At 44.9% G+C, this 72,089-nt stretch overlaps 1 pseudogene; it reads right to left on the reverse strand.

Moving 5' to 3' along the window:
- Positions 1-23,171: 23,171 nt before the first annotated feature.
- LOC123494557 (L10-interacting MYB domain-containing protein-like) lies at positions 23,172-24,316 on the reverse strand (annotated as a pseudogene).
- Between the last annotated feature and the right edge of the window lie 47,773 nt (positions 24,317-72,089).

Here is a 72,089-nt window from a genome sequence, read left to right on the forward strand (position 1 = left end):
TTGTCTGTCTTATGTTATTTCTTTGGTGGCTCAGTGAAAGCTTTTGCCTTGAGTGTGCGTCTTCTATCGTTGCATCTTGATGCACTCTTGTGTGGTGAAGATTATGTTCCTCATGCTTATCTTTACGAGGCTTTTTCCATCTTAATTGGTATCCCTCATCTTGATGAGGGTTTCATCTTCTATCTTCACCACGGGTTGTCACAAGCATAGGTTCTTTATATGCTTATTAGTAAGCTTGTGAACCCATTTGCTAGTTGTGTGTGGGAATGATAGGCCTTGCACCATGTGCCTCATTCTTTCAAGACTTTATTGATGCTTAATGCTCATCCGTACATTAGTCTTCTCAAGTGCATTGCCTTGACTCACACACATCATTTTGGTTGAGCCCATTCTTAAGTTGCCTCTTTTACTTGTTGCTACCATGTGTTTGTTGCAAGTACTAGGCTTTGTTTCCTATATGCTCACTTGCACTTGTTGTAAGTTTCTATTGATTTTGGGGGAGCTATGATCCTATTTTGTGCACTTTGTATCCAAATACAAATATTCCTATGTGTGCACAAATCATGGGGAGCTTCTCTGGTTTCTTTAGAACACTCCTTTGCTCATATCATAATATCTTTTATTCATGTGGCTCGTAGGATCTTTGGTCTAGTTGGTTCAATTGATATCCTTTGATTGCTTGCTTCAATTGGTATCTTTTGATTGCTTGATTGCGTGTATCTTTTGATTGTTATGTCCTTGTGGCATATCATTCTTTAGCAATCTTTGAGCCTCAATATAGTTTGTGTTCCTCCAAGTATTTACCTTTGGATATGTGTATGGAATTCCACTATCTTGTTGAGAAATACACAATTTATGGAGGAACACTTTTTATATTGGCCTTCTAAGCTTTTCGCCCATTTTGGCAATCGATGCCAATGGGGGAGAAGTTTCAGAGAGTTTGTGGAGAAGGTTTTCAGTGTCTTCTCCTTGCTTTGGTTTTGTTCCTAAGCATTTGCATCTCATTCTCCTGCATCATTGGTTGTTGCATTGCATGGTGATGCATAATTCCTTATATAAACTCTCTTGAAAGTGATTGTCATCAATTACCAAAATGGGGGAGATTGAAAGAACATGTGGTGCCCCCATGTTTGGTTTTGGTAATTGACGACAATCTCTATGGACTAATGGTTGCCTTGAGTCATATTTGAAGGTTTTGTCCATAGGCTTTTCTTGGAGTACATGTGTTGGTTTCAAGGAGAGTTTGTGTTGACCAAGGTGCTATTAAGGAATTATCCAAAGATTGGTCATGTGAGAGTTGAGCTTATTGCAAGCATGTCTTGAAGAAGAAGATTGTGTGATCATTCATGTTTACCTTCAAGACATCATCCAAATGAAGAGAGTTGGAAAGATTCTAGGTTGATCAAGACTAAGTCAAGAGTGAATCAAGTTGATCAACTCACAAAGCGTAGAAGATGTACCAAGAGGGATCAAGTGATCCCATGGTATGGTAAGCATTGTCCATTGTGCTTTGTGTACTAACCCATGGTCTATGTGAGAGTTCTATGTGGGGTTAGGTACGTGTTCATGGGCTTGCGTAAAGAGGAAGATATCACTCAACCCATGGAGAGGATGACATCAAGTGGTGATCGTCATCAAGATTGCCGTGTGCAAGTTCAAGTGGAGCATCACGAATAGATCAAGTGCTTGAAGCTTGCTGTCCATTGTGGTGACAATGGACTCGTGAAGATGTGCCGAAGAGTGGCTCACCCATAGTGGACTATGGTGGAGTAATCATCTAGTCTTCATCGAGCCAACGCAATCAAGAAAGGTGGTCCAACTTGAGGGTTTCAAGATCGTCATCATCTAGCTCAAGTGGACCATGTGCAAGGCAAAGTTTTTCCCTTGATAGGTTTTCTATTTTACCGGTCTCATGGTGGTAGTTGGGAGACCGGGTTATAGGATCGATAGCCGTACTATCAAGGGGGGCTCTCAAGTGAGTAGCTTGATCGTATCGTTTGTCGAGAGCTCAAACCATTGCATCCTTGCATCATGTTTCTTGGTTCTTGTTTGGTTCTCTTTGTGAGTCTTAGATCTTATGGTCATCTTGATGACAAGCTTGAGTTCATCGAAAACGGAGTTTGCATGCGTCTTCTATGATGTTTTCGATGTTGGAGGTTTTACCGGTCTTATCCGAGGAAGGGTTCTCACCATTTTCTTTTGGGCCTTTTCTCATTTGCTTATTATTGGTATTTCTATCAAGATTGTGTTAGCCCTTGTCGCTAGCTTTCCAACAAACTTGGTTTCGTCGAATTCGGAGTCCGTTTGCAAAAGTTGTGTCAGTTTTGGTGTCCTTTAAAGTGGCTGCTGCGGATGTAATTTTTTAGTACCGCTCTTAGGAGCGGTACTACCGCGGCTCCTGAGCGGTAGTACCGCTCCGGACCAAAATCTCGTGTTTTGCTCAGCGGAAGTAGGCACGGAAGTATTTTTTTTGTACCGCTCGCAAGCAGTAGTACCGCTACCACTTGCGGTAGTACCGTGAGGTCGAGCGGTAGTACCGCTCCGGCGGTTCTACTGGCCTTTTGCCTCCTCGCTGTTGTTTTTCAAAGGGGTACTACCGCCCTAGCGGTAGTACCGCTCCTTGGAGCGGTAGTACCGCTCTGTGCGAGCTGTGAGCATAACGGTTGGATTTCTCCCCACCTATAAAAGGAGGTCTTCTTCCCCGTTGAACCTTATCCTTTGAGCTCGTGTTCTTCCCCCATTGTTGACCTTCTTCGAGCTTGCTAACTCTCAATCCCTCAATGGATTCTTGCTAGTTTTTGAGGGAAAAGAGAGAGGAGATCTAGATCCACATTTCCACCAATCACTTTCTCCTCTATGTGAGGGGAACCCCTTGGATCTAGATCTTGGAGTTCTTGGTGTTCTCCTTCTTGTTCTTCCTCTCATTTTCCTCCCTAGCATTAGTTGCTTCGGTGGGATTTGAGAGAGAAGGACTTGGGCACTCCGTGTGCCCTTGCCATTGCATTTGGTGCATCGGTTTGAGTTCTCCACGGTGATACGTGGAAGTTACAAGTTGAGAAGCTTATTACTCTTGGGTGCTTGGTACCCTTGAGCTTGTTCCTCTTGGGTGCTTGGGCGCCCTAGACGGTTGGTGGTGTTCGGAGCTCAATCATTGTGGTGTAAAGCTCCGGGAAAGCGTCGGGGTCTCCAATTAGGTTGTGGAGATCGCCCCGAGCAATTTGACGTGTTCCGGTGACAGCCCCCAAGGGTTGCCAAAGTGTACGGGTTCGGTGACTGCCCCCAAGGGTTGCCATTTGTACGGGTTCGGTGACCGCCCTCAAGGGTCCCTTAGTAGAATCACGGCATCTTGCATTGTGTGAGGGCGTGAGGAGATTACGGTGGCCCTAGTGGCTTCTTGGGGAGCATTGTGCCTCCACACCGCTCCAAACGGAGATTAGCATCCGCAAGGGTGTGAACTTCGGGATACATCGTCGTCTCCGCGTGCCTCGGTTATCTCTTACCCGAGCCCTTTACTTATGCACTTTACTTTGTGATAGCCATATTGTTTCTTGTCATATATCTTGCTATTACTTAAGTAGTTTTTCTTGCTTAGCATAAGTTGTTGGTGCACATAGGTGAGCCTAGTTGTTGTAAGTTTTGTGCTTGACAAATTAACCGCTAGGTTTATTCCGCATTTGTTCAAGTCTCAACCGTAATTATTTTAAAGCGCCTATTCACCCCCCTCTAGGCGACATCCACGATCTTTCACATGGCCTCGGAACACAAGAGACCGAAAGGTCGAACATGAGTTGTATAGTAGATACGATCAACATGCAGATGTTCACCGTTGATGACTAGTCCGTCTCACGTGATGATCGGACACGGTCTAGTCGATTCGGATCATGTATCACTTAGATGACTAGAGGGATGTCTATCTAAGTGGGAGTTCATTAAATAATCAGATGAACTTAATTGTCATGAACATAGTCAAAAGGTCTTTGCAAATTATGTCGTAGCTTACGCTTTAGTTCTACTGTTTAAGATATGTTCCTAGAGAAAATTTAGTTGAAAGTTGATAGTAGCAATTATGCGGACTGGGTCCGTAAACTGAGGATTGTCCTCATTGCTGCACAGAAGGCTTATGTCCTTAATGCACTGCTCGGTGTGCTGAACCTCGAGCGTCGTTTGTAGATGTTGCGAACATCTGACATACACGTTTTGATGACTACGTGATAGTTCAGTACGTAATGTTAAACGGTTTAGAATTGAGGCACCAAAGACGTTTTTGAAACGTCGCAGAACATATGAGATGTTCCAAAGATTGAAATCGGGATTTCAGACTAGTGCCCACATCAAGAGGTATGAGACATCTGACAAGTTTCTTAAGCCTACAAACTAAGGGAGAAAAGCTCAATCGTTGAGCATGTGCTCAGATTGTCTGAGTACTACAATCGCTTGAATCGAGTGGGAGTTAATCTTCCAGACGAGATAGTGATGGTTCTCCAAAGTCACTGCCACCAAGCTACTAGAGCTTTGTGATGAACTATAACATATCAGGGATAGATATGATGATCCTTGAGCTATTCGCGATCTTTGACACCGCGAAAGTAGAAATCAAGTAGGAGCATCAATTGTTGATGGTTAGTAAAACCACTAGTTTCAAGAAGGGCAAGGGCAAGAAGGGATACTTCATGAAACGGTAAATCAGTTGCTGCTCTAGTGAAGAAACCCAAGGTTGAACCCAAACCCGAGACTAAGTGCTTCTGTAATGAGGGGAACGGTCACTGAAGCAGAACTACCCTAGATACTTCGTAGATGAGAAGGCTGGCAAGGTCGACAGAAGTATATTGGATATACATTATATTAATGTGTACTTTACTAGTACTCCTAGTAGCACCAGGGTATTAGATACCGGTTCGGTTGCTAAGTGTTAGTAACTCGAAATAAAAGGCTACGGAATAAACGAAGACTAGCTAAAGGTGAGATGACGATATGTGTTGGAAGTGTCTCCAAGGTTGATGTGATCAAACATCGCACGCTCCCTCTACCATCGAGATTGGTGTTAAACCTAAATAATTGTTATTTGGTGTTTGCGTTGAGCGTAGACATGATTGGATTATGTTTATCGCAATACGATAATTCATTTAAGTAGAATAATGGTTACTCTGTTTATTTGAGTAATACCTTCAATGGTCTTGCACCTAAGATGAATGGTTTATTGAATCTCGATCGTAGTGATACACAGGTTCATGCCAAAAGATATAAGATAGTATTGATAGTACCACATACTTGTGGCACTGCCATTTGAGTCATATTGGTATAAAACGCATGAAGAAGCTCCATGTTGATGGATCTTTGGACTCACTCGTTTTTGAAAAGACTGAGACATGCGAACCATGTCTATTGGTAAATATGCATGAAGAAACTCCATACAGATGGATCGCTTGGACTCACTTGATTTTGAATCACTTGGGACATTCAAATCATACCACATGGGCAAGATAACTGAAAGGCCTCGTTTTCTATAAGATGGAACAAGAAAGCTGTAACGCCCCGGATCCGATGCGCCAGGCGTCACCCAGTTATTCGCTGTCGTTGCCATGTCATTTACTTGCGTGTTGCATTTTGCCATGTCATCATCTGCAGTTCATATCATGTCATCATGTGCATCGCATTTGCATACGTGTTCGTCTCTTGCATCCGAGCATTTTCCCCGTTGTCCGTTTTGCAATCCGGCACTCCCAACTCCTCCAGCGCACCCCTCTTGTCTTTTTTTCGTGAGCAGGTGTTGAACGTTCTCGGAATGGACCGAGTCTTGCCAAGTGGCCTTGGTATACCACCGGGAGACCACCGGTCAAGTTTCGTTCCATTTGGAGGTCGTTTGGTGCTCCAACGGTTAACGGGGCAACCGCAAAGTCCGTTTGTGTGTTGCAGCAAAACCCCCTTCTAACAGCCCCAAAACCCCTCTAAATCTCCGCCATGCTCTCGGTCGTTCGATCACGATCGCGTGGGCGAAAACCGCACCCTGTTTGGACTCTCCTAGCTCCCTCTGCCTATATATTTGCACCTCCCCCCGAAATATCGCAGACGAAACCCTAAATCTCCTCCCTCGCCGCGCCGGACATGTCCGCCCCTCCTCCGGACAGTTCAGCGCTGCCGCCCGCAGCCAGTGGCCGCCCGCCACGTGTCGCTCCGCCGTCCGCCGCCGCCGCAGCCCGCGGAGCCCAGGGAGGGCCCGCGCGAGCCCGCACCCCCGCCGCCGTCTGCCTCCCGGCCCGAGCGCCCCGCCGCCTTCGCCTCCTCCGCCGCGGTCGCCCGCCGCCGTGCCCCGGCCTCGCCGGAGCGCCGGCGCCCTGCCCCGCCGCTGCCCGTCGTGCCTCCTGTCCGCTCCGGCACCGCCGGCGCCGCCCCGGTGCGCCTCGCCGCCGCCGCCCCTCGCCTCGACTCCGGCCGGCCCCGACCCCCCCCTCGCCGGCCTCTCCTTCCTCTCCGCTCCGGCAGCCCGCGCCGGTGACCCCCGAGCCCGATCTAGAACTGCGCCCGCGTTGACTTCGCCACCCCCCTCGAGGTCGATTTTTGCCTAAGTCCTGAAAATTTTGCAGTATATGCCCATGTTCTCTGCATCATAACTCCATGCATGCTGCTCCGTTCCGTGCGTGTAATATGTCAAAATGTTCATCTTGTGATGCTCTACATTTTTTTCCATTGCGCCATGTTTATTTGAGTCCATATTGATGCCCAAATCATCGTTGCAAGAGTGCTAGTTGCTGTTATCTGCTGTTACTTATCAGAACTTGATGATTTGTTATTTTTGTTGCATTTAATATGTGCATCTTATGAGTATGAGCTCTACATGTGTTTTGATATATGACATGCCATCTTTCCAAGGGTGTATGCCATGTATTTGTTTGATCTCCGTGGTGACTAGCAGAAGCATGCAAACTAGACTCCGTAATGTTTCTGATTTCAGGGACTTAGGGATTTCTCTAAGTCCTTGTCTGCTGTTATTTTGTTGCCATGTAAACTTGATGCTACAGAGAGATCCATGCATCTTTCGGAGATGTTCAATAAGTATGTTTTGTAGATATTGTTGTAGTAGATCCATTTGTGCCCTTGTTTGCAATTATGGAGTGCCATAGTATGACTTAATCTTGCTCTACTTTTGCTATAAAATATTTCTGGCAGATTGTTTACGTGTTATTCAATTTTGCCAAGCTTGTTGTAGTTGATCCATACATGCTTTGTATTTGCTCTTGCCATGGATAGCTTCATAAACATGCCTTCTTGCTGTAGATATTCTTGTTTTGTCATACATTTCTTTGTGGTGAGTGCATCAAGCTCACCAAGATGCCTTCATATTATTGTTTCTGCCATGCTCTGTTTTCTGCTAAGTCTGAAACCTGATAACGAAACTTGCTATGTTTACATGGGTGCCATCATATCTTCTGTGCCTTTTTGGCTCATGTTCAGTAAGGGACATTTGTTATATGATTTGATTAGATCCATGCCATGTCTTTGTTTGCTATGATCTATTTCTGTAGCATGTTGATTGATAGCTCTAAACATTGCTACCTGATGCTATTTCTGCCATGTCCAGTAATTCTGCCAAGTCTGTGAACCTGTTATTATTTGCAATCTTGCCATGTCCTTTTGAGCATGTTCTAGTGATTTCTGGAGATAGCTCAGTGTTCATGTTTTGTCATGCTTTACCTGTAAATCATGTCCATGCCTTTTGTTTTCATGTTGAGCTGCTGTAGCATATTGTTTTGATGATTTATATATGCCTAGTTGCTGTTTTGGGCAGATTGATGCTATGACTTGTTTGGAGTGTATGTGTCGCACCGTTGCTCCGTTTCGAGCATGCTCTATATGAAACTTGCTTAGATTTGCATGTAGTTTCATATTATCATGTTGCATCCTTGTTTTGAGGTGTTTGCTTGATGTTTGTATGTATTTTGCACCAATGCCATGTTTACCTTGTTTTGCTCATATCTTCTAGGCCATAGCTCCGAATCTAATGAACTTTATATGTAACTTGACTAGAATTTCGTGTAGATCATCATGGTGCTCTTTAACTTGCTATTTAATAACTTAAACTTAATGCTTGCTCAGTTCTGGACCAATTTCGAAATTTGCATATGAGGACTTACCGGAATTGTTATATGTTGTTTCCGGCCTCATTTAAACTTGCCTTGATGTGTCGTTCTTGTATGCATCATCTCTCGTCATGAGTAGCTTCATATAGCCTTGTCATGCATCATACTTGGTTGAGCATCATGCCTTGTTTATGTGTGGTGTGTTTACCATGTTGTGTGCTTCTTCTCGATAGTTCCCGTGCCGTTGCGATCGTGAGGATTCGTTCGTCTTCGTGGCTTCATCTTCTTCATGGATTCGTTCTTTTTCCTACCGGGATTTCAGGCAAGATGACCGTCACCTTGGATCTCATTACTATCATTGCTATGCTAGTTGCTTCGTTCTATCGCTATGCTGCGCTACCTATTTACTTGCCTTTCAAGCCTCCCAAATTGCCATGAACCTCTAACCTTTATCACCCTTCCTAGCAAACCGTTGTTTGGCTATGTTACCGCTTTGCTCAGCCCCTCTTATAGCGTTGCTAGTTGCAGGTGAAGATGAAGATTGCTCCATGTTGGATTATGTTTATGTTGGGATATCACAATATCTCTTATATTATTAATGCATCTATATATTTGGTAAAGGGTGGAAGGCTCGGCCTTATGCCTGGTGTTTTGTTCCACTCTTGCCGCCCTAGTTTCCGTCATACCGGTGTTATGTTCCTTGATTTTGCGTCCCTTACGCGGTTGGGTGATTTATGGGACCCCCTTGACAGTTCGCTTTGAATAGAACTCTTCCAGCAAGGCCCAACCTTGGTTTTACATTTGCCTCACCTAGCCTTTTTTTCTCTTGGGAGTCGCGCATCCCAAGGGTCATCTTTATTTTACCCCCCCGGGCCAGTGCTTGTCTAAGTGCTGGTCCAAACCGAGCGATGTCCGGCGCCCCTGGGCAACCGGGGTCTATGCCAACCCGACGTCTTGCTCATCCGGTGTGTCCTGAGAACGAGATACGTGCCATTCCTATCGGGATTGTCGACACATCGGGCGGCTTTGCTGGTTTTGTTTTACCATTGTAGAAATGTCTTGTAACCGGGATTCCGAGACTGATCGGGTCTTCCCGGGAGAAGGAATATCCTTCGTTGACCGTGAGAGCTTGTAATGGGCTAAGTTGGGACATCCCTGCAGGGTATAAACTTTCGAGAGCCGTGCCCGCGGTTATGTGGGAGATGGGAATTTGTTAATATCCGGTTGTAGAGAACTTGACACTTGACCTTAATTAAAACGCATCAACCGCGTGTGTAGCCGTGATGGTCTCTTCTCGGCGGAGTCCGGGAAGTGAACACGGTTTTTGGGTTATGTTTGACGTAAGTAGGAGTTCAGGATCACTTCTTGATCATGGCTAGTTCACGACCGTTCCTTTGCTTCTCTTCTCGCTCTTATTTGCGTAAGTTAGCCACCATACATGCTTAGTCACTGCTGCAACCTCACCACTTATCCTTTCCATACCCATTAAGCTTTGCTAGTCTTGATACCCATGGTAATGGGATTGTTGAGTCCTTGTGGCTCACAGATTACTACAACAACAGTTGCAGGTACAGGTTTTGCGATGATCATGACGCGAGAGCGATGTTATTTGTTTGGAGTTCTTCTTCTGCTTCTTCTTCGTTCAGGGGATAGGTTCCAGGTCGGCAGCCTGGGCTAACAGGGTGGATGTCGTTTGAGTTTCGGTTTATGATTCATCCGTAGTCGGATGTTGATCTTATGTATGATGTATTGTTGTATTCTTGCGGTATTTGTATGCCTTGTATGTATCCCCATATATTATGTTATGTTGATGTAATGATATCCACCTTGCAAAAGCGTTTCAATATGCGGGTCTATCCTTGGTGGGACCTCCGAGTTCCTTTAGGATAGGGTCGCATCTTGGGCGTGACAAAAGCAACTTGTTGGAAGTAATACATTTTGATGTGTGTAGTCCAATGAGTGCTGAGGCACGCAGTGGATATCGTTATGTTCTTACTTCACAGATGATTTGAGTAGATGCTGAGTATATTTACTTGATGAAACACAAGTCTGAATTATTGAAAGGTTCAAGTAATTTCAGAGTGAAGTTGAAGATCATCGTGACAAGAGGATAAAATGTCTGTGATATGATCATAGAGATGAGTATCTGAGTTACGAGTTTGGCACACAATTAAGACATTATGGAAATTGTTTCATAACTAATACCGCCTGGAACACCATAGTGTGATGGTGTGTCCAAACATCATAACTGCACCCTATTGGATATGGTGCATACCATGATGTCTCTTATCAAATTACACTATCGTTTATGGGTTAGGCATTAGAGACAACCGCATTCACTTTAAATAGGGCACCACGCAATTCCGTTGAGACGACACCATATGGTTTAGAGAAACCTAAGTTGTCGTTTCTTAAAAGTTTGGGGCTGCGACGCTTATGTGAAAAAGTTTCAGGCTGATAAGCTCGAACCCAAAGCGGATAAATGCATCTTCATAGAATACCCAAAACAGTTGGGTATACCTCCTATTTCAGATCTGGAAGCAAAAGTGATTGTTTCTAGAAATGGGTCCTTTCTCGAGGAAAAGTTTCTCTCGAAAGAATTGAGTGGGAGGATGGTGGAGACTTGATGAGGTTACTGAACCGTCACTTCAACTAGTGTGTAGCAGGGCACACGAAGTTGTTCCTGTGGCACCTACACCAATTGAAGTGGAAGCTTATGATAGTGATCATGAAACTTCGGATCAAGTCACTACCAAACCTCGTAGGTCGACAAGGATGCGTACTACTTCGGAGTGGTACGTAATCCTGTCTTGAAAGTCATGTTGCTAGACAACAATGAACCTACGAGCTATGGAGAAGCGATGGTGGGCCCAGATTCCGACGAATGGCTCGAGGCCATAAAATCCGAGAGAGGATCCATGTATAAAAACAAAGTATAGACTTTGGAAGAACTACTTGATGGTCGTAAGGCTGTTGGGTGCAGATGGATTTTAAAAGGAAGACGTACAATGATGGTAAGTGTCACCATTAAGAAAGCTCGACTTGTCGTTAAGATGTTTTCCGACAAGTTCAAGGAGTTGACTACGATGAGTTTTTCTCACTCGTAGCGATGCTAAGAGTCTGTTGGAATTATATTAGCAGTTACTGCATTATTTATGAAATCTTGCGGATAGGATGTCAAAAAACATTGTTTCCTCGACGATTTTCTTGAGGAAAGGTTGTATGTGATACAACTAGAAGGTTTTGTCAATCCTGAAAGATGCTAACAAGTATGCGAAGCTCCAGCAATCCTTCTAAGGACTGGAGTAAGCATCTCGGAGTTGGAATGTACGCTTTGATGAGATGATCAAAGATTTTGGGTTTATACAAAGTTTATGAGAAACTTGTAATTCCAAAGAAGTGAGTGGGAGCACTATAGATTTTTTGATGAGTATATGTTGTTAACATATTCTTGATCAGAAATGATGTAGAATTTCTGGAAAGCATAAAGGGTTATTTGAAAAGTGTTTTTCAATGGAAAACCTGGATTAAGCTACTTGAACATTGAGCATCAAGATCTATAAGGATAGATCAAAAACGCTTAATAGTACTTTCAAATGAATACATACCGCGACAAGATTTTGAGGGAGTTCAAAATAGATCAGCAAAGAAGGAGTTCTTAGCTGTGTTACAAGGTGTGAGTATTGAGTAAGACTCGAGAACTGACCACGGCAGAAGAGAGAGAAAGGACGAAGGTCGTCCCCTATGCTTTGGACGTAGGCTCTACAGTATGCTATGCTGTGTACCGCACCTGAAGTGTGCCTTGCCATGAGTCAGTCAAGGGGTACAAGAGTGATCCAGGAATGGATCACATGACAGCGGTCGAACTTATCCTTAGTAACTAGTGGACTAAGGAATTTTCTCGATTATGGAGGTGGTAAAAGAGTTCGTCGTAAAGTGTTACGTCGATGCAAACATTGACACTAATCCGGATGACTCTGAGTAGTAAACCGGATTCGTATAGTAGAGCAGTTATTTGGAATAGCTCCAAGTAGCGCGTGGTAGCTGCATCTACAAGATGACATAGAGATTTGTAAAGCACACACGGATCTGAAAGGTTCAGACCCGTTGACTAATAACCTCTCTCACAAAGCGAGATATGAACAAACCCCAAGGGTGTTGGATTCATTACAATCACATAGTAATGTGAACTAGATTATTGACTCTAGTGCAAGTGGGAGACTGTTGGAAATATGCCCTAGAGGCAATAATAAAATGGTTATTATTGTATTTCCTTGTTCATGATAGTTGTCTATTGTTCAAGCTATAATTGTATTAACTGGAAACCGTAATACATGTGTGAATACATAGACCACAACATGTCCCTAGTAAGCCTCTAGTTGACTAGCTCGTTGATCAATAGATGGTTATGGTTTCCTGACCATGGACATTGGATGTCATTGATAACGGGATCACATCATTAGGAGAATGATGTGATGGACAAGACCCAATCCTAAGGATAGCACAAGATCGTGTAGTTCGTTTGCTAGAGCTTTTCTAATGTCAAGTATCATTTCCTTGGACCATGAGATTGTGCAACTCCCGGATACTGTAGGAGTGCTTTGGGTGTATCAAACGTCACAACGTAACTGGGTGGCTATAAAGGTGCACTACAGGTATCTCCGAAAGTGTCTGTTGGGTTGGCACGAATCGAGACTGGGATTTGTCACTCCGTATGACGGAGAGGTATCTCTGGGCCCACTCGGTAATGCATCATCATAATGAGCTCAATGTGACTAAGGAGTTAGTCACGGGATCATGTGTTACGAAACGAGTAAAGAGACTTGCCGGTAACGAGATTGAACGAGGTATGGGGATACCGACGATCGAATCCCGAGAAAGTAACATACCGATGGACAAAGGGAATTGAATAGGGGATTGATTAAAGCCCCGACATCGTGGTTCATCCGATGAGATCATCGTGGAACATGTGGGAACCAATATGGGTATCCAGATCCCGCTATTGGTTATTGGCCGGAGAGGTGTCTCGGTCATGTCTGCATGGTTCCCGAACCCGTAGGGTCTACACACTTAAGGTTCGGTGACGCTAGAGTTGTTATGGGAAATAGTATGTGGTTACCGAAGGTTGTTCGGACTCCCGGATGAGATCCCGGACATCATGAGAAGTTCCGGAATGGTCCGGCGGTGAAGATCGATATATTGGACGAAGGGTATTGGAGTCCGGAGGTGTTCCGGGGGTACCAGGCTATGGCAAGCATGACCGAAAGGTGTTTCGGGAGCCCCGGCAAGTGTTGGAGGGCCTCATGGGCCAAAGGGGAAGGGGCAAACCAGCCCACTAAGGGGTGGTGCGCCCCCCACACCCTTTCCCACGTTACTTGGGGAGGTGGGGCGCCTCCACCTGGCTTGGGAGGCAAGCCTCCACCTGCTTGGCTTGGGGGGCAAGTCTCCCTAGGATTTTCCTTAGGGAGATCCAATCTGCTTGGCCGCCGCCCCCTAGGAGAAACCCTAGGGCGCCTCCCCCTCTCCCCTTGCCCCTATATATAGTGGAGGGTGGGAGGGCAGCCGCACCTCTTCCCTGGCGCAGCCTTCCCTCCTCATACACCTCCTCCTCCTCCGTAGTGCTTAGCGAAGCTCTGCCGGAGAACCACGGGCTCCATTGCCACCACACCGTCGTGCTGTTGGAGTTCTCCCTCAACTTCTCCTCTCCCCTTGCTGGATCAAGAAGGAGGAGACGTCCCCGGGCTGTACGTGTGTTGAACGCGGAGGCGCCGTCCGTTCGGCGCTAGATCGGATATTCCGCGATTTGAATCGCCGCGAGTACGACTCCATCAACCGCGTTCTTGTAACGCTTCCGCTTAGCGATCTTCAAGGGTATGAAGATGCACTCCCTCTCTCTCGTTGCTAGCATCTCCTAGATTGATCTTGGTGACACGTAGGAAAATTTTGAATTATTGCTACGTTCCCCAACAGGGTACCCCTTGCAGGAGCCCCTGAAGGGTCATTTTTGGTAGACACGGCCACCGCCACGTGTTGCGTGTTGGGCGCTCCCTCGGCATTATATATTTTTATTTTTTTGTACGCATTTTCGGGGTTTAGATGAGTTTTTTTTGCTTTTTTGGTTTTGTCCTGTTTTTCCTATGTTTTGAACAAAAAACGATTTTTTATGTTAAAAACTCAATTTTTTTTTCCTTCCTGAGAGGCATAATTTTTCTTTTCATGGAGGCATAGGTTTGCTTCCGCGAGAGACATAACTATGCCACACAGAAAGAGGAAAAATATGTTTTGTTTTCATGAGAGGCATAGATTTGCTTACATGGAGGCATGGATTTGCTTCCGCGAAAGGCACTGTGCCTCTCGAAAAGGGGAAAACATGTGTTTTCTTAATTACGTGAGAGAAGCAGATTTGCTTCACGTGGAGGTATAGATTTGTTTTCGCGAGAAGCATAATTGTGCCTCTCGAAAAGGAAAAGGGGGGATCGTGGTTCCGGCTTGTGTTTTTCTTCTTCTTGATTTTTTCGTGAAAAAAAGTTCGTTTAAACCTATTAACATGGGATCTAGTTTCGAAAATCTTGACACGATAAATGCAACGGTGAAAACGGTCCGCGGTTTGCACGTACGATTTAAGAGATAAAACATTTTGAATAAAAGAATCCACGAAACAAGTGAAAACTCCCGGGTTGTGACAGCTGGCACATATACAGTGCAACACTTGTTGGTAAAGTGGGAGTGACTTTTAAAAGGATACCTCTTAATTAGTGATTTGGCCCTAAACTTGGGCAAATCCTATGCGGCGCCCTAAGCCGGTACAGGGCGCATACACCTCGTCCCCGATGGGCTAACCCATTTTCATTTTTCCCTAAACTGCTGCAAAAACACGACCTGAGATGGGATTCGAACCCATGCCACGACGGTTCATCATAACACGTGATAACCAACCCAACCACTTTCACTTTATGTGATTAGGTACATCTTCTTTCCTTTTTTATTCTTTCCTTTTTAAGCTCGCAAGTTTTTCTTCAAAATTGATGAATTGTTTTTCAATTTTATGAACCTTTTTTCAAATTCGTGAGCTTTTTCCAAAATTGATGATTTTTAAAAAAAATCGATGCACCTTTTCAAAATTGATGAACTTTTTTCAAAATCGATGAACTTATTCTCAAAATTGAGGAACTTTATTCAAAATGGATGAAAATTTTAAATCTGGTGAACCTTTTTTTTCAAATTCGATGAACTTTTTTGAGAATTGATGAACTTGTTTTTCTAATTGATGAACTTTTTCAAAATCTATGAACCTTTTTTTTGAATTCATTATTTTTTTGAGGTTTATGGACTTTATTTCAAATTTCACGAACATTTTTTAATTCACAAAGTTTTTAGATTTTTTGCTGGATTTTTTTCAACGGTTATTGGTCAACTAGCGAACAGTTGCCCGGTCAACCGAGATCGAGCGAATGAGGCGACCTGGGCCAGCTAAGTTTGCGGGCGCGTGGGCGCTAGAACGTGTAACCGACGCTAAAAGCGCCCGTTAGGAGCTCCCCTAAACCAATATAATATCAAAATTAGCAAACCAACAATTAGGCCTCATCTTACCCTAAAAATGATAGTTGGGCCTCATCTTGCAGTTTCTAGAAAGAATTACTGGCCTGGATAATAGGGCAAGCCCTATTTGGCACTGCAGGCGCTGGTTACTACTGTTTCTGCAAACTGGCGCTTGCAGGCGCGTTAGCTGGGCCGACCCATCTAGGGTTTTCTTTTTCTGTGCTTAATCTCGCAAAAACAAAGCACGCTGGTAATTATTCGAACCGGCGACCCCCCTAACAAAGTTAGTCTGGAGAAACCACAGCGGCATCCCAGCGGGATCTGTTAAAAATGAACTTTCTCCTTCTTTTAGTCTTTCTTTTCCCTTTTTGTTTTTTCCTTTTCTGTTTTCTGTTTTTTATATTGGTTTGTTGAATTGTTTGCAAATACATGAACTTTTCCTTTAAATCGTTGATTATTTTTGTAAATTCGATGAATTGTTTTTCAAACTGATGAACTTTTTTCAAATTGATGATTTTTTTTTCAAATTCGATGAACTCTTTTTAATTTGATGATTTTTTTACAAATTTTATGAACTTTTGTCAAATTTGTTGATTTTTTTTCAAAAACCATTATTTTATTTCAAATTCGATGACCATTTTTTAAAATTGCTGAACTTTATCATATTTGATGAACATTTCTCAAATTTGATGAATGTTTTTCAAATTTGATGATTTTTCTTTTCAAAATCTATGAATGTTTTTCAAATTTGATGAACATTTTGTCAAGATGGATGAACATTTTTTTAAAAATCAATGAACTTTTTTCAGGTTGGTGAACTTTTCTTCCAAAATGAAGATTTTTTTTCAAAATCATGATTATTTTCCAAATAATTCAAAAAAAATTAACCGCTACAATAGATGAATCGTTATGTGCAATAAAATAGCGGTGCAGCATTGTTATTATGCACTTGCCGCTGTTACTACAAGTGTCAAGTATCTCGACTGGTTGGTGGCACTTGTACGTGTAGAGAGGAATATTTTCGCGGTTTTTATTTTTTGCGAGCTTTTGCGTTCACTGCTCTGCGCGTTTTGTGGGGCGGCCCACTCGTGTCGTCTTCAAGCCCCAGGACCGTGAACGGGCGCTTGCAGCGCTTTATAGGAGCTCCTGGATCATAGTCCGTGACACTCCTATCTCTCGCCGGCAGCACTGCCTGAACAACGACTCCGCTCCGGTTGCCGCCATCCCATCGTCGCCGCAGCCGACCCCGATTCTGCAACGCGGCCGCCATTTTCGATACCATAAGTTCACGGATTTTTACTAATTGTTTCAGATTGATGCTTTTGATGTCCATAGGCTTTGGCTTGTTTTCCGGTCGTATGTACTCGATGCATGCTGCCGTTCTCATAGCTCTAACTTGCCTCCGCACTACAGTTGCAATCTGTCTTATTAGTGACTAGTGACCTAACTCTTTACAGTTAAAATCTGAGCAACTGAGTAGCATGGGACATTGAAAGATACTACGAAGCAGTGCCGGAAGGAAGGTCCATTTGTTTTATTAGGTCGGTTGCACTCTTGATGGTACTCATTTGTTAACTGCAGGCCATGCTCCATAGCAGTGCATCATCTTGAAAATAGCCTATCTTAAACTCATTGTATGTGTAATTATGCAAACATAAAGAACTGCATTGATTTTGTCTAAAAGTGACATGAAACACAAACATACTGACATAACTATTCTGTCGACTAGCAGTAATGTCTTTTCACTTCCTCTGCTGAAACTATAGTTTGTTCATAAAAAAAGTACTACTAGTTTTGTTTTCTGGTATTTCGAGTTCATTAAATTAGTCTTCTCGCGGCAAGTGAGGCTAGACTGTAAAGTGCTCTTGAAATATCAGCATCGTCCAAACATTATTGACAGAATTCAGGCGATAATCTGTAAATAAAGAAAAGAAGCGCATAGGTGTGTACTTGAACCTTTTTCAGGGTTTTGCTTTTATTTAAACAAATTGCATTCAGTAGGTAGGCAACATGTATATACAAAGAGGCACACCAACTTCTAATAGCCGAGACTTGGCATATTTCCATGGATATTGTGAAAGTTGTTACCGGCAATATATAATTATCACTCTAGAGTTTGCTACTTGGAATCTAATGCAACAATATTTTGTGACGTTGACTAGAAATGCTTACTACTATGCATGCTAGAATGGTGCATCTGCAAACCTTTTCGTATCACAGCTGAAGTCTTAGGTTTAATTCTCCGAACAGATATGGCTTGACCACGGCACATGATTGATCTGCGAAAACTTCATGTGAGCAGGGCACTTTAGTATTTGCCAGTCTATTTTTGGTACATGATAACGATTTTCGTCTTTGCTGGCTATTTTTGGTTACATTGTTGTTACTCAAAATGAAGTTCAATCGTTTTTTCTTTATTCTTCTTTGTATGCAAGACTTGACTGTAGCTTCTGCATGTATAATTTATATTGCTTGTTATTTGACACACAAGATGTACGAACCCTTGTATCTGTGCTACCACTAGTGCAGAACCGGGGTTCTACAACTGACACTAAAGAGTGGAGACTAAAGCCCCCCCCCCCCCCCCCCCCACTACCGGTTCGGCACGAATCGGCGCTAAAGTACCACCACGTGGCACGAGCCAGGCCCGGGTGCTGGTAGACCATTAGTACCGATTGGTAGCACCAACCGGTACTAAATGTTTGGGGGGTTTTAGTTTTATTTTTTATTTTTCCATTAATTTTGTGTTTTCCATTTAATTCTTTTTTGTTTGCTGGTATTTTACGATACTACATATTGTACACGTTATGCATATATATAAATAGATTTTCTCGTAGAACCGATTATATATATATATATATATATATAATCGATATATATAATCGAATGTCTCACAACCACCATTAATTATTCACACATACACATGTATATATATATATACAATTTCTCCTACATGTTGCCTTGGTGCCTTCGGCGCACGATGAAAAGTGGTTCATGGGGCGGTAGCGGGTAATAGTATTCTCCTTTGGGATCTATGACCTGGTCGAGCAAAAATCCCGCTATTTCCTCTTGAAGTGCTAGTATGCGCTCCGTTGGTAGGAGCTGCTCCCGCACCTCTCTGAACTGTTAAGAAGGAGATCAATATGCATGTGTATTAGTTGTGTGAATAGATATCGATAATGGTGTAAAAATTTGTGAATAGTTTCTGATAAACGTACCCAGTCCTGTCTATCAGATCTGCTCCTTTCGGACGCCATCATGCGAATGTTCTCGCAAACGTAGATTGCACACAGATCAGTCCCCGGCGCCTGCTTCAGGGCCTTTACGAGAATTGAATTTAATCAGGTAATAATTAATCAAGCATGATAATTAATTAATGGTATTGAAACAAGAATTAAAGAGATGGTAGCTAGCTAGCTAGTGCTACTTAATTACTTACCTTGGGTCGATACCAAAATAGCTTTTCTCGCCATTTTCCTGGAGTCATCTGATGCCTCTTCTTCAGCTTCTTCCCGCATTGTCGGCTCAGCTTCTTCCCCCATTGTTGTATCATCGTATTCAGGGAACCCATGGCCAGGATAGCTGTCGTCGTCCTCTTCTTCTTCATTGTCTTCCATCATAATCCCTCTTTCTTTGTGCTTGGTCCAAACATTATAGTGGGGCATGAAACCGGACTTAAACAGGTGGACGTGAATGGTTCTTGACGTAGAGTAATTGTGATCATTCTTACAGACAGCACATGGACAAGGCATAAAACCATCCGCCCGCTTGTTTGCCTCAGCTGCAAGCAGAAAAGTTTGCACGCCATTAATGAACTCGGGAGAGCATCGGTCATCGTACATCCATTGTGAAAGATCGTGGATGTCGCCTAGAGGGGGGGGGGTGAATAGGCGCTTTAAAATAATAACGGTTTAGGCTTGAACAAATGCGGAATAAACCTACCGGTTAATTTGTCAAGCACAAACCTACAACAACTAGGCTCACCTATGTGCACCAACAACTTATGCTAAGCAAGATAAATAACTAGGTGATAGCAAGATATATGACAAGAAACAATATGACTATCACAAAGTAAAGTGCATAAGTAAAGGGCTCGGGTAAGAGATAACTGTTGGGGAACGTAGCAATAATTCAAAAATTTCCTACGTGTCACCAAGATCAATCTAGGAGATGCTATCAACGAGAGAGAGGGAGTGCATCTTCATACCCTTGAAGATCGCTAAGCGGAAGCGTTACAAGAACGCGGTTGATGGAGTCGTACTCGCGGCGATTCAAATCGTGGAAGATCAGATCTAGCGCCGAACGGACGGCGCCTCCGCGTTCAACACACGTACAGCCGGGGATGTCTCCTCCTTCTTGATCCAGCAAGGGGAGAGGAGAAGTTGAGGGAGAACTCCAGCAGCACGACGGCATGGTGGCAATGGAGCTCTTGGTTCTCCGGCAGAGCTTCGCTAAGCACTACGGAGGAGAAGGAGGAGGTGTATGAGGAGGGAGGGCTGCGCCAGGGAAGAGGTGCGGCTGCCGTCCCACCCCTCCACTATATATAGGGGCAAGGGGAGAGGGGGAGGCGCCCTAGGGTTTCCCCTAGGGGGCGGCGGCCAAGCAGATTGGATCCCCCTAGGGAAAATCCTAGGGAGACTTGCCCCCCCCCCAAGCCAATCAGGTGGAGGCTTGCCTCCCAAGTCAGGTGGAGGCGCCCCACCTCCCCAAGTAACGTGGAAAGGGTGTGGAGGGCGCACCACCCCTTAGTGGGCTGGTTTGCCCCTTCCCCTTTGGCCCATGAGGCCCTCCAACACTTGCTGGGGCTCCCGAAACACCTTTCGGTCATGCTGGCCATAGCCTGGTACCCCCGGAACACTTCCGGACTCCAATACCCTTCGTCCAATATATCGATCTTCACCGCCGGACCATTCCGGAACTCCTCGTGATGTCCGGGATCTCATCCGGGACTCCGAACAACCTTTGGTAACCACATACTATTTCCATAACAACTCTAGCGTCACCGAACCTTAAGTGTGTAGACCCTACGGGTTCGGGAACCATGCAGACATGACCGAGACACCTCTCCGGCCAATAACCAATAGCGGGATCTGGATACCCATATTGACTCCCACATGTTCCACGATGATCTCATCGGATGAACCACGATGTCGGGGATTCAATCAATTCCGTATACAATTCCCTTTGTCTATAGGTATGTTACTTGCCCGAGATTCGATCGTCGGTATCCCAATACCTCGTTCAATCTCGTTACCGGCAAGTCACTTTACTCGTTCTGTAACGCATGATCCCGTGGCTAACTCATTAGTCACATTGAGCTCATTATGATGATGCATTACCGAGTGGGCCCAGAGATACCTCTCCGTCATACGGAGTGACAAATCCCAGTCTCGATTCGTGCCAACCCAACAGACACTTTCGGAGATACCTGTAGTGCACCTTTATAGCCACTCAGTTACGTTGTGACGTTTGGTACACCCAAAACATTCCTACGGTATCCGGGAGTTGCACAATCTCATGGTCTAAGGAAATGATACTTGACATTAGAAAAGCTCTTAGCAAACGAACTACACGATCTTGTGCTATGCTTAGGATTGGGTCTTGTCCATCACATCATTCTCCTAATGATGTGATCCCGTTATCAATGACATCCAATGTCCATGGTCAGGAAACCATAACCATCTATTGATCAACGAGCTAGTCAACTAGAGGCTTACTAGGGACATGTTGTGGTCTATGTATTCACACATGTATTACGGTTTCCAGTTAATACAATTATAACATGAACAATAGACAATTATCATGAACAAGGAAATACAATAATAACCATTTTATTATTGCCTCTAGGGCATATTTCCAACAGTCTCCCACTTGCACTAGAGTCAATAATCTAGTTCACATCACCATGTGATTAACACTCAAAGTTCACATCGCCATGTGACTAAGGCTGTGTTTGGTTGAGCTGCGGATTCTGTAAAAGCTGCTGTGAGCTGTGAGTTGTGAAAAAGCTGCTGTGAACTTTCTGCTGTGGAAAAGCTGGAAGCCGTTTGGTTGAAACAACTGTGAAACTGTAGATTTGACTGTGAATGTTCTATGATGCCCCTTAGGCCATAGTGAAATATGTTAATTTCCTAGTTGACCGTAGAGCAGTGATACATATATGGTAGGCAATTGAACGTCCATTTTGCAAAGGAAAATTATGACAATTAAGATGACTCATAGGTAACACATATGCAATTTAACGATTATGGTTTGATGTTTCATATATCCAAACAGATAGATACACCATAATATTATTATGGAAGACGTGGAGCATAGAGAAAACACATATGGTTCACATGATGATGACCTTCATCGACATAACTAACTTATCTTGCCATGGCAAGACAAGCATCAGCTATCCTACTACGAATATTGTTCATGCTATCTTCGTTCTCCTCTTCTTCAACGGGATCCGCTTGTGTTGGTGCCACCTCCTTTCGTAGCACTGGAGGTACATACTCATCATCGGCATCACATTTATCAAAAACTTTGTCACTCAACTTGCTATCACGAATGAAATTATGCAATTCCATGCAAGGAATGATGATATGCTTCTGTGTACGAGGTGAGAAACTTGGGACCCCTTTCAAGATGCGCCATTTCTGCTTGAGTACCCCGAAAGCACGCTCAACAACATTTCGAAGGGATGAATGTGAAAAGTTAAACAACTCGTACTTCCCTTCAGGTGGACGATGACGGCGAAGACGAAATTCCGGCAGATGGTATGTACTCCCCTTAAAAGGAGCAAGGTATCCCGTTCGGTTTGGATACCCAGAGTCGACAAGATAGTATTTCCCTGAAAAAGAACACAAAGTTAGTGTCACACATAAGAATATAATTAATGATGACATCAGTTACTACATTATACCTTTGGGTGGTATAGGAAATGAAGGGAAGTGTGCTAATGCATGATTCAAGACCCTTGTATCATGTGCACAGCCCGGCCAACCCGCAACCACAAACGTAAACCTCATGTCAAAGTCACATACTGCAAGCACATTCTGAGATGTGAAACCATGTCGACATCTATGGTTAACCGCATCATCTGCAGGCACTGAAACTGGCACATGTGATCCATCTATGGCACCAATAGCGCCTTTGAAATGAGGCCAGAAACGCTCTTCCTTAATCTTTTCATGCTCATGCCTAAAAGTAGGATCTCTAGGTTTGATGTTATCTTTCGCTAATTTGCGAAACATAACAAAACTTCCTTAAACTTTGTATGAACTGTCCAAAGTGATCGTACAAAACGGTTCTCAGCTTGAGAAAATGATTGAGGGCCTCCAACAATCCATAAGAACATGGCCAGTGACTCAATTGATGAAACATTAGTGGTTGACATCAAACCATATGCAGAGACAAGCAAATCATGAAGTGCCATGAAAACATCATTGCCCATTCGAAACATTTTATAAAAGTATCTAGGTCGACCGTAACACTCCATGACCCATTGAAGTCCTGTTTGCTGAGGCACTCTGTATGTTTTGTTCAAGTATCGCTCAACATAGAGGTTACCTAGGTTACATGGTTTGTGAGAGGAGCGGATGATGCTTCAACACTTGAAGTTATCTTCTCCACTCCACTTTCTATTTTCTCGCATGTCTGCTTGTACAATCGTAAGAATGGACTCTTCTCTTCCTTCTCCTCATTTGCGTTAGAAGGTTGCTTGCGCTTCTTGCTTGGTTTTGGTTTCTTCGAAGATGCCAACTTCATTTCAGCACTACCATCGGGCTTCTTGAAAGGAACCGCATTATCATCACTTGATTCATCAGAAGATATATCTCCAGCACAAGAAGCACTAGCCCCAGTAACATGTACTTTGTCAAATATGATGTGCAAATCTTCAAGGTGCTTTGGTCCCCTTTTTTGAACTTCATATGATTGCATTTCTTTCCTGTACTCTCTTGGCATCTCTGAAATGGATTTTAATGTACAAGTGAGATAATGCAACCATATAGAACCATGCCAAATGAAAACAAAATGGCTAGTCCTACCTTGATATGTTCATCCCACCATTCTTTAGAGCAATCAACGGTTCTCTTCGCATCATCCCATCCAAGCCCAGTTGCTTCATTTTTCAACTCCATGAACCAAGTGTACTCATTTTTTATGGCATCCCACTTGTTTTTGAATTTATCCTTGGGATACTTCTTTCCCGTTCTAGCTTCCCATTTCTCCAAAACGTTTTCCCAACCCCTCTTGTTTAAATAACCTAATGGCCTATTCCCCTTTTCAATCTCTTCTCTCAATATTTCAATGAGTTTCTTGAGATGGGCATCATCCCACACCGCCTTCTCAGTCATACTTCAATAAAGCAATATGAGAAAAGCACGTATCAAGAATAATGCATTACATAATAGCAGCAAGTACTCAAATAGTATGTACAAGTAGCAAACATAATATCTATGTACAAGAAATTTTTGTGAATGTTGTTTGCTGTCTTTTTAGATGGCATGTCATGCAAGCTTATACATCACACAAAAAATAGGTATATCATGTTCAGCTTCTGTACATATCATGTATACAAGCAATTAAACATTACATAAATAAAATTGTGCAAAAAATTCAAAGGAAACCTAAACAGGGAGGGTGAGGAGGAAGGAGAGGGGGAGGGAGCAGGGAATTGCTGTAGATTTGACTATGAATTGTCTGGAATGATCCTATTTACATCCAATATACATCATCAATAGACAACAATATGACAAAGCAAAATAAATCCATCCTATTTCTACTTGTACAGGAGGTGGGAGGGGGATAGGGGAGTGGGAGGAAGGGGAGCAGCTACCTTTCAGAGTGGAGGTAGGAGCTCGCGTCGGGGCTGCGGGAGGCGTTGCTGGCGGCAGGGCGCGCGGAGGTGGAGGACGGAGCCCCTTGCTGGTCCGGTGGTCCTCGCGGGCTCTTGAGGCGGAGAGGTCCGGTGAGCAGTAGAGGAGGGAGGAGGTCGCGACGGGGAGGCGGCGCCAGCGGCTGGGCAGGCGGCGGTGGAGGGCCGGCGGCGGCTAGGAACCCTAGCTGCTGCTCGGGTCGATGGGGACTGGGAGAACGATGTGTTTGTTTTTACGAGGGGTGGCCTTCTGTGGTGCTGGATGACTCGCTCGGGAGGAATAGGCCCAATCGTTTTCCACTTACGAATGGCAAAGGTGGGTAAATACATTGAAACTCTCAGGGGACAGCTAAAAGTGCATTGCTGAAGTTGGGGGTTCACCTGCTTCGGAAAATACACTGCGGGGAAGCTGTAAAAGCAGATTCCGCTTCTCTGTTTTCCCCTTTGGTTAGCTTATAGCTTCCAAAAGCCAGAAGTTGGCTGTAGAAGTCCAACCAAACACAGCCTAATACCCAAGATTTTACTAGAGTCAATAATCTAGTTCACATCACCATGTGATTAACACTCAATGAGTTCTAGGGTTTGATCATGTTATGGTTACGAGAGAGGTTTTAGTCAACGAGTCTGCAACATTCAGATCCGTGTGTGCTTTACAAATCTCTATGTCATCTTGTAGATGCAGCTACCACGCGCTACTTGGAGCTGTTCCAAATAACTGCTCTACTATACGAATCCGGTTTACTACTCAGAGTCATCCGGATTAGTGTCAAAGTTTGCATCGTCATAACCCTTTACGACGAACTCTTTTACCACCTCCATAATCGAGAAAATTCCTTAGTCCACTAGTTACAAAGGATAAGTTCGACCGCTATCATGTGATCCATTCCTGGATCACTATTGTACCCCTTGACTAACTCATGGCAAGCCACACTTCAGGTGCGGTACACAGCATAGCATATTGTAGAGCCTACGTCTAAAGCATAGGGGACGACCTTCGTCCTCTCTCTCTCTTCTGCCGTGGTCAGGTCTTGAGTCTTACTCAATACTCACACCTTGTAACACAGCCAAGAACTCCTTCTTTGCTGATCGAACTCCTTCAAAATCTTGTCACGGTATGTATTCATTTGAAAGTACTATTAAGCGTTTTTGATCTATCCTTATAGATCTTGATGCTCAATGTTCAAGTAGCTTAATCCAGGTTTTCCATTGAAAAACACTTTTCAAATAACCCTGTATGCTTTCCAGAAATTCTACATCATTTCTGATCAACAATATGTTAACAACATATACTCATCAAAAATTCTATAGTGCTCCCACTCACTTCTTTGGAAATATAAGTTTCTCATAAACTTTGTATAAACCCAAAATCTTTGATCATCTCATCAAAGCATACATTCCATCTCCGAGATGCTTACTCCAGTCCTTAGAAGGATTGCTGGAGCTTTGCATAATTGTTTGCATATTTCAGGATTGAAAAAACCGTCTGGTTGTATCACATACAACCTTTCCTCAAGAAAATCGTCGAGGAAACAATGTTTTGACATCCTATCTGCAAGATTTCATAAATAATGCAGTAACTGCTAATATAATTCCAACAGACTCTTAGCATCGCTACGAGTGAGAAAGTCTCATCGTAGTCAACTCCTTGAACTTGTCGGAAAACATCTTAACGACAAGTCGAGCTTTCTTAATGGTGACACTTACCATCATTGTCCGTCTTCCTTTTAAAATCCATGTGTACCCAACAGCCTTACGACCATCAAGTAGTTCTTTCAAAGTCTATACTTTGTTTTCATACATGGATCCTCTTGGTTTTATGGCCTCAAGCCATTCGTCAGAATCTAGGCCCACCATCGCTTCTCCATAGCTCGTAGGTTCATTGTTGTCTAGCAACATGACTTCCAAGACAGGATTACGTACCACTCTAAAGTAGTACGCATCCTTGTCGTCCTATGAGGTTTGGTAGTGACTTGATCCGAAGTTTCATGATCACTATCATAAGCTTCCACTTCAATTGGTGTAGGTGCCACAGGAACAACTTCCTCTGCCCTGCTACACACTAGTTGAAGTCATGGTTCAATAACCTCATCAAGTCTCCACCATCCTCCCACTCAATTCTTTCAAGAGAAACTTTTCCTCGAGAAACGACCCGTTTCTAGAAACAATCACTTTTGCTTCCAGATCTGAAATAGGAGGTATACCCAACTGTTTTGGGTATTCTATGAAGATGCATTTATCCGCTTTGGGTTCAAGCTTATCAGCCTGAAACTTTTTCACATAAGCGTCGCAGCCCCAAACTTTTAAGAAACGACAGCTTAGGTTTCTCTAAACCATAGTTCATATGGTGTCGTCTCAACGGAATTGCGTGGTGCCCTATTTAAAGTGAATGCGGATGTCTCTAATGCCTAGCCCATAAACGATAGCGGTAATTCGATAAGAGACATCATGGTATGCACCATATCCAATAGGGTGTAGTTATGATGTTCGGACACACCATCACACTATGGTGTTCCAGGCGGTATTAATTGTGAAACACTTTCCACAATGTCTTAATTGTGTGCCAAACTCGTAACTCAGATATTCATCTCTATGATCATATCATAGACATTTTATCCTCTTGTCACGACGATCTTCAACTTCACTCTGAAATCACTTGAACCTTTCAATAATTCAGACTTGTGTTTCATCAAGTAAATACACTCAGCATCTACTCAAATCATCTGTGAAGTATGAACATAACGATATCCACTGCATGCCTCAGCACTCATTGGACTGCACACATCAAAATGTATTACTTCCAACAAGTTGCTTTCTTGTTCCATCTTACTGAAAACGAGGCCTTTCAGTCATCTTGCCCATGTGGTATGATTTGCATGTCTCAAGTGATTCAAAATCAAGTGAGTCCAAACGATCCATCTGCATGGAGTTTCTTCATGCATATATACCAATAGACATGGTTCGCATGTCTCAATCTTTTCAAAAACGAGTGAGTCCAAAGATCCATCTACATGGAGCTTCTTCATGCGTTTTATACCAATATGACTCAAATGGCAGTGCCACAAGTATGTGGTACTATCATTACTATTTTATATCTTTTGGCACGAACATGTGTATCACTACGATCGAGATTCATTTTAGGTGCAAGACCATTGAAGGTATTATTCAAATAAACAGAGTAACCATTATTCTCCTTAAATGAATTACCGTATTGCGATAAACATAATCCAATCATGTCTATGCTCAACGCAAACACCAAATAACAATTATTTAGGTTTAACACCAATCTCGATGGTAGAGGGAGCGTGCGATGTTTGATCACATCAACCTTGGAAACACTTCCAACACATATCGTCATCTCACCTTTAGTTAGTCTCCATTTATTCCATAGCTTTTATTTTGAGTTACCAACACTTAGCATCCGAACCGGTATCTAATACCCTGGTTCTACTAGGAGTACTAGTAAAGTACACATTAATATAATGTATATCCAATATACTTCTGTCGACCTTGCCTGACTTCTCATCTACTAAGTATCTAGGGTAGTTCTGCTTCAGTGACCGTTCCCCTCATTACAGAAGCACTTAGTCTCGGGTTTGGGTTCTACCTTGGGTTTCTTCACTAGAGCAGCAACTGATTTGCCGTTTCATGAAGTATCCCTTCTTGCCCTTGCCCTTCTTGAAACTAGTGGTTTTACCAACCATCAACAATTGATGCTCCTACTTGATTTCTACTTTCGCGGTGTCAAACATCGCGAATACCTCAAGGATCATCATATCTATCCCTGATATGTTATAGTTCATCACGAAGCTCTAGTAGCTTGGTGGCAGTGACTTTGGAGAACCATCACTATCTCATCTGGAAGACAACTCCCACTCGATTCAAGCGATTGTAGTACTCAGACAATCCGAGCACATGCTCAACGATTGAGCTTTTCTCCCTTAGTTTGTAGGCTTAAGAAACTTGTTAGAGGTCTCATACCTCTTGACGTGGGCACTAGTCTGAAATCCCAATTTCAATCTTTGGAACATCTCATATGTTCTGCGACGTTTCAAAAACGTCTTTGGCGCCTCAATTCTAAACCGTTAGCATTACGCACTGAACTATCGCGTAGTCATCAAAACGTGTATGTCAGATGTTCGCAACATCCACAAACCACGCTCGAGGTTCAGCACACCGAGCGGTGCATTAAGGACATAAGCCTTCTGTGCAGCAATGAGGACAATCCTCAGTTTACGGACCCAGTCCGCATAATTGCTACCATCAACTTTCAACTAAATTTTCTCTAGGAATATATCTTAGTAGAACTAAAGCGTAAGCTACGACATAATTTGCAAAGACCTTTTGACTATGTTCATGATAATTAAGTTCATCTGATTATTTAATGAACTTCCACTCAGATAGACATCCCTCTAGTCATCTAAGTGATACATGATCCGAGTCGACTAGGCCATGTCCGATCATCACGTGAGATGGACTAGTCATCATCGGTGAACATCTCCATGTTGATCGTATCTACTATACGACTCATGTTCGACCTTTCGGTCTCTTGTGTTCCGAGGCCATGTCTGTACATGCTAGGCTCGTCAAGTCAACCTAAGTGTTTCGCATGTGTAAATCTGGCTTACACCCGTTGTATGCGAACGTTAGAATCTATCACACCCGATCATCACGTGGTGCTTCGAAACAACGAACCTTCGCAACGGTGCACAGTTAGGGGGAACACATCTCTTGAAATTTTAGTGAGGGATCATGTTATTTATGCTACCGTCGTTCTAAGCAAATACGATGTAAACATGACAAACATCACATGCAAATCATAAAGTGACATGATATGGCCAATATCATCTTGCGCCTTTTGATCTCCATCTTCGAGGCGCGGCATGATCACCTTCGTCACCGGCATGACACCATAATCTCCATCATCATGATCTCCATCATCGTGTCTTCATGAAGTTGTCTCGCCAACTATTATTTCTACTACTATGGCTAATGGTTAGCAATAAAGTAAAGTAATTACATGGCGTTTTCATTGACACGCAGGTCATACAATAAATTAAGACAACTCCTATGGCTCCTGCCGGTTGTCATACTCATCGATATGCAAGTTGTGATTCCTATTACAAGAACATGATCAATCTCATACATCACATATATCATTCATCACATCCTTTTGGCCATATCACATCACATAGCATACCCTGCAAAAACAAGTTAGACGTCCTCTAATTGTTGTTGCATGTTTTACGTGGCTGCTATGGGTTTCTAGCAAGAACGTTTCTTACCTACGCAAAAGCCACAACGGTGATATGCCAATTGCTATTTACCCTTCATAAGGACCCTCTTCATCGAATCCGATCCGACTAAAGTGGGAGAGACAGACACCCGCTAGCGACCTTATGCATCAAGTGCATGTCAGTCGGTGGAACCTGTCTCACGTAAGAGTACGTGTAAGGTCGGTCCGGGCCGCTTCATCCCACAATGCCGCCGAATCAAGACAAGACTAGTAACGGTAAGCAAATTGAACAAATCATCGCCCACAACTACTTTGTGTTCTACTCGTGCATAGAATCTACGCATGGACCTAGTTCATGATGCCACTGTTGGGGAACGTAGCAATAATTCAAAATTTTCCTACGTGTCACCAAGATCAATCTAGGAGATGCTATCAACGAGAGAGAGGGAGTGCATCTTCATACCCTTGAAGATCGCTAAGCGGAAGCGTTACAAGAACGCGGTTGATGGAGTCGTACTCGCGGTGATTCCAATCGCGGAAGATCCGATCTAGCGCCGAACGGACGGCGCCTCCGCGTTCAACACACGTACAGCCCGGGGACGTCTCCTCCTTCTTGATCCAGCAAGGGGAGAGGAGAAGTTGAGGGAGAACTCCAGCAGCACGACGGCATGGTGGCAATGGAGCTCGTGGTTCTCCGGCAGAGCTTCGCTAAGCACTACGGAGGAGAAGGAGGAGGTGTATGAGGAGGGAGGGCTGCGCCAGGGAAGAGGTGCGGCTGCCCTCCCACCCCTCCACTATATATAGGGGCAAGGGGAGAGGGGGAGGCGCCCTAGGGTTTCCCCTAGGGGGCGGCGGCCAAGCAGATTGGATCTCCCTAGGGAAAATCCTAGGGAGACTTGCCCCCCAAGCCAAGCAGGTGGAGGCTTGCCTCCCAAGCCAGGTGGAGGCGCCCCACCTCCCCAAGTAACGTGGAAAGGGTGTGGGGGGCGCACCACCCCTTAGTGGGCTGGTTTTCCCCTTCCCCTTTGGCCCATGAGGCCCTCCAACACTTGCCGGGGCTCCCGAAACACCTTTCGGTCATGCTGGCCATAGCCTGGTACCCCCGGAACACTTCCGGACTCCAATACCCTTCGTCCAATATATCGATCTTCACCGCCGGACCATTCCGGAACTCCTCGTGATGTCCGGGATCTCATCCGGGACTCCGAACAACCTTCGGTAACCACATACTATTTCCCATAACAACTCTAGCATCACCGAACCTTAAGTGTGTAGACCCTACGGGTTCGGGAACCATGCAGACATGACCGAGACACCTCTCCGGCCAATAACCAATAGCGGGATCTGGATACCCATATTGGCTCCCACATGTTCCACGATGATCTCATCGGATGAACCACGATGTCGGGGATTCAATCAATCCCGTAAACAATTCCCTTTGTCTATCGGTATGTTACTTGCCCTAGATTCGATCGTCGGTATCCCAATACCTCGTTCAATCTCGTTACCGGCAAGTCATTTTACTCGTTCTGTAACGCATGATCCCGTGGCTAATTCATTAGTCACATTGAGCTCATTATGATGATGCATTACCGAGTGGGCCCAGAGATACCTCTCCGTCATACGGAGTGACAAATCCCAGTCTCGATTCGTGCCAACCCAACAGACACTTTCGGAGATACCTGTAGTGCACCTTTATAGCCACCCAGTTACGTTGTGACGTTTGGTACACCCAAAGCATTCCTACGGTATCCGGATAATTTCGTAACCATAACTTTCCCCCTTACTCCTCTTCTTAAAATCTCGGGACGAGATTTCTTGTAGTGGAGGAGAATTGTGACGCCCGGATAATTAGACTACGGTAATTCCTTGCTAATGATGCCACGTCACCTCTGTCACTGTAGTTAATCTCGGGTTAGTTCAAAACCGATTCAAATTTAAAATTGAATTAAAGTCAAACGGTAAAGATTTTCAAATATTAAAACTAAAATGTTGGGGTGTTGCCAAATAATGCATAGGTAATTATTGTGGAGAAACAACATTTTTATAAAAAGTTTAAATGCACTTAATGATTAAAACAGTAGGTAAAACTATTAAATAAATGCCTTTGATATTTTATAAAATCATAAACTATTTTATCTTGAGGTAAAACTTTTTAGGGTAGTGGGTTGTTTTGGAACACTAATTTGGAGCTATTGTCATATTTTACTAAACTAAGAATAAAGTGTAACTAAAATAAAACAGAAAAGGAAAAAGAATAAAAGAAAAGAAAACCAGAAAACAAAATAAAAGGAAGTAAAAGCCCCCTTGGCCAACCGGGCCAGACGGCCGGCCAGGCCTGCCCACACGGCCCACCCCACTCCCCCGGCCTACTTACCCCTCCCCCCGAAATCCTAGGCCTCACCCACTCTCTCCCCGATCCCCTTCTCCTCCCCATCTGGATCGGGCAACTGACCCCGAGCCCATCGCCCCACATCGCCGGCGCCCTTCCCACGCGCCCGTCGCCGTCGACTACCTCACCTCGCCGACCCCTCCACCGACGGACCCCCCCCCCTCGAGCATCGTAGCCGCCCTGGCTTCGCAGGACGCCGCACCGAGGACACTGCACCGCCTCGACGCCATTGTAGTCGCCATCGCCCCGCTCCACGCCGTCGCCCGGCCTCGTCGATGCCTCCCCGCCTCTCCCTCGCCGGCTCCAACACGCCATCGCCGCCCTCCTCTCCGTCGCCGGCGCTCCCCGTCCCCGTCGCCTGTGCGGCCTCGCCGGACATCCCCGAGCCCACTGCCGTTGCCCTACGACTGCCGGTGAGGCCCCGGCCTCTCCTTCACCCCCCCGTGCTCTCTGCTGCAGTTGCGTCCCACCGCGCTCGCGCCCCCCCTTGCCCCGCCGCTGGACTTGCTCCGGCCGCCACCGCGCGCCCGCGCGCGCCCGCGTTTGCCGCTGCGGCCCTCACCTCACACTGCTGCTAGTTTGTCTGCTGACGCGCTTACCCTCCACCGCGACCCTCCGCTCCCGCGTTGAGCTCTGGCAGCCCCCGAGCCGCGCTGCACCGCAGCGCTGCTGCTGCTGCTCACCACGGCCTCGCCCTGTCTGCGCCCCGACTCGCCTCCCGTCCTTGGCCTCGCGTGGCCGCGCCTGCCTACGCGCTGCCGCGCCCGTCGTCTCCCGCGGCCGGCCACCACCGCCGCTGCCTGCCGCCCGAGTACCGCCGGCACCAGCACCTCTGTGCGTGCGTGCACAGCCGCGGCCAGAGCCGGCTGTGTCACCGCCACATGGGGCCGGCCCTAATTAGTTTAGGGGCTAATTCCCCCTCTTAAAAAATGATGAAAACAAAACCCCCTTGAGTATGACTAGTGGGCCCCGCCCCAGAAAGTTTTTATAAAAAAAGAGGAATTAATAAAAATTAATAAATAAATAAAAATAAAAATAAAAATAAAAATAAAAATAAAAATAATTAATTAATTAAGTTAATTAACCCTGTTTAGATTAACCTAATTTAATTAATTAGTTTAATTAATAGTTAATTAATTAGTTAACCCTAATTACCCTAATCAGTCTATGACATGTGGGACCCACGTGTCAGATGACTGCTGACGTCAGCATGATGTCATGTTGATGTCATCGCAACACTGTTTTGGATAATGTTGAATTAAATAATTAATTAAAATTCAGAAAATGATTAAAACTTTAGAAAATCATATAAAATAAACTGTAGCTCAGATGAAAATACTTTCTACACGAAAGTTGCTCAGAACGACGAGACGAATCCGGATACGCAGCCCGTTCGTCCGCCACACATCCGTAGCATAGCAAACCTGTAACATTTCACCTCCGGTCCATCAGTCCAAAAACGCAAAACATCGGGAATACTTTCCCGGATGTTTCCCCCCTTCACCGGTATCACCTCATACCGCGTTAGAACACGTCTAACTCTGCCTGTTGTCCTGTTATGCACTTGCTTGCTATGTATTTACTGTTTCTCCCCCCTCTTCTCTTCGGTAGACCCCGTGACGATGCTGATGCCCCTGTGGTCGACTACGTCACCGACGACCCCTCTCTCTTGTCTGAGCAACCAGGTAAGCCCCCCCCTTGATCACCAGATATCGCCTATTCTTCTCTATACTGCTTGCATTAGAGTAGTGTAGCATGTTACTGCTTTCCGTTAATCCTATCCGATGCATAGCCTGTCATTGTTGCTACAATTGTTACCCTTACCTGCTATCCTACTGCTTAGTATAGGATGCTAGTGCTCCATCAGTGGCCCTACACTCTTGTCCGTCTGCCATGCTATATTATTGGGCCGTGATCACTTCGGGAGGTGATCACGGGTATATACTATATACATTATATACATGACACATGTGGTGACTAAAGTCGGGTCGGCTCGTTGAGTACCCGCAAGTGATTCTGATAAGGGGGCTGAAAGGACAGGTGGCTCCACCCCGGTAGAGGTGGGCCTGGGTTCCTGACGGCCCCCGACTGTTACTTTGTGGCGGAGCGACAGGGCAGGTTGAGGCCACCTAGGAGAGAGGTGGGCCTGGCCCTGGTCGGCGTTCGCAGTTACTTAACACGCTTAACGAGATCTTGGTATTTGATCTGAGTCTAGCCATTTGGTCTATACGCACTAACCATCTACGTGGGAGTAGTTATGGGTATCCCGACGTCGTGGTATCAGCCAAAACTCTTTTGACGTCAGCGACTGAGTGGCGCGCGCCGCATTGGACCGTAAGCTCGCGCTTGTATTAAGGGGGCTAGGTCTGCTTCCGGCCGCGTACGCAACGTGCAGGTGTGCATAGGGCGATGAGCCCAGGCCCCTGCGCGCATAGGTTTAGACCGGCGTGCTGACCTCTCTGTTGAGCCTAGGTGGGGCTGCGACGTGTTGATCTTATGAGGCCGGGCATGACCCAGAAAAGTGTGTCCGGCCAAATGGGATCGAGCGTGTTGGGTTATGTGGTGCACCCCTGCAGGGAAGTTTATCTATTCGAATAGCCGCGTCCCTCGGTAAAAGGACGACCCGGAGTTGTACCTTGACCTTATGACAACTAGAACTGGATACTTAATAAAACACACCCTTCCAAGTGCCAGATATAACTCGGTGATCGCTCTCTAATAGGGCGACGAGGAGGGGATCGCCGGGTAGGATTATGCTATACGATGCTACTTGGAGGACTTCAATCTACTCTCTTCTACATGCTGCAAGATGGAGGTTGCCAGAAGCGTAGTCTTCGACAGGATTAGCTATCCCCCTCTTATTCTGGCATTCTGTAGTACAGTCCACTGATATGGCCCTTTACACATATACCCATGCATATGTAGTGTAGCTCCTTGCTTGCGAGTACTTTGGATGAGTACTCACGGTTGCTTTTCTCCCTCTTTTCCCCTTTCTATACTTGGTTGTCGCAACCAGATGCTGGAGTCCAGGAGCTAGAGATCCCGAGGATGATTCTACATGGAGTTCGGCTTCGAGGAGTAGTTAGGAGGTCCCAGGCAGGAGGCCTTGCCTCTTCGATCGTTGCTACTTTAGTGCTAGCCTTCTTAAGGCAAACTTGTTTAACTTATGTCTGTACTCAGATATTGTTGCTTCCGCTGACTCGTCCGTGGTCGAGCACTTGTATTCGAGCCCTCGAGGCCCCTGGCTTGTATTATGATGCTTGTATGACTCATTTATGTTTTAGAGTTGTGTTGTGATATCTTCCCGTGAGTCCCTGATCTTGATCGTACACATTTGCGTGCATGATTAGTGTACGGTCATATCAGGGGCGTCACAAGTTGGTATCAGAGCCAACTGCCTGTAGGAATCCCCCTTCCACACGCCTTGGCCGAAGTCGAGTCTAGTCAGTGAAAACCGTTTTACTAACATGGCTGTGTGGCTTACGGGCCCACGTCGCCATTGGGTGGTCTTAGGCTCTTTTACTCCTTGTCTATACTCTGGGACTCTGATCTCTTTTCTACTCGGGTTAAATGAATTTTGCTAAATCTAACATTAGGATCTCGTTATCACTTTCACCCGGAGAGCCCCTGATCACTGATGATCGTCTGCTGCCCGTGAAGACCCTGAAGATACTCTCCGCTGATAACACGAGAACTTGTGTTCATCGCTTTTGCAATTCCCTTTCATCGATAAACTCCTATGGATAACCACGTATACTCGCCATTCATACAATATTTCCCAGTTGATCTTGTTATTACAAGATACCCCGAAATTCTCTCTGTTGTTCCGAGAATCCTTTGAGCTTACTGCCTTGCTGTTCCTTGTCACCTGAATACCCCTACGGATAATTCTCGCACTTACCGAGTATCCGGTCATCCCCAGTTGATTCAAGTATTCCACAATAGTCTTCAAAATACTATTCGATCTTCCGAAAATCCTCAGGAGCCTATTGCTCTTGAAATTCTTGTTTGCTTGCATTATGGTTAATCCCATAAGTCTCGTAATCTTATTGGCATCTCTTGTCATTATCATTTTGAGTCCGTTGATTCAATTTGTTGCGAATGCTCGCAATCCTCAATCATATCCTAGAATTCATTCTTCCAGCTTAGACGTCATTTTAAACGTGAGCTGGATCTCGACCAATCAAATTTGCCATCGATTGTACCCGTAAGTTTACTCGACTTATCCATCCCTAATCAGAGCATTGCTTCTGATCCCTTGTCTTGGAATTCATAATTCCTTTGCATTTGAGCTTTTGAGTTAGTCAGTTGTTTCTATAATCTGATCTCCTTGCATTCTTTCTTCCTCTGGTTGAGTACTGATGCTCACATCAGATCCCTTGTGGACCATCAGACCCTTTTGTCGGATTTTATCCGACAATGTCCTCCATATTAAATAAGCTTGTGAGATTTTCCTCGGATACATGATGCCTTTGGTAAATTGTATCCTCTGCTTTGTGAACCATGCTCTACTTTCGAGCTTGTATTATTTACTCCGAAGTTTGTGGTATATGTTCCTAAGATGCCCTGATCGGTTGAACCTACACCTTCCCTAATCCGTGTGAACCCGAAAGATTTCACGGGTCATACTTATCTGGTATTGCATCAGGTAAAAACTTTCGACAACTAATGTCATTATCAAAATATGAGAGGCGAATGGAAGGTTATGCATTGAAGAAGTGGGAGTCGACCTTGAACCTTTGTGTTCATGCCCATGGACACGATGTAGATCCTATCAGGGAAGCTTCTTATAATAATAGCTATTTCCCTGGTATAATATCATCTGGTGTCAGTGAATTGATCCTTTGCAATCGTGGTTCCGACCATGTTTCTCCTTGATTCCGTTTCTCGTGCAAGTTTGAGCACTTGTCTTCTGCAAATAAATACCCTAGTCCAACCTCTACCTTGATCTGCCGTCGAGTATTACCCCCTGGTATCTCGAGATTATCATGGAACTGCATAACTTCTTATGAGTTCTTCATCAAGTGCTACATTCTCACTGGTTCCAATTTTCCACGCGCTCTGGGTTATTAATCACGCAAAGACACCAATAACTGAACCGAGTCCGCACTACGGTTCAACAACTCTTAGTAATCTTCTTTAAGTACGAGTTTGTACCCGATCACGCCATTCCTAGCCTGTTTGGCTATATCATTATCTTGATGATTTTAACTGTGCTACCTGGTCCTTATTCCCGGAGCACCACTTTCGACGATGAGCTAAGCTTACGTCGATTTTCCTCGTCATATCGTTTCACCTCGAACAACAAACTTGACCCCGAGTTTGTGTAGTATCTGTGGCTCCAATAATCTTTTGTTGCATCAGTCCTTTTGCTTGATGCAGTCGCTGATCAATTGCTTCTTCGTGGATCCCCTCGACAACAAAATGTCGTGATCAGCACCAACATTTTGAGCTCTTCCAGGATATCAGTCGAAATTTAGGATGAGAAATACCATCCTTGCCCCTCGATGATTTGTGTTATCATCGGCAACGTTATTGCCCCCCTCCAATTCAGACTTGATCATGATATGGAGCTCTTTCCTATCTAGCTTATGTTATGTTCTACATTGAAGTATTACTGTCCTTCATGTCAAGGATATTGTGAGAATTTCTCCACCTCTTGAGAATTCTTGATATAGTAATACTTCTCGCCATCTCCATTTGTTTTATGATCCCCGTGTTGTTTCTAACCTGAATACCGACAATTGAACTATGATGTGCGACTTCAAAACTTCTAGCAACCCTATTGCTTTGAAGTTAATGGTCGATATTTCATTCTTAGACCATTGGTTATCGAATCACCGTTCTAACATTGATCATTCTACCTAAGCCCATATTCGGGTGCACCTTTCAACCAATGTTTAGTTGTGTATGTTTTCCTCGAGCATACCTCATTAAGTCATTCGATCTAGCTAATGTTATCTCCTTGTTCACATAGTTGTGGAAATCCATCTTTTGGAAATCTCAATGGATTGTCGCTGCGTCAATCAGTCACCTCCTCACCTCCCCTTGATTTAATGATGAACCCTTGTTCGGGACTCGCTTCCATAGTTCATCTCCCAAGAATCTTCGATGTCGTTTCGACAATTTGTGTTGCACCTTTTCTTCTTAGGCATCCTGAGTCTGAGTTATCCTGACACCAATCAGATCTGAATCTCGGTCAGATATGATGGTTGGAACATATTTCCAAGAGTTATAACATTGGCCTATTTATGACCTGGTAAGGTGATGTCATTCCTAACACACCTGGCCGGAGGACCTATTGTTATAGTTTTCTTTTTGGCAAGGTTAGTCATTCTTCCGTAAGGAAATTGTAAGACTTATTCTATAAGTTGTTTCCGATGGATCCTTTGTATCCAAAGTCTGACCTTTGCTTGAAGACCATGCCAATGTTATCTCGAAGCATGTCTGTGGTACTTCGATTTTCAATAAGAGCATTTGAAGAACAATGCAAAATTTTCTTTGTCCATTATCCAAACACCGTTGTATGGGTGATGTCATGAAATTTCTCTCACCTTACCTAAAGAGTTTTCTACATTATATCCTGTCCTGGATATCATGCTCTGCTTGTCCTTGGGAAGGATACACCCTTGAAATATGTGTTTAAACACATTTTCCTTTCCATTCTTCTGTTTAATCTGATAATCATATTTTCATTTCCATTGTTTGGTTTAACCTTTCTGGTGATCTATATGATCTAAGCAGTAATATTCTCCTGCTTATGTAAACACCTCGGTGTACAATTCTGTCAGCAAGACCCTGTTACTATTGTTGATGACATCCCGGTAGCCACCGATGGACGAGAACTTTGCCTTATGGTCCGCCTCATTTCAACGAGCAGGAAAATGGTTCTCTTCGTCCCTCGCCCTTGGTACCAACGTGTTGCCGACATAACTGACAGGGTACTCTCTGACATGCCTTGCTATCATGACCGTGCAACATGTCACTGCTCCTATAAAAAAAACCACATGGTGGGCCCATAACCCACAGTTCCATAGGATCGAAACCTGACTCTCCTGTGCACCCCCTGTTCCCAAATTTATTCATCGCGCGTGGCCTCGTATGTAATTCACGGACCACCTTCCTACTGATCTATACTGGCATCAGACATAATACTTATTCCGATTGCTTTGACCCTTTCACGCCCTATAACAGGCATCGAACGATTGCCTGCCCGCTCGAAACTTCCCAGGTTACCTCCTTATTTTGCTCTCGATATTTTCTTAAGTTTCGACTCGAGGGTTACTTTCCGCCACCTTCCTCGATGTTGTCGACCCGATAGTCAACCTTGTCGAGGCCCGTTCTCCCAGAATACCCACCCCTTTATTCTTTCGTAAGTATGATGGAGTTCCTGGAGAAAGGATGCCGAGTTCATCATGATGACTTGAAGCAGCGGAATGAAGACATCAACGTAATGGATCGTCCTCTTCGGGAAGAGCTGCCAAGAACAAGAAGACTCGCTAGAATTTCGTAACCATAACTTTCCCCCTTACTCCCCTTCTTAAAATCTCGGGACGAGATTTCTTGTAGTGGAGGAGAATTGTGACGCCCGGATAATTAGACTACGGTAATTCCTTGCTAATGATGCCATGTCACCTCTGTCACTGTAGTTAATCTCGGGTTAGTTCAAAACCGATTCAAATTTAAAATTGAATTAAAGTCGAACGGTAAAGATTTTCAAATATTAAAACTAAAATGTTGGGGTGTTGCCAAATAATGCATAGGTAATTATTGTGGAGAAACAAAATTTTTATAAAAAGTTTAAATGCACTTAAATGATTAAAACAGTAGGTAAAACTATTAAATAAATGCCTTTGATATTTTATAAAATCATAAACTATTTTATCTTGAGGTAAAACTTTTTAGGGTAGTGGGTTGTTTTGGAACACTAATTTGGAGCTATTGTCATATTTTACTAAACTAAGAATAAAGTGTAACTAAAATAAAACAGAAAAGGAAAAAGAATAAAAGAAAAGAAAACCAGAAAACAAAATAAAAGGAAGTAAAAGCCCCCTTGGCCAACCGGGCCAGACGGCCCAGCCGGCCGGCCAGGCCTGCCCACACGGCCCACCCCACTTCCCCGGCCTACTTACCCCTCCCCCCGAAACCCTAGGCCTCACCCACTCTCTCCCCGATCCCTTCTCCTCCCCATCTGGATCGGGCAACTGACCCCGAGCCCATCGCCCCACATCGTCGGCGCCCTTCCCACGCGCCCGTCGCCGTCGACCGCCTCACCTCGCCGACCCCTCCACCGACGGACCCCCCCCTCGAGCATCATAGCCGCCCTGGCTTCGCAGGACGCCGCACCGAGGACACTGCACCGCCCTGACGCCATTGTAGTCGCCATCGCCCCGCTCCACGCCGTCGCCCGGCCTCGTCGATGCCTCCCCGCCTCTCCCTCGCCGGCTCCAACACGCCATCGCCGCCCTCCTCTCCGTCGCCGGCGCTCCCCGTCCCCGTCGCCTGTGCGGCCTCGCCGGACCTCCCCGAGCCCACTGCCGTTGCCCTACGACCGCCGGTGAGGCCCCGGCCTCTCCTTCTCCCCCCCCCCCGCGCTCTCTGCTGCAGTTGCGTCCCACCGCGCTCGCGCCCCCTTGCCCCGCCGCTGAACTTGCTCCGGCCGCCACCGCGCGCCCGCGCGCGCCCGCGCCTGCCGCTGCGGCCCTCACCTCACACTGCTGCTAGTTTGTCTGCTGACGCGCTTACCCTCCACCGCGACCCTCCGCTCCCGCGTTGAGCTCTGGCAGCCCCCGAGCCGCGCTGCACCGCAGCGCTGCTGCTACTGCTCACCACGGCCTCGCCCCGTCTGCGCCCCGACTCGCCTCCCGTCCTTGGCCTCGCGTGGCCGCGCCTGCCTACGCGTGGCCGTGCCCGTCGTCTCCCGCGGCCGGCCACCACCGCCGCTGCCTGCCGCCCGAGTACCGCCGGCACCAGCGCCTCCGTGCGTGCGTGCACAGCCGCGGCCAGAGCCGGCTGTGTCACCGCCACATGGGGCCGGCCCTAATTAGTTTAGGGGCTAATTCCCCCTCTTAAAAAAATGATGAAAACAAAACCCCCTTGAGTATGACTAGTGGGCCCCGCCCCAGAAAGTTTTTATAAAAAAAGAGGAATTAATAAAAATGAATAAATAAATAAAAATAAAAATAAAAATAAAAATAAAAATAATTAATTAATTAAGTTAATTAACCCTGTTTAGATTAACCTAATTTAATTAATTAGTTTAATTAATAGTTAATTAATTAGTTAACCCTAATTACCCTAATCAGTCTATGACATGTGGGACCCACGTGTCAGATGACTGCTGACGTCAGCATGATGTCATGCTGATGTCATCGCAACACTGTTTTGGATAATGTTGAATTAAATAATTAATTAAAATTCAGAAAATGATTAAAACTTTAGAAAATCATATAAAATAAACCGTAGCTCAGATGAAAATACTTTCTACATGAAAGTTGCTCAGAACGACGAGACGAATCCGGATACGCAGCCCGTTCGTCCGCCACACATCCGTAGCATAGCAAACCTGTAACATTTCACCTCCGGTCCATTAGTCCGAGAATGCAAAACATCGGGAATACTTTCCCGGATGTTTCCCCCCTTCACCGGTATCACCTCATACCGCGTTAGAACACGTCTAGCTCTGCCTGTTGTCCTGTTATGCACTTGCTTGCTATGTATTTACTGTTTCTCCCCCCTCTTCTCTTCGGTAGACCCCGTGACGATGCTGATGCCCCTGTGGTCGACTACGTCACCGACGACCCCTCTCTCTTGTCTGAGCAACCAGGCAAGCCCCCCCTTGATCACCAGATATCGCCTATTCTTCTCTATACTGCTTGCATTAGAGTAGTGTAGCATGTTACTGCTTTCCGTTAATCCTATCCGATGCATAGCCTGTCATTGTTGCTACAATTGTTACCCTTACCTGCTATCCTACTGCTTAGTATAGGATGCTAGTGCTCCATCAGTGGCCCTACACTCTTGTCCGTCTGCCATGCTATACTACTGGGCCGTGATCACTTCGGGAGGTGATCACGGGTATATACTATATACATTATATACATGACACATGTGGTGACTAAAGTCGGGTCGGCTCGTTGAGTACCCGCAAGTGATTCTGATAAGGGGGCTGAAAGGACAGGTGGCTCCACCCCGGTAGAGGTGGGCCTGGGTTCCTGACGGCCCCCGACTGTTACTTTGTGGCAGAGCGACAGGGCAGGTTGAGGCCACCTAGGAGAGAGGTGGGCCTGGCCCTGGTCGGCGTTCGCAGTTACTTAACACGCTTAACGAGATCTTGGTATTTGATCTGAGTCTGGCCATTTGGTCTATACGCACTAACCATCTACGTGGGAGTAGTTATGGGTATCCCGACGTCGTGGTATCAGCCGAAGCTCTTTTGACGTCAGCGACTGAGTGGCGCGCGCCGCATTGGACCGTAAGCTCGCGCTTGTATTAAGGGGGCTAGGTCTGCTTCCCGCCGCGTACGCAACGTGCAGGTGTGCATAGGGCGATGGGCCCAGACCCCTGCGCGCATAGGTTTAGACCGGCGTGCTGACCTCTTTGTTGAGCCTAGGTGGGGCTGCGACGTGTTGATCTTATGAGGCCGGGCATGACCCAGAAAAGTGTGTCCGGCCAAATGGGATCGAGCGTGTTGGGTTATGTGGTGCACCCCTGCAGGGAAGTTTATCTATTCGAATAGCCGTGTCCCTCGGTAAAAGGACGACCCGGAGTTGTACCTTGACCTTATGAAAACTAGAACTGGATACTTAATAAAACACACCCTTCCAAGTGCCAGATATAACCCGGTGATCGCTCTCTAACAGGGCGACGAGGAGGGGATCGCCGGGTAGGATTATGCTATACGATGCTACTTGGAGGACTTCAATCTACTCTCTTCTACATGCTGCAAGATGGAGGTTGCCAGAAGCGTAGTCTTCGACAGGATTAGCTATCCCCCTCTTATTCTGGCATTCTGCAGTACAGTCCACTGATATGGCCCTTTACACATATACCCATGCATATGTAGTGTAGCTCCTTGCTTGCGAGTACTTTGGATGAGTACTCACGGTTGCTTTTCTCCCTCTTTTCCCCTTTCTATACTTGGTTATCGCAACCAGATGCTGGAGTCCAGGAGCTAGAGATCCCGAGGATGATTCTACATGGAGTTCGGCTTCGAGGAGTAGTTAGGAGGTCCCAGGCAGGAGGCCTTGCCTCTTCGATCGTTGCTACTTTTGTGCTAGCCTTCTTAAGGCAAACTTGTTTAACTTATGTCTGTACTCAGATATTGTTGCTTCCGCTGACTCGTCCGTGATCGAGCACTTGTATTCGAGAACTCGAGGCCCCTGGCTTGTATTATGATGCTTGTATGACTCATTTATGTTTTAGAGTTGTGTTGTGATATCTTCCCGTGAGTCCCTGATCTTGATCGTACACATTTGCGTGCATGATTAGTGTACGGTCATATCGGGGGCGTCACAGGATGCTAATCTCCGTTTGGAGCGGTGTGGAGGCACAATGCTCCCCAAGAAGCCACTAGGGCCACCGTAATCTCCTCACGCCCTCGCACAATGCAAGATGCCGTGATTCCACTAAGGGACCCTTGAGGGCGGTCACCAAACCCGTACAAATGGCAACCCTTGGGGGCGGTCACCGAACCCGTACACTTTGGCAACCCTTGGGGGCGGTCACCGGTACCCGTCAAATTGCTCGGGGCGATCTCCACAACCTAATTGGAGACCCCGACGCTTGCCCGGAGCTTTGCACCACAATGATTGAGCTCCGAACACCACCAACCGTCTAGGGCGCCCAAGCACCCAAGAGGAACAAGCTCAAGGGTACCAAGCACCCAAGAGTAATAAGCTTCTCAACTTGTAACTTCCACGTATCACCATGGAGAACTCAAACCGATGCACCAAATGCAATGGCAAGGGCACACGGAGTGCCCAAGTCCTTCTCTCCCAAATCCCACCGAAGCAACTAATGCTAGGGAGGAAAATGAGAGGAAGAACGAAGAAGAGAACACAAAGAACTCCAAGATCTAGATCCAAAGGGTTCCCCTCACATAGAGGAGAAAGTGATTGGTGGAAATGTGGATCTAGGTCTCCTCTCTCTTTTCCCCCAAAAACTAGCAAGAATCCATGGAGGGATTGAGAGTTAGCAAGCTTGAAGAAGGTCAACAATGGGGGAAGAACACGAGCTCAAGGGATAAGGTTGAATGGGGAAGAAGACCCCCTTTCATAGGGTCTCCCGAATCCAACCGTTATGTGCTCAGTCCGCGCACGAGCGGTAGTACCGGTCAGGGGAGAGGTACTACCGCCCGAGCGGCAGAACACAGAGAGCGGAGCAAAACAGAGGGCGAGGCAGAGCCGTGTGAGCGGTACTACCGCTGGAGCCAGCGGTACTACCGTTGGCCGCAGCGGTACTGCCGCTTGGCCCAGCGGCGGTACTACCGCTGGGACCGCGCACAGGGAGAAGGAACAAGGAGGAGGGCCACTGAGCGGCACTAGGGGCGGTGGTAGCCGCGGTACTACCGCACACGAGCGGTACTGCCGCTCCTACTGCCGCTACTACTGCCGCTGAACCCGACACGAGAAAACCACGTCTCGAGTCGAGGCGGTACCAGCGCGGAACCGGAGCCGTACTACCGCTTATGGCCATGGGCGGTACTACCGCTGTGGGACAGCGGTACTACCGCTTGTGGCGATACGGGGTACTGCCGCTCCGGCCCAGCGGTACTACCGCTGGCGTCATCCTTATGCCACTTCCACGAAAACAAGTATACTCCAAGGAAAACCAGAACCGCCAAAACTTCTACAAATGAGCTCCGAATTGAGCAAACTCAAGCTTGTTAGATACAAGACGATGAGTAGCATCAAAACAGCGAAGGGTAGGTATGCCTAACAAATAGAGGAGTGAAACCTCCAACAGAGAAGAACCGACATAACCTCCAACATCGAAAACATCATAGAAGATGCATGAGTGAACTTCGTTTTTGATGAACTCGAGCTTGTCATCAAGATGACCATAAGCTCCGAATCTCACAAAGAGAACCAAACAAGAACCAAGAAAGATGATGCAAGGATGCAATGGTTTGAGCTCTCTACGAACAATACGATCAAGCTACTCATCGAGAGCCCCCCTTGATAGTACGACAATCGATCCTATAACCCGGTCTCCCAACTACCACCATGAGACCGGTAAAATAGAATACCTATTAAGGAAAAACCTTTGCCTTGCGCATGGTCCACTTGAGCTAGATGATGACGATCTTGACTCCCTCAAGTTGGACCACCTTTCTTGATTGCGTTGGCTCGATGAAGACTAGTTGATTGCTCCCCCATACTCCACTATGGGTGAGCCACTCTTCCGCACATCTTCACAAGTCCATTGACACCCCAATGGATGGCAAGCTTCAAGCATTTGATCTCTTCGTGATGCTCCACTTGAACTTGCACACCGCAACCTAACCCCACAAAGAACTCTCACATAGACCATGGGTTAGTACACAAAACATAATGGACAATACTTACCATACCATGGGATCACTTGATCCCTCTCGGTACATCTTCTATGCTTTGTGAGTTGATCAACTTGATTCACTCTTGACTTAGTCTTGATCAACCTTGCATCTTTCCAACTTTCTTTATTTTGATGATGTCTTGAAGGTAAACATTAATGATCACACAATCTTCTTATTCTTCAAGACATGCTTGCAATAAGCTCAACACTCACATGACCAATCTTTGGATAATTCCTTAATAGCACCTTGGTCACCACATAAACTCCTTGAAACCAACACATGGACTTCAAAGAAATGCCTATGGACAAATCCTTCAAATATAACTCAAGGCAACCATTAGTCCATAGAGATTGTCATTAATTACCAAAACCAAACATGGGGGCACCGCATGTTCTTTCACATTGTCGGCTCATCTTCATTACACAACACCGAAAAGACCAAATTAATACAAGTTCATACATAAAGTTCATACAACACTTAAATGCAACAAACAAATAACTCTCTAACTAAAGCATTTAAATGCAACAACAAATGCGATCAAGATCGCAACTAAGGTAACAATTGATCCAACAGCATAATGATACCAAGCCTCACTATCAATGGCATATTTTCTAATCTTTCTAATCTTTAAGCGCATTTTCTCCATCTTGATCTTGTGATCATCAACGACATCGGCAACATGCAACTCCAATTCCATCTTCTCCCCCTCAATTCTTTTCCATTTTTCTTTCAAATACTCATTTTATCTTTCAACTAAATTTAACCTCTCGACAATAGGGTCGGTTGGAATTTCTGGTTCACAAACCTCCTAAATAAAAATACCTATGTCAACTTGATGGGCATAATAATTTGTCATAAACACGAAATGCAACAACTAGTTTTAAAAGAGAATATACCACATCCGAATCATAACAAGGACGAGGGCCGATGGGGACGAATATCAAAACCATGGCACTATGTATAACAAACAACGCACGGGTAAGATAATTATACGAGTAACTATATATATCCAAATCACACAAACATCAATTTGGTAATGTAAAACATTCATGAACAAGAGGCTCACCACAAGGTGGTGCCGGCGACGGGACGGTGCGGGCGATCGACGTTGGTTATGACGGAGATTTAGAAGGCACTAAGTAAACCACACCTACATATGCAAACTAAGTGTTAATTATTTTTGACCTCAAATTGCATATAAATCAAATACTAGCACATATATTTCCTCCCAAATTACTAAAATCATAAATTAATCACTATACAAAGCATTGCAAGAGCAAATCTAGCAATGAGAGATGAAAGGAAAAAGTTGCTAACCTTTGTGATCATTTGAATGGATGGGGACCTTCAAATCTTGACAAATTTTGGGCAAAATGTGTGATGAGCTCGAGAGGAAGAGGGGAAGAACAGAGAGGAGAGGGGAAAGGGGAAGAACAGAGCGAGCTCGGGTGGACGAAGGGTTTATGTAGGACGACCTTTAGCACCGGTTCGTGCCACGAACCGATACTAAAGGTGCTGGAGGGGCCCCGGACTGACAACATCCTGCCACCACTCACTTTAGTACCGTTCCGTGGCACGAACCGGTGCTAAAGGTTCGCCACGAACCGGTACTAATGAGAGCGGGCGGCTAGCCGTTGGAACCGGCACTAATGCACACATTAGTGCCAGCTCAAATCAAGCCGGCACTAATGTGCTTGACATTTGACCCTTTTTCTACTAGTGATACATGCAAGATGGGAGAAATAATAATGAATACTGAAATCTCATGTAGAGGATTGGTTTGGGTATGCAGTTTACAGGTACTAGAAGCAACATGTTTAGGCAATGGAAAAGCCAAAAAATACATCTAGTTATACATATACTTCATTGCTGGATAACTGACTATGATAGTATGGAGTCATCCCGGCCATTACTATGACCACATTTTTGTTCTTGCGGTTACTATGATTCCGCTTCCCTTTCGCCTAGTAACTAGAGCACGACGATGTGTATCCCACTGTTCAGGGTCCTCATTCCATACATCATCAAGTAATAGAAGAAACCGAGAGGTCCTCTTGAGGCAACTTCATGTTGGTCGTCTGATGAGACCCCACTGGTGACTAATTCAACGGTTTCCTTGGTAAGCTTCATGTGATCAACAATTTCTGAAACACACAGCCAAACCATTAACTGAAATGCTCATTTATTCTTGTATCATTGTAGACAAGCTGTGTTAGAGTCGTCTTCCCTAGTCCTCCCATTCCCACTATGGGCTGAGGCCATGCCATGAGCCGTGTTGTTTGCTATGCAGCTGAGACCATGGCATGAGCTGTGTTGTTTGGTTCTCAACCATTGAAATAGAAAGGTTGTCATGGTTAGAGGCTTGGTTCTCAACCATTTTTTTCGAACTTTTTTCGATTTTACTGTTCACCAGAGCTCATTTGAGCTCGGGAGCAGAAGGACACTTTCGCTTCCGTACCCACCTGAGAAGTAGAGCAATATTCAAAAACCTCATATTCATAATGCCCAACTCCCCTGATCTTTGCACATGCAAATGTCTGCCCGCTTGATCATGCGGTATCGCTGACTACCTTTAGCTTCCCGCCAGAAAAATCTGGAGTAGGACTTATCTGTAGACTGTAGTGGCACCGGTCCCGCAGGAAACACGTAAAACCCCATCATGAACATAGCCAAGCTCGAAAGACAGGAGTTTACAAGGACTGTCTAACCGGCCTTGGACATGAGGTGAATACACTAGAACTCCGTCCAACCCTGGGCTTTTTGTCCACGAGTGGCACCAGGCCACACCCCATGATCTTGGAATCAATGATAGGGACGCCAAGGTATGTCAATGGGAACAACCCCAATAAACAATTAAGTCGGTTAGTAATAACGATTTGTTATTCCTTGACATAACTGACCATGATCACTTCACTTTTCACGAAGTTAATTTGCAGAACCAGCTTGTCTGCAATTGGAGTCAACCACATAGCACAAACCTTGGGAAAGATCCTAAGGTCAACTTTTATGGCGGTTATTGGCACAAATTGCCTAATGTCCATTGCCCCCACTACCTTGGGTACCAACAAGATCACTCCAAAGTTAATCTGGGATGAATCAAGAATACCCACAAAGAACTCCTGAACCATACACAAAAATGTGGCCTTGATCACACCCCAAAACTTCTTTAAAAAGCACACTAAGAGACCATTTGGTACTGATGTCGGCGATGAGTTCATAGAGTTGATCATTGCTTAAGAACCGCTAGGAAAGATATTGCACTCCCTGCCACAACCCATCTTCGGATCCCAGCGCGGTGATGATTCATGAGGGCCACCACGTAAGGGAGGAGGGTTTTCGGGGGAGGAACATGGATGATAAAGCAAGCCAGGTGTCCGTGACAATACGCTCGAAGAGGCAGGAACCCGTAAGTCAAGCGAAGGGAGGGATCCCAAGCCATATAGGCGACTTAACGGGGGCCCAGGAGTTGGCAAAGGACGAAAGCCTGATGCGGAGCAGATCACCCTAGCCCTCCAAAGGCTGAACCAGCAGCTCCCTATCCAAGGTTTGTTGGGCCTCCACCAGAGGCCCAACAAGTGAGGTGGATGAAGGCCCAGCCCCTCCCAACTTGATCCCCTTCGAGGCATGGGCCCACTAAGAACCCTAATCCTCATGCTCCATCCTTGACCTGAATGCCCGAGGACATCGGTAAGACCAATGATTCGCTAGGGAGCATGTCGACAACCTCGAAGCACCATCTCTTGCAGCAGAGGAGCCACATCCAATTTATCCGCAGCGCCCCAATAGGGACTCCTAGACCAATACTAATACTCCTCTTTAATGCAACCCCCCCCCAAAAAAACCCAAGTGTATGCAATATCATTGCACTTGAGATAGTGTAATACTAGGGGGGATGATAATCTAGAACACACTTCTTGAGAGTTTCGTCGTACCATGGGGAGCCTTCAAAACCCATGGAGTTAAAGGGGATAACCAGAAAGATGGCGCATCAGAGGAAGACACCACATCAATAGAAGATACAAGATAAGATGGGTTGTCACACACAAAATCAAGGGAGTGAAGCATTTCTCACAAAATCATAGCCCAAGAAAACTGACGGCAAGAGAATGGGTGTAGATCGACTATGCAAAAAGAGGCCACGAAAATCCTACTATAGAGAACAACAAGGACCGGAAAAGGCCACAAAAATTGTATAGAAAGGACTAGGACCAAAAAAATGTGACATATAAGGTTTGGTGAATCCGCATGGCATGAGAAACACACGAAAGAACAACGGATTTGGTGAATGCAGCGGAAAAAGAAAGGTTGAAGCTAGGAAGCAAACATGAGATAAAGATGCAGGAGCCATCGTGTTTTAAGGGAAGGCTATGCAAGTGTAATGCTGACAAGGAGCAAGGAAGAAGAGCAACAAGCAAAGGAGGACCTAACACTAGTAGAAGGTGCAAGTTTGAGATGAATTGGGTGGAGTGAACACTGACAATGAAGCCAGATATAACAACTTTCTCAAAGAGATTGGCATAGTTTTTGGTTGGTTGCAATCTCCTAGAGATGCAAACTAAAAGTCTAGAACGACAGGTGTGGAAGTTTGGGGAGGCACAGTCTTTCATTGCTTGATCATTGACTCCAAAGGCATTGCCCTTATACCAGCTGAAGCTGAGGATATACTTTTCAGGAAGAGGAGTCTTATTTTTTTCCACGGGTCGAATAGAAGCACACTTGTCCCAATGCAAGTATCAGTCGAATGGCGTCATCTACAAATGTGATTCCCGATTCGATCACGGTGGCTAGGCACGACTTATTCCATCTTAAGGATTATCTACTTGTTTAATTTTCTGTAACTTTAGTTGTTTGACTAGCTTTACCCAATTTCGTTGATTATTTCATGTCTTGTGCAGCCAAAGCTAACAGAGCGAACAAGTTGTGTATTCCTCGCCCTTACACAATTTATTTTCCTTCATCAAGCGAAGGGATCCGAGGATGGCAATTTACGAGGAAAGACGGCGAAGGAACACGTTGTTGTGTATGACACTGTCTGTGTGTACCATATCCATTTTCATTTTTGTGTCATCAGTCAACAAAGTTTGCAAGGAAAGCCACCAAGGATGGCCGTTTCAACTTGATAGTATGATTTTTTTGAAGCGGAGGTACCATTTCAGTTCCCTGACAAGTGTAGTTTATGTAATGGATGAAGGTACGTGATTCAGATTTATTTTCCCTTTAATTCAACATGTTATTTTGTCTGGTATTATTCCACAATGATGATGGGATATTGGGGGTGTCAACTGCGTGAATCAATGCTTGAAGTTTGCAATCTGAGTTTGAATCAGTTGAAAATTTAAGATCCGAGTTAGATTATGTGGTCATTTGATTTTGCCTTCTGAAGAATTATGCCATTGTGTGGTCAATTTGCAGGCAAGTATGAGACGGTGGTGTAATTATTGGCCAGATGAAGTATGGTTTAGTGGTAAAACACATGAAGATTAAAAATATAAATATTAATTTATATTTTCATCTGTATTTTTACATACATTTATAAGTATACAACATAGTACAACACTATGTCACTGTACAAGTATACATATTTACGTTTTCTGCACGCTCTAACGGGCTTAAGGCCCGTACCCCCCACCTACTGTGTGGGGGCAAGCGGACGGGTCGAAGGCCGCCATATAAACTGGCGCATTCTGTGGCAGGCTAGCGATGCGGTACAAAGCCGATCAGTGTACTTTTTTTTCTAGGGGAACCGATCAATCTACAACTGACGTCACCTCAGAAAATAATCTACTACTGGCGTAGTATCATCCAGCGGTGCGGACCAAGAAAAAAAAAACATGAGTGTAGTTGCGCGGTCCCGGCTCACTCCAAAACAGACAGTAGGACGGGCCTGGTAGGAATAAACCGCGCGAGCTATATATCTCGCCTATAGCGAAGGTGTAACATTCCAAATTTCCAATTTGGAATGTTATACATAGATCATCATTGCATATCATGTTTTATTGCATTTTGACAAATCCTTGATAAATCCTAAGCAACTCAAGGACCCTCGGAGAGAGTTGGGGCTCGAATTTTCGTATTTGATTTTCATCAAATAATAAGACGGGGATTTTGGTTTTAATTATTTTCCCTCCGGAAAAATATTTCATCTTATAAAAATAACGAGAGGAGAAAATATGACTTCTCCAAAACAATTGAAATACTGGAGGTAAAATGTTAAAATCATTTATTGGAATTTATTTGGATTTTATTTGCAATTTTTATTGCATTAAAAATATTGCATGTTTCCAAAATATTTATTTTGATTTAAAAAAATATTCACCCTATTCTAGATTTTCTAACTAGACGGGGAAAATTTATTTTATATTTTTCTGATATTTATTTATTTTTCTGTAAATTATTTTCCGCGGAACGATTTAAAAAAAAACGCGTGACGCCCGCTGGGCCGCAGCCCAGCCGAGCGCCGGCCCGCCCGCGCCCCTCTCCTTCTCCCGCACGGCGCCCGCTGCCGCCGGAGTCCGCCATGGCCACGGGACCGAGCCGCCCCTCCCCCAAGCCACCCCTCGACCCCCCCTCTTTAAATACCCCCCCTCTCTCTCCTCTCTCAAGTCGCCGCCGCCGCCGTAGCTCGAGCCCGCGCCGCCGTCGCCCGTTCGCCGCCGGAGCCGCACCTCGCCGCCCCCTCGCGCCCCCCAGAGCCCCGCACCTCGCCGCCCTCGCCGCCCCCCCGCCGGAGCCCTCGCCGGAGCCGCCCGACGAGGTACTGCCTCGCTGCCCCGTTTGACATTGCCGATTTTTGTTAAAAAAAACCCTTCGTTCAAAAAAACCCTAGATCGGTTTTTTTTACGGTTTTATTATTTTGCGAGCGTTCGTCGGTTTTTTCTCTGTTAACGAACGTTCGTTCTTTAACCGTTCGTCCATTTTTCTTTTCGTCGGATTTTTCTGCGATTTTCTCAGATTCGATTTCTCATCGAATCTTCGATTCTGTTTAACTTCTCGCTCGTTTATCGGAATCAGGCGATTCAAGCGCCTAGAGTTTTGTCTCGAAATTCTCTTTCCGTTTAACCTACTCAAACAAGTTTTTGCTATAGTAAAATTTGACCTAGATCCAGATTAGTAAACGAAGCTATTTTCTTTCGCCGTTTGACTTTCGTTGCTTCTTTCGAGTTGATTCTTTTTGCAAACCGGAGTTCTTAAGTTGAACTTTCTGGTTGGATCTTTCATTCGAGTTTTACCTGTGCATTAGATGAGTATTGATTGTATGCTTGTTTGTTTGCGATAGAGTACCCGGAGTGTGCCGCTTGTTACTTCGAATCGCTAGGTTTTGCGGATCATCAGCAAGGCAAGTAACACTTTGATCATATACCTTCCATACCCAGTTTTTATTGCATTAGATCTGTTTCCTCAAACACTTGCATGATTAGGATCTAATTAAATTGTGGGTATTGGGAAGTAGTTGAGGTAGAACCTATTACCTGTTTATTATCAAACCCTGGGAGTTACTTCTACGTTTGCTATTATTATTGCCATGCTATGCTCGTAGACGTGGATTGGGTTTGAGAGATTTCCATGACAGATGTGAGATTGTTAATTAATGGTTTACTTAAGGTGGCAACTAAAACTCACATCTGGGTGGATTGAGGTACCTGGGTATTCCGGGATTGCCTGTTTTTCTTTTGGACCGCCACCCAGGTTCAAAGGGATCATGAGATTATTCATGCTAGAAACTTCCGTGTGCAGCCGCAAGCTATTATGGGCTCTAGCATAGTTGACTAAGTTGTGTGAACTCTTACAGTGGTAGACTAGCAGATGTAGGGGAAAGTAGGTGTAACTGTCTACCCATACGTAAGGTGCAAACACTTCTGAAAGACTGTGTCTCGGTCATCCGTTTCTCAAACATCATGTAGTGCGAGAATCAAGCGGAGGCGATCGAGTCTTGTGGGGAAAAGTGCACAAACCTCTGCAGAGTGTATAAACTAATCATGGTTAGCCGTGTCCCCGGTTATGGACAACTTGAGTATCTAGTACTTGGATTATCATGTGAATCTCATCACTATGTTACTTCTAATTAATTTTGTTGGGTTATTGATGACATTTAATTGGGATTGAGATGCTGTCAACCATCTCAATGTTTCACAACCACCATGATAGTTAAATAAAATTTATTCCTTTGAAGTAGGATAAAATTGGCTTTTCGCAAAATTGTAACCATAGAGCTTTCCACCAGCCATATATGCATGTAGTATAGCATTATTACTGTTCATTATTCTCTATGTGTTACATTGCCAGCATATCCTATGTGCTGACCTGTTTCCGGGCTGCAACATTTCATGTTGCAGACTTTTCAGATGACGAGTAAGGTGCCTTAGGTCGTGGTCTTATACTCAGTGATGCCGCTGGAGTTGATGGACTCACTTATCTTCCAAGTCTTCCGCTGTTATCGTTATTAGATGGCCTTCAGCCATGTTTATCATACTTATTCTCTTCGGAGATATTCGATGTAATAAGTGTGTGATTGCTACTCTGTTATAAATCCTCCATTTGTACTGTGCGTGTCAGCATTACTGATCCAGGGATGACACTGGTGCACAGCAGCACAGACCATTTGAGGTCTGGTCGCTACAAAGTTGGTATCAGAGCACACGCTGACTGTAGGACACGACCACTAAGCTTAAAGCCCTAGAAAGCTTCTCTCTTCCCATTTCTGACCCCTCTCCTTTTTCTACTCTTTTAGGAATGGCGAATGCAAGGAGCAAGTTCATGCAACCAGATGAAGATACGTCGTTTGGTCGACACTTGAAGGAAGTCACCAAGTACTTGAACATAGGAATACCAAGCATCACGGAACCTACAACGCCACATTACCCGAAGAGGAGAGCTGGAAGATTCAAGTTATCATTCCAGGAAGGACGTTTGTGCCAGTTACTGAACCCATAAGATTGGTTTTCGAAGCACCAACTTGGAGTTTAGGGAAGAGCATGGCCGCACACATCGCCATGGGACGCATTGGAGAAGTCTATCACCAGGAGCTTAAGGATACAATTTACCAAATTTGTGGACGCCGAGACGCGCAATGGGAGATGATCAGAACCAAGAAGGATGGATCAATTGCAGTTTTCATCCAGGAGCAAAACCAACATATTCGTCGCCAGGAGAACTAGATGTGCACGGACAAGGAAGAACTGAAGAAGGCATTAACGAAGATCAAGGAGCTCCAAGAAGAACTCAAGGCTACACGCGAAGATTATTTGGAGGAGATCAACACACTAGTAGGGAAGAATGACGACCTGGAGAAGAAGATTGGAGTATTCATGGGAAATCCAGTGCCAAAAGCAGAAGTCGACGAATGCACTTGTCCGAATAACTACATCATCATCAACGACACTGACTCGGAACCAAGTGAAGACGACTGGGTTGATGAAGCTGGAGCAGACATCATGGAGTCTTCAACGGATCAGAATTTCTAGTAGACCACCATATCAGTAGTAGTTTTCCCCCATTTAATAGTATAGTTCAAGCACTTTGTAACGCTAGTTAGATCGATTGTTTTGCCTTGTTTGAATTGATTGAGTGAAATTGATTGAATTGTCTCATGAGCATATGGGTAGTGTTTTCTCTCTAGACCTCATTCTATTCTTAACTCTCATCTTTTCTAAACCTATCAGATGCCTCCGAGACGCGACACCGGATTTGTTTCCCCGCCAGAGATCACCCAGTTGATTCAGCAACAGAATGCCCTGATGCAAGTGTTAGTGCAGAACCAAGGCAACAACAACAACAACAACAACAACCCACCGCCACCACCACCTGTTGATCACTTAGCCCGTTTCTTAAGGCTAAACCCGCCGGTGTTTTCCAGTAGCACCGAGCCGATTGTAGCAGATGATTGGCTCCGCAAAGTTGGAAGGGAGTTGACCACTGCAGGATGCACAGATGCGGAGAGAGTGCGATTTGCTGCACATCAGCTAGATGGACCCGCAGCATCATGGTGGGAGAATTATACAGCCACGCACCCTATTGACACTGTCACATGGGACCAGTTTCAGCAAGCTTTCCGTACAGCTCATGTTTCACCAGGACCTATGGCTATGAAGAAGCGTGAGTTTCGCAACCTACGCCAAGGAGGACGCACCGTAGGCCAGTATGTTGAGGAATTCAGTAAGTTAGCACGTTATGCACCAGATGACGTTGCTACAGATGCAGCCAAGCAGGAGAAGTTTTTGGAAGGACTGAATGATGAGCTGAGTATGCAGTTGATGGTAGCAACCTTCAACAACTACCAGGAGTTGGTAGATAGAGCTCTCATGATTGAAGGGAAGCAACAGCAGATTGAAAACCGTAAGAGGAAGTATGGACAAGGGAAGTATAACTCAGGAGCTCAGCAGAAGCCTCGATTTACCCCAAAGCCGGGAGGACAGTTTCCGCATACCCATGGAGGAGGTAGTTCGCACAACCATAATGGCTCTAAAAATGGTAATGGGAATGGAGGAAGCAACGGACAGAACCGCACCAACCCATCTACCCCAGCCAAGAGGGACCTGAGCCAAGTCACTTGCTTTAAGTGCCAGAAGAATGGACATTATGCCAATGAATGTCCTGAAGCCCAAAATGGAAATGGCAATGGAAGCTCTGGGAAGAAGCCGAACCCGTTCAACAAAGGACACGTGAACCACGTGAGCGTGGAGGAGGTTGAAGCTCAGCCTGATGCAGTAATAGGTAAGTTTTTGGTTAAGTCATTTATTGCAACCGTTCTTTTCGATACTGGTGCATCGCATTCATACATATCAAGGGGATTTGTGAATAAGTTTAAGATGTCCACCAAAGTTCTCAGAAACCCTATGTTAGTAACCTCGCCAGGAGTAGAGTATATGGCCACCCAAGGATGTTTTCAGATACCATTGGCCATTGGTAGGCATGTTTTCCCCTCAGATCTCATTGTTTTGGAATCGCAAGGTTTGGATGTGATTTTGGGAATGGATTGGCTATCGTTGTATGGAGGAAACGTCGATTGTGCCAGCAAGACGATTTTGCTTACCACCCCGGAAGGAAAGAGGATCAAGTATGTATCCCGGCATATGCCGAAGAGGACTCAAGTAAATTCCTTATCAGGAGTTGTACAGGAGGAAGTACCAGTGGTGAAGGATTATCCGGATGTATTTCCAGAAGAGTTGCCAGGCATGCCACCGGATAGAGACAATGAGTTCTTGATTGAACTTTTGCCAGGCACAGGGCCAATATCTAAGAGACCGTACAGGATGCCCGCAAAGGATTTGGAGGAAATTAAGAAGCAGATCAAGGAATTACTGGATAAAGGCTATATTCTCCCAAGTTCGTCACCTTGGGGATCACCAGTACTTCTAGTGGAGAAGAAAGATGGATCGCTGAGGATGGTTGTTGATTACCGTGGATTGAATGAAGTGACCATCAAAAACGAGTACCCACTGCCGATGATCAATGATTTGTTTGACCGCCTACAAGGAGCTAAAGTATTTTCCAAGATTGATCTACGATCAGGATACCATCAGTTAAAGATTCGAGAGCAGGATATACCCAAGACGGCATTTACCACCAGATATGGATTGTATGAGTATACCGTTATGTCATTTGGTCTGACTAACGCACCTGCCTATTTCATGAACCTGATGAACAAAGTGTTTATGGAGTTTTTGGATAAGTTCGTCGTGGTGTTCATTGATGATATTTTAATCTTTTCCAAGGATGAGGAAGAGCATGAGGAGCATTTACGATTGGTACTTGAGAAGCTCAGAGAACATCAATTATATGCCAAGTTCAGCAAGTGTGAATTTTGGCTGAAGGAAGTTGGATTCCTTGGACATGTTATTTCTGGAGAAGGAATAGCAGTAGACCCTGCCAAGGTTGACACAGTGACAAGTTGGGAATCACCCACGACAGTTGGAGAAATCCGGAGTTTTCTTGGACTTGCAGGATACTACCGGAGATTCATCGAGAATTTCTCGAAGATTGCTAAGCCCATGACTGAGCTATTGAAGAAGGACACCAAATTCAATTGGACTGAGGAATGTGAAGCTAGTTTCCAAAAGTTGAAGAAACGATTGGTTACCTCACCAGTGTTGATTCTGCCAGATCAACGCAAGGATTATGAAGTTTATTGCGACACTTCTCGTCGAGGACTTGGAGCAGTGCTTATGCAGGAAGGAAGAGTTGTGTCATATGCTTCACGACAACTTAAACCCCATGAGAAGAATTATGCTACGCATGATTTGGAATTAGCAGCCGTGGTGCATGCATTGAAGACATGGAGACATTTTCTCATCGGAAACCATTGTGAGGTGTACACGGATCACAAGAGTTTGAAGTATATTTTCACGCAGAAGGAGTTAAATCTCAGATAGAGGAGATGGTTGGAGCTTATTAAAGATTATGATATGAGATTGCATTATCACCCAGGAAAGGCTAACGTAGTAGCAGACGCGTTGAGCCGCAAGAGTCATGTCAACACCCTCATGACAGGAGAGTTACCTCAGGAGTTAGCCGAGGACCTTCACGAGCTATGTTTGGAGATAGTCCCAAGAGGCTATTTAGCGACACTGGAGATTCAGTCTACCTTGATGGAAAGGATCAGAGAAGCTCAGAAGACAGACAAGGAAATTGAAGAGATAAAGGAGAAGATGAGCAAAGGAAAAGCCAAGGGATTTCGTGAGGATGAGCAAGATACCTTATGGTTCGAGGACCGCGTATATGTGCCAAATGATCCGGAGATCAGGAAGTTGATTTTGCAAGAAGCCCATGATTCACCGTACTCGATTCACCCAGGGAATACCAAGATGTATTTGGATCTGAAAAATACTTTCTGGTGGACCGGAATGAAGAAGGATATTGCGGAGTATGTAGCAGTTTGTGATGTATGTCAGAGAGTGAAGGCAGAGCATCAGAAGCCAGCAGGATTGCTACAGCCATTGCCGATACCCGAATGGAAGTGGGATAAAATAGGCATGGATTTTATCACAGGATTACCCAGGACTCGTTCAGGCTATGACTCAATATGGGTTGTAGTCGACAGTTTGACGAAAGTGGCTCATTTCATTCCAGTAAAGACCACTTACACCAGTGCTAAGTTGGCAAAGATATACATGACCAGGATCGTATGTTTGCATGGAGATCCGAGGACCATTGTATCAGACAGAGGAACCCAATTTACCTCGAAGTTTTGGAAGCAGTTACATGAAACATTGGGAACCAGGCTGGAATTTAGTACAACATTTCACCCGCAGACAGATGGACAGACCGAGAGAGTCAACCAGATTTTGGAGGACATGTTGAGAGCATGTGCACTAGATTATGGATCTAGTTGGGACGACAATTTGCCATATGCGGAGTTTTCTTATAACAACAGTTATCAAACCAGTTTGAAGATGGCCCCTTTCGAAGCTTTGTACGGAAGGAGGTGTAGAACACCGTTGTTATGGGACGAAGTTGGAGACCGTCAGTTGTTTGGACCGGATTTGATTAAGGAGTCTGAACAGAAAGTGAGGTTGATTCGCGATAGGCTCAAAGTAGCCCAGTCCAGGCAGAAGAGTTATGCTGATTCTAAACGAAAGGAGACAGTTTACGAAGTCGGAGACAGAGTGTATCTTCGAGTATCACCACTTCGAGGAGTGAAGCGCTTTGGAGTTAAGGGAAAGTTAGCGCCCCGTTTTATCGGACCATACAGAGTGTTGGAACGTATGGGAGAAGTTGCTTACAAGCTGGAATTGCCCGAAGGATTGTCTGGAGTACATGATGTATTTCATGTTTCTCAGTTGAAGAAGTGCCACGCAGAGATGGCTGAGATACCACTGAGAGATACTGTGCCACTGGAAGCGATTCAGTTGGAAAGTGATTTGACTTATGAGGAGAAGCCAGTGAAGATTCTCGAGTATGCCAGCCGAGTTACCCGCAGCAAGGTTATCAAGTTTTGCAAAGTCCAGTGGAGTCACCACACGGAGGATGAAGCCACCTGGGTGCGAGAGGAAGATCTACGGAAAGACCACTCCCACCTGTTTTCTAGCCAACCCGAATCTCGAGGGCGAGATTCATCTTAAGGGGGGGTAGGTTTGTAACATCCCAAATTTCCAATTTGGAATGTTATACATAGATCATCATTGCATATCATGTTTTATTGCATTTTGACAAATCCTCGATAAATCCTAAGCAACTCAAGGACCCTCGGAGAGAGTTGGGGATTTTCTCGAATTTTCGTATTTGATTTTCATCAAATAATAAGACGAGGATTTTGGTTTTAATTATTTTCCCTCCGGAAAAATATTTCATCTTATAAAAATAACGAGAGGAGAAAATATGACTTCTCCAAAACAATTGAAATACTGGAGGTAAAATGTTAAAATCATTTATTGGAATTTATTTGGATTTTATTTGCAATTTTTATTGCATTAAAAATATTGCATGTTTTCAAAATATTTATTTTGATTTAAAAAAATGTTCACCCTATTCTAGATTTTCTAACAAGACGGGGAAAATTTATTTTATATTTTTCTGATTTTTATTTATTTTTCTGTGAATTATTTTCCGTGGAACAATTTAAAAAAAAAAACGCGCGACGCCCGCTGGGCCGCAGCCCAGCCGAGCGCCGGCCCGCCCGCGCCCCTCTCCTTCTCCCGCACGGCGCCCGCTGCCGCCGGAGTCCGCCATGGCCACGGGACCGAGCCGCCCCCTCCCCCAAGCCACCCCTCGACCCCCCCCCCCCCTCTTTAAATACCCCCCTCTCTCTCTCCTCTCTCAAGTCGCCGCCGCCGCCGTAGCTCGAGCCCGCGCCGTCGTTGCCCGTTCGCCGCCGGAGCCGCACCTCGCCGCCCCCTCGCGCCCCCCCGAGCCCCGCACCTCGCCGCCCTCGCCCCCCCCCCCCCCCCCGCCGGAGCCCTCGCCGGAGCCGCCCGACGAGGTACTGCCTCGCTGCCCCGTTTGACTTTGCCGGTTTTTGTTAAAAAAACCCTTCGTTAAAAAAAACCCTAGATCGGTTTTTTACGGTTTTATTATTTTGCGAGCGTTCGTCGGTTTTTTCTCTGTTAACGAACGTCTGTTCTTTAACCGTTCGTCCGTTTTTCTTTTCGTCGGATTTTTCTGCGATTTTCTCAGATTCGATTTCTCATCGAATCTTCGATTCTGTTTAACTTCTCGCTCGTTTATCGGAATCAGGCGATTCAAGCGCCTAGAGTTTCGTCTCGAAATTCTTTTTCCGTTTAACCTACTCAAACAAGTTTTTGCTACAGTAAAATTTGACCTAGATCCAGATTAGTAAACGAAGCTATTTTCTTTCGCCGTTTGACTTTCGTCGCTTCTTTCGAGTTGATTCTTTTTGCAAACCGGAGTTCTTAAGTTGAACTTTCTGGTTGGATCTTTCATTCGAGTTTTACCTATGCATTAGATGAGTACTGATTGTATGCTTGTTTGTTTGCGATAGAGTGCCCGGAGTGTGCCGCTTGTTACTTCGAATCGCTAGGTTTTGCGGATCATCAGCAAGGCAAGTAACACTTTGATCATATACCTTCCATACCCAGTTTTTATTGCATTAGATCTGTTTCCTCAAACACTTGCATGATTAGGATCTAATTAAATTGTGGGTATTGGGAAGTAGTTGAGGTAGAACCTATTACCTGTTTATTATCAAACCCTGGGAGTTACTTCTACGTTTGCTATTATTATTGCCATGCTATGCTCGTAGACGTGGATTGGGTTTGAGAGATTTCCATGACAGATGTGAGATTGTTAATTAATGGTTTACTTAAGGTGGCAACTAAAACTCACATCTGGGTGGATTGAGGTACCTGGGTATTCCGGGATTGCCTGTTTTTCTTTTGGACCGCCACCCAGGTTCAAAGGGATCATGAGATTATTCATGCTAGAAACTTCCGTGTGCAGCCGCAAGCTATTATGGGCTCTAGCATAGTTGACTAAGTTGTGTGAACTCTTACAGTGGTAGACTAGCAGATGTAGGGGAAAGTAGGTGTAACTGTCTACCCATACGTAAGGTGCAAACACTTCTGAAAGACTGTGTCTCGGTCATCCGTTTCTCAAACATCATGTAGTGCGAGAATCAAGCGGAGGCGATCGAGTCTTGTGGGGAAAAGTGCACAAACCTCTGCAGAGTGTATAAACTAATCATGGTTAGCCGTGTCCCCGGTTATGGACAACTTGAGTATCTAGTACTTGGATTATCATGTGAATCTCATCACTATGTTACTTCTAATTAATTTTGTTGGGTTATTGATGACATTTAATTGGGATTGAGATGCTGTCAACCATCTCAATGTTTCACAACCACCATGATAGTTAAATAAAATTTATTCCTTTGAAGTAGGATAAAATTAGCTTTTCGCAAAATTGTAACCATAGAGCTTTCCACCAGCCATATATGCATGTAGTATAGCATTATTACTGTTCATTATTCTCTATGTGTTACATTGCCAGCATATCCTATGTGCTGACCCGTTTTCGGGCTGCAACGTTTCATGTTGCAGACTTTTCAGACGACGAGTAAGGTGCCTTAGGTCGTGGTCTTATACTCAGTGATGCCGCTGGAGTTGATGGACTCACTTATCTTCCAAGTCTTCCGCTGTTATCGTTATTAGATGGCCTTCAGCCATGTTTATCATACTTATTCTCTTCGGAGATATTCGATGTAATAAGTGTGTGATTGCTACTCTGTTATAAATCCTCCATTTGTACTGTGCGTGTCAGCATTACTGATCCAGGGATGACACTGGTGCACAGCAGCACAGACCATTTGAGGTCTGGTCGCTACAGAAGGCTTCCCGTGCTCTATATGGTCTGGCCCGTTTCTTAGCGCTCGCTGCTGGCTCGCTCGCTGATTTCCTTGCGTTTTTCTTTTTTTTCCTTTTTTTTTGTTCATAGGTTTTCATTGGTTTTTGTTTATTTTTTTTCAACCATTTTTTTTGTTTTATTCTTCGTTTACTCGGTTTTTTCTTCGGTTTTTATTATGTTGATTTCTCTGTTTTATTGGTTTTATATTTTCTTTTCTATTTCCTTCAGTTTTCATAGTTTTAATCCGTATTCTTCTTTTTTCTTTGTTTGTTTCTTGATTTTGTTCGTTTTCTCACCCATTTTCCCGGTTTTCTTTTGATATTTTGGTTTTCTTCATTTTTGAGGTGTTTCTTTTGTTTCTTTCTTCCGTTTCTTTGATTTTCCACCTCTTTTTTTCTTTAACATATATCTAGATTTTTCATGCATATTTATATATTTCACTTATACAACAGGAACACTTTTTTTTATACATGTTTAATATTTTTAAAATACATAATTAGCATTTTTTTTAAAATGGAATTGTTCATTTTTGGCATATATCACATTTTTGAAATATATGATGAATTTTTCAACATTAAAAATATATTATGTATTTATGTTCAATTTTTTAATACACGTTCTACATTTTTGGTATATACCAGGAATATTTTTATACGTTTAATATTTTTTCAATAGATGATTAATATTTTTCTCAATGATTCATGAACTTTTTTTAATACATGATTAACTTTTTCATATACATTGTATTTTTTGTGTACATTTGTTTATACATGATAAATAGTTTTTCTATACTCATGTAAATTTTTACATATGCTAGATTAACATTTTTCAAATGTTTCAGTATAGTATTTTTTGTCCTATATATTTGTAGTATTTGGAAAGTATAAACTAAAGTAAGAAAAGAAAACAAAAACGTGGAAACAAAAAAGTGAAAAAAAACAGAAATAAAAGTGAGGTTGTGGCCTCCCGCGAGCTGGGCCGGGCTAGCCTCATGCTACGGTTGCCCTACATATCGCGTTAAGCGAGACATAGGCATGCTCCTTAACACGAGAGTAACTAATTAAGAGGTATCCCTTGCGGGAGCCCTCCAAGAATCACTTTTGGTGGGTTGAGAGCGCTCCACTTGACGCGTTCTCAGTTGCCACCACGTGTCGTATGCTGGGCGCTCCCTTGGGATTTTGGTTTTTTTATTTTTCTAACGCATTTTCGGGGTTTGGATGGGGTTTTTTTGGTTTTCTCTTGATTTTGGAGAGAAAAAAATTGAAAAAAATATTTGCGTGAAAATACTTGATTTTTTTTCCTTGCACAAGAGGCACAAATTTGCTTCGTATGGAGGCATAGATCTGTTTCTGTGAGAGGCGCAGCTGTGCCTCTCAAGGGAAAAAACACATTTTATTTTTTATTTTTGCTTTCACAAGAGGCATATATTTATTTTATGTGGGGGCATAGTTTGGTGCCGCGAGAGGCACAACTGTGCCTCTCGGAAAAGGAAAATACATGTTTTTTTCATCCACGAGAGGTAAAGATTTGCTTCCGCAAGAGACACATATTTGTTTCTTGTGGAGGCACAGCTATGCCTCTTGGAAAGGAAAACAAGCATGTTTTTTTGGCTTCCACATAGGCAAAGATTTGCTTCTCATCTAGGCACTGATTTGCTTCCACGAGAAGCACAGTTGTGCCTTTTGAAAAGGGAATAAAAGTGAAAAAAGTGTTTTCTAACTATGATTTTTTCTACTATTGTTTCCGGGTTTTTTTTCTAAAAAAAGTGCATCGAAACCTATTAACATTGGGTCTAATTCCGAAGATCTTGATGCGAGGAATCCAACGATGAAAATGGATCAGGATTTGGACGCACGGTTGAAGAGATAAATCGTTTTGAAAAACAAATCCACGAAAAAAAGTCTCAGGTTATGAAAAGTGGCGCGCATGCATTGTGCCACTTGTCAGCACCTGAAAAGGTGGGGAGTGACCTTTACAAGGGATGCCCCTTAATTAGTTTTTTTGACAAACTCGCTAAGCTTTATTTATATCAAACCAACATGTATAGATATAAAAAGAAGACCATCTAGTTGTCCAAACCAAACATGACTGCCAAATCCAAGTGATAGAGCATGCTTAGCAAGATTGTGAGCCTCGGTATTCGAGCTCCTAAACTCGTTGACTATGTTACAGGAAGAAAAAGCAGTAGAATGTTCTATTATTTCATGAACTATTGCTCCATACTCCGTTGATTATCCCTGCTTCAGTCCGTCCATCACTATCTTGTAGTCTGAAGCCGCATGAATCTTTTGCACATCAAGATCATCCGCCAAAGACAGGGCCTCCCTGACTACCATTGCCTCAAGAGTTTGTGTCTGAAATATTTTTGAAAGTAATGCAAGATGAACAAAATAAAACACCTCCTGAATCTTGACTTAGTGCAGCAACAGCTCTATAGCCCTTAATTAGTTTTTTTTAGACAAACTCGCCAAGCTTTATTTATATCTAAAAAATGTTCTCTGATACAAAGTTAAGATCACCGGGATGACCAAGCCAAACATGACGGCCAAACCCTAGGGATAAAGCGTGCTTAGCGAGGTTGTGAGCCTCGACGTTCGAACTCCTAAACTCGTGGACTATGTTACAGGAATGAAACAAAACCGCATACTCCTTGATTTCATGTATTATTGCTCGGTACGCTGCCGAAGATCCTTGCTCAATCCCGTCCACCACTGCCTTACAGTCCGTCGCTATGTGAATATTATGGACATATAGGTCGAGAGCTAGTGATAGAGCTTCTCGGACTGCCAAAGCTTCAAGCGTCTCTGGGTCTGAGATATGTCTGAAGGTTAAACATGAGGCTCCCAGGAACTTGCCTCCCACGTCCCGGCTCACAACAGCAATTGCTCCATAGCTCCCGTTTCTCATCACAGCCACATCAGTATTAAACTTCGCATGGTTTGCTGGAGGCGGCACCCATGCTGATGATCTTGTGGCGTCCTTGGCCGTTTGACCCAGCCTTGGTTTTGAAAGCAACTCCAAATCAGACAGATAAGAATTGATGAAACCGTGTGATTTTGCCTTAAGACATCCTCATCATATTTCTCATATTTCCTTAGCAGGCCCGGCCAAATTTGCTACTCCTCTAGTCCCCGTATCCTAAAATTCAGTCCATCCCACAGCTCCAGCTGTTAACCACCTTCTCTTCGCCGATGATAGCCCGTTGTTGTTCAAGTCAAGTGTGGAGGGGGCGGCAGAGGTGTCAAACCTGATGGATATGTATTGCAATGCCCCAGGACAGAGGGTAAATCATGATAAATCCTCTATATTCTTTAGCAAGGGGTGCCCACAACATGTAAGGGATAGTATCAAAAATACTCTCAACGTTCAGAATGAATCATTGAGCGACCGATACTTGGGGATGCCAACAGATGTGGGACAATCAAAGATGGGTACCTTCAGATATCTTCGAGACAGGGTTTGGGAGAAGGTGAAAGGATGGATGCAAAAATTGTTGTCAGCAGCGGGTAAGGAGGTACTTATTAAGGCGGTGGCTCAAGCATTGCCGGTCTACTCTATGGCTTGCTTCAGGCTTCCCCGAGGCCTATGTGAGAATATCACATCTATTATTCGTCAGTTTTGGTGGGAAAGCAAAGCGGGCAAGAGGAAGCCTAATTGGGTCGCCTGGGATGTCATGACGAGACCAAAACACTTGGGTGGTCTTGGTTTCCGCGATATGGAGATCTTCAATCTTGCTCTACTAGCTAGACAAGCCTGGCGTGTCCTTACCGAGCCCGAATCTCTGAGTGCGAGAATACTTAAGGCGGCATATTTCCCGGAGACCACGCTGCTCGATGCTGAACTTGGCGGGAGGCCGTCTCAAATATGGAGGGCGGTTTTGGACGGACGGGATATGCTGAGACTTGGGATAATCCGAAGAATCGGGAATGGGCAAACCACACGCATATGGAGCCATAACTGGTTGCCTAGACCAGGTATGATGAGACCTATCTCTTCGAGGATCCCAACGCCACCGACCATGGTCTCTGAATTGATCTCTACGGCAACTGCCACATGGAATGAAGCACTGGTCAGGTCGGTTTTCTTCCCAATCGATGCGGAAGCAGTTCTTAGTATACCTCTCTGTACAAGGAATATAAGTGATTTTTGGGCTTGGAGTGGTGAGAAGAAGGGATGTTTTTCAGTTAAATCGGCATATAGGCTGATCATGAACACCAAGCTCGCAAGGGAATCTTGGATAGATGAGGAGGAAGGGACCTCACGGGCTGGGCAGGAGAGCAGCGCTTGGTCATCACTCTGGAAGGTCAATTTGCCACCTAAGATCAAATTCTTCCTATGGCGTTTGGCCAGAAGCTCCATCCCGATAGCTGATGTGCTAGCTCATAGACACATGGGTGACTCGCCGGCATGTAAACTTTGTGGCGCCATGGATTCGTGGAGACACACGATGCTTGATTGCACAAACGCTCGCTGTGTGTGGGCGCTTGCGGAAGATGAATTGACCCAGACGATGTGCCAACACACAGCCGACGATCCACGTGAGTGGTTGTTCTCTCTGAATGAAGCGCTGACTACAGATCAGTTTATGAAGATGGCAATTACATTGTGGGCTGTTTGGAGTGCAAAGAGGGAAGCAGTCTACGAGGATCTACATCAATCTCCCATGTCAACACACATGTTCATACAGCAATACATCAGTGATTTCCAGATTCAGTCCCACGCCACACCGATAAGGACTAGCACCCAACCACAACGACCGAAGAGATGGTTACAGCCCCCTAGCAACATGTCCAAGCTTAATGTTGATGCAGCCGTGGCAGAGAGACGAGGGGTTGGAACCATTGCCGCTATAGCCAGGAACGAGAATGGCATGTTCTTGGGAGCTTCTTCGTTGGGATTCAGAGCTATCACCAATCCAACTACCCTAGAAGCGCTGGCGGTACGGGAGGCTTTGGCTCTTTCCAAAGATCTCCAACTTCAGTATATCCATGTGGCTTCTGATTGCAAGGAGGTAATTGATAGCATCAAGAAGAAGAGCGGAGCGGAATATGGAGCGATTGTGCATGAAATCTTAGTTTATTCTACTAGTTTTAATTCTTGCAATTTTGTTCTTGAAAATAGAAGCTCCAATGTAGAGGCTCACAAATTAGGGAAGCATGCTTTGAATTTAGGGATGGGCCGCCGTGTGTGGTTAGGCCATCCCGGAAACCTCTCTTTCGTCCCGATCCAACTGGTGACGACGTAATAAAGCTTCGCAAATTGTCTCAAAAAAAAAATTCCCCATGAAAAAACTCCATCGTGGAGGCTCCAAATTTTCCCACGCCCGAGCCGCCGCTTGCCTAAAATAAGGTACCCCAACCACCGCTCCTTCTCCGTGTATCCTGTACGGGAACAAGATCTCCCAACTCTGGCACTCGCAGCTCCCCTTATCTCTTCGAACCTGTAGTAGCCGAATAGACCAAACTGAAATATTCCGTCTATTGGGTTCTTTCATCACTTTGGGTAGAGACGTGTTTGGTTCTTGTTTAATGAATCCCTTTGCCAGAAAGCGAATGAACCAAAAAAAACTATTACCCGAATGCCCAACCAAAGATTTCCTCCGCCTTTTTTATCTATCAGTTTCATCGGTTTTATTTTATTTGTTCTTTTCCTGCTAATATATTTTTTATTTTTTCCATGTTCTTTTGTGAAAAAGAAGTGAACATTTTTTATATGCCATGAAAACTTTCTATAACTGCACGAAAAATGTTTACTTTTTTATGAACATTTTAGTTATGGATAATTTTCTTTCTTTCTTTTCCTTTTTTATCTTCTTTTTTTCCATTTAAAAATACATTGATGTTTTTCAAATACACGCTCTATATTTTACAAACGCACGTTAAACATTTTTCAGATGCACGTTGATCATTTTTTGAATACGTGCTGACCATTTTTTAACACACATTGAACATTTTTTTGATGCATGTTGAAAGTTTTCAAATACTAGTTGAAGTTTTTCTGAATACATGTTGAAATATTTGTCAAATGCACACTGAATTTTCTTTGAACACACAGGGAACAATTTTTAAACACACATCAAACTTTTTTTCTACTAAAAATAGTGAAAACAAATTCAAAATACACAGTTATTTTTTAAAATTCTTTTAAACATTTTCCTAACACACGATGGAAGTTTTTTAATGCACAATAATCATTTTTAAACACATGATGAACATTTTTCTAAATACAAGGTGAACATTTTTTAATTCATGATGAACATATTTTTTCAGTATATGAATTTATTTTAAATACATGATAAACATGTTTTTCTCACACAATGGACCTTTTTTGAGTACCCGATGAACATTGTTTAAAACACTTTTAGGAATTATGGGAACATTCTTCTAAAAGGTTCCAAATCTATTTTAATAGACCATTTTAGAAGATAAAAGAAAAAAGGAAGAGCAAAAGAAGAAGAAGAAAACATTAAGTAATGTACATGTGTACTCCTGTGGTGACGCACGCTTTGAACTGCACCGGGCCTGGCCCATTTAAGGGAGGTGCTGAGGCGATGCATGCTTCTATCTCGCTAAATGCGAGGTGTAGCACCGCCCGAAACTACAGGCCTTTGCGGCCTCTCTCAATCCCTAGTTGTCGCCACCAAGTTTCTCCCCTACATCGCTGCATCGATCCCTCTCCTCTTCCCCATTTGGCGGCCTTGTTGGTGGCAAGAGGAGTAGGGACCCGTTCGTTCATTCCGTTTTCCTAGCGACATAGATGAGATGGTGACGGCAGTGGCGTGTTGTAAAAAGGTCTTTCTGGTCACTCTCTACCTTGATGACGTCCAAACCGGTGCCGACGAAGGGCTTGGGAGGTTCTGTGTCACCAGATTTGTTGGCTCTCTTCAGATATTGGCAATTGATGTGTCATTGAAGGAGCGCAATTGGATGACCATTGGTGTGATGACTTTGACATCTCTTTCCGTGTTGCTCTGCGTGATAGTCCGGTGTCTCCACCCCTCTAGACCGGTGTTGATGGATTGCAAGCCTGTTTTTTATGGAGTGATACTCCAGCCAATGCTTCTTCAACGACTTCTAAATCTCGTCTCAAGGGGCGAGTGGTTATTGTAGTTTTAAAACCTTTTTTTTAGAAAAAAAGGATGTACCCCCGGCCTCTGCATCTGGACGATGCATGCAGCCATATTATTAATTATTCATAAAGACCATACAAGGTGATACATCAATAAGCCTGAAGCCACCATCTTGGCAACACCGTTGCTACTCCTATCCCCATGATGAAGGTGTGCCGAACGTCCGGGCCTAATACCAAACAGACATTGCACCAAAGCCTAACATCTAAAGCCGGGTGTCCCATCCAAGCCACTACCTGAATTGGGTCCCACACCAGTCTGGCACACTCCCAGTGAGCACTGCACGCTGCAAGGGCCGTCACCTTCATGTGACGCCCGGATAATTAGACTACAGTAATTCCCTGCTAATGATGCCACGTCACCTCGGTTACTGTTGATAAACCCACGTTAGTTCAAAACCGGTTCGAATTCAAATTCAAAATCAAGCAAACAATAAAAGTTTTCAAATGTCAAAGCTAAAATGTTCTGCATGTGACAAATAATCATATGTAATATTGGTGGAGAAACCACACTTTTATAAAGCATTTAAATGCACTATAATAAATAAACAGTGACAAAACAGTTATTCAAATGCTTTAAAATAATAAACAATTTCAAACTATTTTATTTCAGTGCTAAACTGTTTGTGGTAGTGGCATAAATTGTAACACTATTTTAGGTGCCACTTTTGTATTTTTTTAAACTAAAAGAAAAACAAATATGAACTAAAAGAAATAAATAAAAGGAAAAGACTAAACAGAATTAAAACAAAGTAAAACAGCCCCCCCCACGCTGGGCCAACCGGCCCAGCTAGCCAACCGGTCGGCCCAGCCCAACACCCCCCCTACTAACCCTAGCTCCTCCTGTCCCGATTCCCATCTCTCCCTCATTCCCACCTCGCGCCGCCAGGGACGAGCGAGAGCGCTCCCGCTCGACCCCGCAGCTCCTCCCGCCGGCCACGCCCTGCCCCTCCCCCGAGCTCCCCTCACCCTCCCCTACACCTACCTCCGCCGCCACTCCCGTGCCAAAGCCCCCCCCCCCCGACGCAGGCCCGCCACCTCGACGCTGTCACCCGAGCCGGTGACCTAGCGCACCCTGCGCCTCCGACGTCGGCGCCCATCCCCGGCGCCGCCTCGTTGCTGCCGTGCTCCGCCACCTCGTCGGCGTCGCCCCATCGCCTCTCCCTCACCGACGCCAACGCGCCCCGTCGCCCCCCCTTCCCTGCTCGCAAGTGAGCGCCACCGTCCCCCTTCGCCCCCTTTCTTCCTGGGTCGCCACGGTCACCACCCCCTACGCGCGGTCGCCGCGCTTCGGCCGTGCCCGTTGCGCACTCACCGTCGCCCCGTCTCCTCCGCCCCGTCGTGCCTTCCCGGCCAGCCGTGGCCACCGACCGCGCCCTTGGCCGTCCTCCCTGGCCTCGCCCGCACGCCCGCCGTTCGCTCGCCGTCGCCGCCAACCGCGGCCCCGGCCGGTCGACGCCCCGATCCGGCGCCCCGGGGCTCTGCCCGCCGCGCTAGGGTCAGCCCCGACGGGCGCCCACGCCCGTTTCCACGCGCCCGCCCCGGTCGGCCCCCTGGGCCACTGCCAGGTGGGGCCCCGCGCCCCTGAGCCACTGCCCCTGGGCCCGAACCCCCTATGGGCCACAGACAGGTGGGCCCCGCGCCCAGAACGTAATTAAAAAAAGAAAAAAAGGGAATTAAAAAGAATAATAATATATAAATAAATAAGTAAAAATAAAATAAAAATAAAATTAATTAATTAATTAATTAATCAATTAATTAGTTAATTAACCCTGTTTAGATTAATCTAATTTAATTAATTAGTTTAATTAATAGTTAATTAATTAGTTAACCCTAATTACCCTAATCAGTCTATGACATGTGCGACCCATGTGTCAGATGACTGCTGACGTCAGCATGATGTCATGCTGATGTCATCGCAACACTGTTTTGGATAATGTTGAATTAAATAATTAATTAAAATTTAGAAAATGATATAAAATAATCCGTAACTCGGATGAAAATACTTTGTACATGAAAGTTGCTCAGAACGACGAGACGAATCCTAATACGCAGTCCGTTCATCCGCCACGTGTCCCTAGCATAGTGAACCTGCAACATTTCACCTCCGGTTCATGTGTCCGAAAACGTGAAACACCGGGGATACTTTCCCGGATGTTTCCCCCCTTCACCGGTATCACCTCATACCGCGTTAGAACACGTCTAGCTCTGCCTGTTGTCCTGTTATGCACTTGCTTGCTATGTATTTACTGTTTCTCCCCCCTCTTCTGTTCGGTAGACCCCGTGACGATGCTGATGCCCCTGTGGTCGACTACGTCACCGACGACCCCTCCTTCTTGTCTGAGCAACCAGGCAAGCCCTCCTTGATCACCAGATATCGCCTATTCTTCTCTATACTGCTTGCATTAGAGTAGTGTAGCATGTTACTGCTTTCCGTTAATCCTAATCCTGATGCATAACCTGTCATTGTTGCTACAGTTGTTACCCTTACCTGCTATCCTACT

Source organism: Aegilops tauschii, chromosome 1 (assembly GCF_002575655.3).
Source record: "Aegilops tauschii subsp. strangulata cultivar AL8/78 chromosome 1, Aet v6.0, whole genome shotgun sequence".
Classification (NCBI taxonomy): Eukaryota; Viridiplantae; Streptophyta; class Magnoliopsida; order Poales; family Poaceae; genus Aegilops; species Aegilops tauschii.